We start from the raw sequence: 70,578 nt of genomic DNA, 5'->3' as shown, positions 1-70,578 counted from the left end.
GAGCTTTGATTCACCCGAACCACAAAAAATTAACCAATCAAAATAAAAAATCTACACACTTCTCATTGTTTTTTGTACAACGGCAAAAGAATTGTTTACCGAAGATTTGTACCCAGCGGTCATACTATTACTGCGGCATTTATATTGAAGTTCTGACACATCTAATGCAAAGAATCAAATGAGAGACCGAAGTATCATACTGGCCTGTACTACAAGCTGTTGAATGACTCTCAGCACACAACTTAACCATTTTTTCGTGAGTTTTTGTTGTAAAAAGTGTTAGTAAGTTCTGACATTCTGTATACTTGCCAGATCTTTTCCCCTGTGATTACGTTCTTTTCAATCGAATTAAAATCACCACTGAAGGATGGTCGTATTGCTGATCCTAGATTTAGTTGATACTTTGAGATTTGATAAGCGCCTTGCACAACAAAAGCAAAAAAAGAATATACGAGTAAATATCCTCTTTCGGATATGACAGTAAGGTTAATTTCCCAATTTCCCTAGGAGTATATGTATTTAATATTACTAGGTATGACATGACTATTATTGCACTATTGATTGGTGTTCGAATAAGACTTAACAGCAGATTTGCTAGCACATTGTCGTCATTCTTTGAATCTTGTACATCCTTCCTTTATTCCATGAGAGTTCGCTAGGAAACAATAGAACTATAAATTGCTGGACCGATGGAAAAAGGTCGATTATTATTAGTGTTGTATTTACAGCCAATCCTTCTATCCAAAAGAATGAAAGAAGTAATTTATGAATATATTTGGTGCTTCTCGTTGGTACATACATTTTAATTCAATATCAATTGCTGCAGAAAATGCGCAATTACGCAAATAACATCTTGAGGCCATTTGTAGCTAATTTTTGCAGTATATGGAGCTACTATACTTATTTTTAATATTCACTTTTTCACACACATTACAACTGATTCTAGTATGTTTGGTACTTCGGACAATTGCAGGACGTTGCTGTTCGATAATTATAATTATTTGCATGAGCTTAAGAAGTGTGTCCATGCTTCTCACAATGCTTTAGAGCAATAATTTCTTAAAGTTAATAAAAGGCAATAATTTCGAGAAAATTATATATCTATATCTATATCTATCTATCTATCTATCTATCTATATATATATATATATATATATATATATATATATATATATATATATATATATATATATATATATATATATATATATATATATATATATATATAATACGGACTGAAATGTAGTATTGTACGAACATAATGATGATTTCTCACTCCACTCGAATGCAAAGTAGTATATGGGATTTATAGAAACAAGGTTTTATACTTGTACAAGAGAAAAGGTAGACAGCATACTATATATATCTTTCTTCGCTTATCTTTGTGATTCCTATACGTTTTTAAAGTAGTATATAGTAATTAACAAGGATTACTTATGTTTAATCTTAAAAATGTAAAGAAGTTTGTGTTATTAGCAGCGACGTATGCAAGTTAAACTTACGTTAATTTTAGGGATAATTTTAAAAATGTCATTATAATTTATCCTAATATTGAATTTGGAGTTCCCCAAAATAGTTAGGACAGCCCCGAAATAAATTCTTGTGTATGTTTCTGATTATTACTACTGAAGCTTAAACATCCTGTAGATTATGAAAAAGATATCAAACTTAAAATGTAAATGTAGAGTGCAGAAATATGTCTTTAGAACTTCTCTTTTTTAACTCAACGTTAGATGTAGTAATTTATTCACAAAGATCACTGTTTCCGTCTGGGAAAGAATAAATGCCAATATAACAAGAAATCTTACAATCCCAATAATACGCGTATCGTGTAACAGTGACAAGTATTAAAAAAACCTGGAAATACTTTATAATAGGTCAGAACACAATAGAAAACTCCTTTTAATTTGCCAAAGGAGCATTATCATTCAATTAGTTTCAACGTAGATTCATCAGAGGTTTAAAGGCCAATCTCCATTTTGGGCTAATGGGTAAAGCTGTAGACCAGTGATTTGTAATCGTGGGTTCGAATTGCCTCAGTGACAAAAGTATTTCGTTGAGCTTTTGTAGTTTAGAAAAAGTTGTCAATAGCATTTCAGAAGCGTTTCCTCATCAATATTAGTTATTTTACAGTAGTTGAATGAATAATGGAACAATGTGTACATATTTGGATGAAGTAATAGTCACTGTGTGAGAAATAATTTCTGAAACCACGTTCTAGAGAGCTGTTAAATTCAATTATTCCTCAACAAAAGGATGAAGTAATGGAGAGGATTTATCAAGGTCTCGTGCGTGTTAACTTTAACATCGTTTCCATTGAAAACTCCTAATTAATATATAGTAAGTTATTTTTAAACATGTTATGTATGCATATTTATGTGCGTCACTTACGTAAGGTACAAAATATTATTAAAACGCACGATTTGTCTTGTACTTTGTGCTTTAAACCAGCAGAATTTACTTGTTTGTTTTTACAGAGGTTGTTCAGCCTACGTTTGGTCGATTTCGTTCCTTCACCCTCCCGGGCAGAATGGACTCACCCGACATGGCTCGTGGCGTCCTGCAGCATTGTGTAGTGGCTTCCTGGGAACGGAGTTGTTTTTCCGCGCGGACGACAATAACGCACAAAACAGGACCATTGTTGTGAGTGTTGTGTTAAATTTGTTTGCAAGTGTGTGGGTTTCCGCTCTGTGACCAAAATGCCGCCCAAACTAAGCCGGTTTTGGGAAGACTATGTTGCGGCTCTTTATGACGCCCACTATAGTGTTCTTGTCATTACAAAACAGTGCAAGAAGAATGGTTGCAACATCAGTTTAAGTGGAAAAAAAATGTTATTGAAGAGTACAAGGGCAACCAAGCTCCACCATTTGGATCAACAACGAAGTTGCCTAGGAAGCAGGAATGCACCAAGGCCATCTCCACTGTGCAGAGAAAACTTTGCAAAATGACAATGCAAGAAAATCCGCCAACACAAAGGTGTATGGCTAATCGTCTTGACGTGTCTTTGGGGAGTGTGAGCCGGATGTTACACCATCAACTCAAGCTGGAAAAAGTCATGAAAGCTCGAGGTCATCTTCTCACGGATGCCCACCAAAAGGAACGAAAGTGTAACGGCCGGAAGCTGTACGAACGGCATCTGGCAAAACAAAGGTGGATGTACGTCGTAACGCTCGATGAAGCATGGATTTACCTTTCCGACTGCAGCAAACCGAGAGCCATCTTGTACCGAGAGAAAGGCGCCAAGAACTTCAGAAGGTGGGTCCGTGTCTGTAAAGAGTCCTTCCCAAAAGGGTTCATGGTCGTTACTGGCTACTGTTACCGATGTAAACTGAAGATTCGTAGGGTGGCGAAGAACTGCAAAATAAATTCGCAGTACTTTCAGGAGCAGATCATGCAGCCGATCTACGAGCATGAGATTCCAACAATGTACGGAAATGACGCCATTCTGGCATGCATTCACATGGACAAGGCCTAATCACATACCTCACGATCATCCCTCGCATTCTACAAGGAGATGGAGGAGGCAAGTGGTATACAAGTGATACCTTTCAATGAGGTACCTGTTAAATCTCCAAATGCAAGTCCTATGGACTATTATGGATTTGGATTGCTGAAGCAGACTTTGGGAAAACGGCGTGTGACAACTGTGGAAGGACTTTGGTAAGCTGTGCAAAGGGAATGGGACAAGATTCCCCTCCCAGTTCTTCAGAAAAGCCTATTACAGTGGAAATTACGCTGTCGGGCTATTGTTAGAAACCATGTGAAACATATCGAGCACTCACGGACCTTGCGTCATGGATTCTTCTAAATTTTTAGGTAAGTCGAACTTGGCCAAATGTAGACTGAACAACCTCTGTAGTCCACGTAGAGTTTGTCTAGAAAGTGAGTTAGGAAATGAAGAGTTTTGAAATTCTTGTATATTTGTCATACTAATAAAGTTTCACTTCTTGTTGGTCGGTGGTAGTTTATGTGGCATCCATAAGTCAGCTTATTCACCTTACTGCTTCCATTGAGCCATCGAACAAATATAGTATGCTGGGTTATATATCTCGAATTCTCCGCTTCTTGTCGACATTATGGACTCTGCATTCAATAAAAATCTCCATATGGAGACACCAAAAACTATTCACCAGCTTAGCCGAACTGTAGAATAAAAATGTTAGTACTTTTTCTTGAAAACTATATATAATTTGCATTACTTTTTCTCAATTTTGCTGTTCAGTATTATATTCGTTTGTGACATATACATATTTTTTTTTATTATATCCTATTCATGTAGTAAAATTATTACTACATTACTACATTAAAATTATGTCACAAACGAATATAACAATGAAAAGCAAAATTGAGAAAAAGTAATGCAAATTATATATAGTTTTCAAGAAAAAGTACTAACTTTGTTATTCTACAGTTCGTCTAAGCTGGTGAATAGTTTTTGTATCTCCATATGGAGATTTTTTATTAAATGCAGAGTCTATAATGCCGTCAAGAAGCGGAAAATTCCAGATACATAATCCAGCATACCATATTTGTTCGATGGCTCCATGGAAGGTGAATAAGGTGACTTATGGATACCACATAAATTATCACCGGCCAACAAGAAGTGAGACTTCATTAGTATGATAAATATACAAGAATTTCAAAACTGTTTATTTCCTAGCTCACATTCTAGACAAACTCTACGTGGACTATTTCATTTCTTAACCTTTTAAACCCAAACGCTATTTTTGTTTGCCGTTTTAATAACGATTGAGAAAAACAACCTAACGAAAAGAATATTTCTCAGTCAATGTTAAGAAATTACGAGGTTGGTACGAATGAGATGTTCTGTTTGATGTCTGTTGGGAAACTCACTTGAGCAAGAGTTTCATCCTACTGAAATTCATGAAGAGGCTGGACCGGCCTTTGCATAACATGTTGGTGAGCTTTTCTGCAATATGAGGACACCATTCTGTTGACGATTGCTGGAAACTTAAGGAGCAGTTTGCAGTGCATTTCATGAAGTTCAGCACTAATAATTTCACTTAGCCTAAGAAGGGCATGATGGTTAATCACCGTTACAAATTACTATATTAGAAACAACATATTATATGCCTTTAGAAACCATCCTATAGACTTTGATCACGTTCCAAACATTGTCCTTTTACGATTGTGATAGTAGATCTACTTTTCATCCGAAGTGGCATCCCAATGCAGGAAACTATCCCAGATATGCGTTACATACCTCCAGACGGCGTTTTTGTTGACCGACGTTAACTCATGTTGCACTTGTGAGTCCAATTTTTTCACCTTACTGATTTTACACGGAACCACCTAATGACAATGGTATGGTGTATAGCTAACACGCTTGCAATGACACGAACACTTTCCCGAGGATGTTTTTTCACGGTGTTTCTGAACAGATCAGGCACGTAGCCAGAGGGGACAGGTTGGACATGTTCCCCCGAAATTTTCATAAAGATAAAAAAAATAAGAAGAGGTAAAACACTAAAATAAAAAGGAACTAGTGCAAGATAAATTAAGAGAAAAACACAGATACATTCTAAATATTAAACTTAGACATTTAAGGGTCAGTTTTCAGCACCTACCTATGGGCTACTTTTAGTTACTATCTGGCATACCAACATACTAGATAGGTCTAGAATATTATCTTGAATAAGGCTATGGGCGATTCCTTCCCTTTTCCCTATCTCGCCCTGGGTCAAAAGATGCTCGAAAAACGTAAAAATAAACATGTTTCTCCATATATGAAATTATCATTTTCCACATAAAACAATGTTTACTTTATTATTACTAGCAGCGTTCACCCCGCTTCGCTGCGGTCACCCCGGAACGCAATAAACTTTGTTACTTAGATAATTTTTACTTTTTCGCTTTCAAATTTCAGTAAATGTTAACATTATAGCGCCTGTCATTTATGTTAACACGCCGAGTCACGTGGTCATGCGGGTTGCATATAAATACGTTTATTTTTACCTATGATGAACTAATAACAAAGGATTTGTACGTATGGACACTTGAATGGTCAATTATCTCAAGACACTGGTAATTAAAAATTAAAGTGATATGATAAAAACCATCTAGGGTCCAAATCCTAATAACCCCCCAAAAATGAAAGAAATTGGTTCAGCCGTATTAGCGTGATGAGTTCACAAAGGATTTGTGCGTTCTCTTTTATATATATAGATTATTATTATTATTATTATTATTATTATTATTATTATTATTATTATTATTATTATTATTATTATTATTATTATTATTATTATTATTATTATAAGAATGTATTTTCAGCAAATATTAATATTTCATTGCCATCTTCATTAACAAATTTTAGGAATCCAAAGTGTTTTACCACTTACAAATGTTTCTTTTATTTATTTTCTTAAAATAAATCCCCCAAAATTCATTGCAATATGCTATGTAATGAATTGTCTTTTCTAATAACAATAGTATACGAATAGATATAATAAATTTGTCAGATAGTTTATTTCAAAGGCGAATAAGAAATGCTGTTTCCTACGTCCAAATCGTGACGTAACTTGCGCCTTAACAATGGGGTCGTATAAATAAAAACGAGCACTTGCTTCTGAGCATTTGCTTATGAGCAAGCTGAGTGTCGAGCACCTGCTCTTTCTTTTGGTATAAATAAAACTTTTCTCGACTCGTTCAGCAAATGCTCCATGACAAGTAGCAAGTTCTCAATGAACTTACTGTCTTGTCTGCTTTCTACAATAGAGGGAAGAAGACGTCTTATTTTCAAACATTCAAAAATATTTATAAGTAAAGCCATTTCTGAAATTCAAATTAAAAAAAAAAAAAAAAAAGCAATGTAGCTATACAAGGTTTAAGGTACTCTGTCATCATTTATTCTGATCTTACTTTGCAGAATAGGAAATCACTGTTTGAGCTGACCAAAACAACATTCTATTATCACTCACTCCTTTCCAAGGCATTTGGTGAACGCTGTCTGTTCTGGAATAGTAGGATTGTGTTAAGAGATCATTAACCAAGGTGCAATCCCATATCAAGAATCACGTACTAATAGTGCGTTAGCGGTATTATTAGTCATTACTATAAAAATATCCACGTTCTTCCATATGCGAGAGTCATGCACCGAGTCAGGCCAAATGGCATCTACGCTAGTAAATCTTTCTCTTGCATCATAGGTGGCCTGCACATTAATACTTGCAACCACTTTTCGATTTATATATTCACCCCCATGGACTTTCGGCTACTTTATTACTACATGTGTACAATATACTGCCCCAATAACATCCGGGAATGTATAGCATTGAGACCATTCATTCCTTGTTTCCTGAAGAGTAGCAGTTGTTGTAGGAAAGAGTATCTATAATTTTGCTTTCTGCTTAATTGCCTGTGCAACTTCCCATAAGACATTTGACACGGTAGGCTGAGTAACACCAGTACCTTCTGCAACACCCACCTGAAAACTAGGATCTTCTAAGTACCTTTAAAAAAAATCATCTTTTCATAATTCGTCAGAGCACTACATCGTCTTTCAGTTGATTCGGGAAGGAAGTGTTGTGCAAGCTATTGAACATTTTCCTTCTTAAATCTGTACAATTCTTTATAGTTAAGAACATCAGTACCTTCGCAATTTATACTTTACGTATTCTTTCGGAAATCACCATAAACTCGGCCATTTCACTTTTAACAACTTTTGTTGAGTAAGCTGAGCAAGGTACTGAGGAACCTCAAAAAATCTTAAGCACTTGCTCCAAAAAATGAGCATTTACTTGGTTTTATTTATACCAAATCTAGAGTAGTTGCTCACCAGCCAAGGACAATGAGCATTTGCGCACGAGTAGCTCGAGTAAAATTATTTTTATTTATACGAAACTGAGCATTTGCTCCGAATTTGTGTTTTAAGCACTTGCTCACTTTTATTTATACGGCCCAATACTGTTTTTTTGCTGAACACTCAGAGCGGCGCCCTCTGAACTCTTACGCAATAAGGAGAAATGTAAATCCCAGCAATTTAATAACTGGTAAACAAACGAAGCCGCTATATGATCTGCGTGCAGTTAGCCACCCCCCCCCCATTCATGTTAAATTTAAAAATAGTTTTATGTCAATCGTTTGATCATCGTTTGATCAGGTATGATCAACAATTTTTAACGATTGATCAGCTTTACTAATATAAATATAAGCGATATTTAGTAGGGGGCTAATACACGCTAGCCCTCCCTTTAAGCCAAATTCAAAATTTTTCAATGCCAATCGTTTGATCAGGTTTTATCAACAATATTCAACGTTTGATCAACTTTAATAATACAGATATAAGGGTTCCAAAATGGGGGCTAGCCCCCCTACATCTCCGATTCGACTTTTTGTTATGTCAATCGTTTGATCACCGTTTAATCAGGTATGGCACAATCGGCACAATATTTTTTTCTTCTTGCCAATCGATACACCATCGTTTCATTAGTCATTTTGCCGAGATGTAAGTCGATGAAGTAGGGGGCCCTAGCCACCCCACATTCATCTGGTGAGCACTTGACAGATCTATCATTAGTTCTTTTTTTCTTTATATCAGATTAGGTCAGCCATTTCCGATCACTGTCTCAAAACCAAAGTTGTCCATCTTTAGTTTTTAAAATTGTGCTGAGCATCAATGTCGGAAGTCTTATAGTACTGCTTTGTCCGTCTTTCCTTCTGTTTACAGTATCAGAGCAAAATTGGTAAGAGATATCGAAAGCGGTTCTTTTATAGGCGATTTAGCGTCTCAAGAAAACTCGTAGATTCCATCTATTTCATTAACACACTATTCAAACCGGGATTGGTTCAAATTAGCCATTTCCGGTTTCGTCAATTTTCGCCAGTAAACAAAAATGGTTGTAGATAGGCACAAGAGGTTTTCTGCAATCGATTAAGGATCTCAAAAGAACATATAATCACAACCGCCAATACTCCACCAAAAGAACGAAAGTGGTTGAAATTTACTACTACTACTTCAGGTTTGAATACTGACTTCCGTACAGCAAAAACTGTAAGAGATATGGAGAAGCGATCTTTTCCAATCGATTCAACGTCCCAATAATAGGTTCCATCTCCTAACTCTCTATTCAAACCGGAAGTGATTTAAATTTACCATTTCGGGTTTCAACATTTATCGCATTAGAACGAAAATAGTAAGGGATAACAAGTAGGTCTAATGGGTTTTTGATGTGGATTCAGCATCCGAAAAACAGGTTCTATCTTTGATCTTAATACTCTATTGAAACCAGTAGCTATAGATGTACAAGTTCCAGTTTCGATATTATTTTCCATATAATTAAAACAGTAAGGGATAATGAATAATGGCTTTTTGATATGGTTTCAGCTTCCGAGAAAGTGGTTCTATCTTTGATCTATTACTTTATTGCAACCAATAGTTATAGATGCACCGTTTCAAGTTTGGATATTTAATTAAAATAATTTAGAAGTCAACTGTAGTTTCACACGTGAAACGAAACTCCTTGTTATGAAAAAGGGGTTAACTTCACGATAGGTTTTTCTATATTTAATATCAATATTTCTTCCCCTAGCCGAAAGGTAATCTTTTGTTTAACAATTACTAACAAGCAATGCTTTTGAAAGGAACAATGCTACGTTGCTACCTACTAAGAGAAACGTTCGATATCAAAATTTCTAGGAAATTAAGTTAGATGCGAATTATGAGAATGGGAAAATATCCGTGTGATGTTACCTTCCCTCACTTTCAAATTTCGACTCGAAACCAAAATCAATCTTTTTTTGTTTGTTTGTTATTGATTGTTTTGAAGAAAAAATGTTTCGAAAAACTTCAAGAGATATTTACAAAATAAAGTTGGGCGGCCAACCTCACACTGGCTCGCAGTTTCAAATTTGGATTCGAAACTTAAGCCAATCATTTGTTTTTCGTTTGTTACTGACTGTTTTGAAGAAAAAATCGTTTGTTTCGAAAAACTTAAAGAGATATTTACACTTTCAGCGTCCTCCCTCCTACAAACACACTTTCAAATTTCGATCCAAAGCCGTAGCTAATTGTTTGTTTTTCATTTGTTATTGATCGTTTTGAAGACAAAATGTTTGATCCGAAAATCATAAAAGGATGTTTACAAAATAAATTTGTTAATGGACCTAATTTACCATGGTCCCTCCACTTACAAATTTAGATTGAAAACTAAAATCAAACGTTGGTTGTTAATTATTTTGAAGACAAGTAGGGTAATTGTCCCAATAATTGACAGTATAAGAACAGTGTTTGACAAATTGCAAGTTTCTTCACCCTTTAAATGAGCCTGGCTTACTGATCTCTCGTAGAGGTACGATGGCATCCTTCCTTCATCTATATAGACCATCATAAAAATAATAGACTAATAATTATTATTTTTTACAATATGTATACGAAAAGTTGATCATTGTACCAGTAATTGGCACCATGATTTGTGAGATTCACCAGTAATTGACACCTTGTGACCCAGTAATTGACATCTTATTCTAATGAACCATATAATTTTCTACCAACTTATCAAGCTGATTTATAAGTTTCTACCTGGATAGACATGTTTATTTCCTTCGCTAATATAGCTATTATAGTACTATTTTGCACTATCCATCGATTTTCTGTTTTCTTTGGAGAACTACTACTTAGAGGCAAATATTAACAGTGGTGTGGGATTAACAATACTGCAAAGGAAGAAAAGGTGGCAGCATTTTCTTGTACCTAGTCCCGCAGTCTTGTTGCGTCGGAAAAAAGACGACAGTGTCAATTGCTGGTACACTGTCAATTATTGGGACAGTTACCCTAGTTTATTTCGAAAAACGTAATGATATGCTGTATGTACAAAATAAAGTCGATGAAGGTGGTTTGTTTTGAAAGAAAAAAATCACTTCTTTCGAAAAACTGAAAGAGATATTTACAGAATACATTTGAGGAGCTTGTTTCCAAACATCACCTAAGTCACTTTTTTTTAATTTTCGGTTTTTGCGCTTTATTTGTGCATTAGAAGTAGCTACACATGCCTGACTACATAACCTCTCAAAACTCACGTAAATCGTCTTGGAATTAAATGTAAAAAAAATCACATTTTTTTTTCCAAAATGGGCCAAAGTCATTAAAAGTTTTTAATTGCAAACTCCACAAGTCACGTCGGTATTATTTATCTGCTTTGAAAGTTTGATATTCATTGTTAACAATTTCTCTGATTGGTATTTATTTTAAGATTTGGAGCGAAAATTATTCTATTGTTTAGAATTTTGTAAGAGTTAACAACCAGTAAGAAGGTATTTAAAGACAAGTATATACCGTGTATACAACAGACTACTACGTTGTTATTAGGACTTGCTGAAAACAATACATCTGTACTGCAAAATGGAGATTGGATTACTAGAGCCTGTGAAGGAAGAGAAGGGAAGAGAGCGATCAAGATATCCCGGAAACTGGGTAAAGAAACAATAAAATATAATCAATATAAAAGTGCACTTAAAAAAATGTAAGTTTAAAATATCAATCTTAGAACTAAAATAAATAAAAATTCATTAAAAACACACAAACCATGTTAATCTTACATATTAGTGTAAATAAGCACATAGTATAATCAAATATAAATTATTATTATTATTATTATTATTATTATTATTATTATTATTATTATTACTATATGTTTTACAAAATAGTAGAATGTAATCATTGAACAGTAGCTGACTTTTCTGGAGAAAACATATGACTTAAGTGGTTTTTGAACGGAAATAATATATTTTTCCGCCGTATATACCTAAACCTAAAATCAGACATTTCTTAAAATTTAGCATGTTGCTATGTACCACTAGGCATAAAAGATATCGTTCATTTTTTTTTTCATTAAATGTAGAACCAGAGCGATACACGTTTTTCGCTTCTCCTGTAAAATTATAAAAAAATGACTTGGAAACAAGCTCTTCATTTAGTGGTCAACTTCACACTCCCTGTTCTACTTTTAATTTTCGATTGAAAACTGAAGCCAATGAGTTGTTTTTTTGTTTGTTTGTTTGTTTGTTTGTTTGTTATTGATTAGTTTGAAAATAAAATAGTGTGATTCGAAAAAAAAATAGAATTGAGAAAAATAACATCTATTTCTAATAAATCCAATTTTTTTGTGTGTGGGTTTTGCTATATTTAAAAAATATGCCAACTAGCCCCACAATATCAGCCAACCAGCCCCTTACAAGGATCGGTTGGTATACTCCGTTTTTAAAGAAAGAAAAATTTATTTCTCGAAAACTGTAAGCAACAAAACAAAAACAAAAATTGAATTTATTAGAGGAAACATTGGTCTGTCCGCACACATCCATCACCATCTGCTCATAAAAAAAATAAAGAATGAAGAGTTCGCCAACCAGCCCCGGTCTCCCCTATATATATATATATATATATATATATATATATATATATATATATATATATATATACTCTTCGACTATGGAATAGCTGAAGAATCTGAATCAAGAACACCGGTAAGTAGCCGAAGCATCTTCATGCGTCAATTTACGGTAATGATTGGGATGTTTCTTGTGCTCGTACTTACTTCTTATTAGTGTATAATTTCCTTCCTAATGTGGACTGCGAACAAAATACGGAACATGGGTTTCAACAACGCTATGGGAAACACAAGGTCTCAGAGAGCTATAAGTCAATTTTGTATTATATTTATTTTGAAATTTATTTAAGATTTTTTAATATACATACTACACGAAAGTATAAAATAAAAGGAAATGAAGTGAAATGAAATCTTTAGGTTTTACGTCCCACGATTATGCCGGCTCGGCTAAAGGAGACAATGAGGATGAGAAATGAATGAAATGAAGAAAGTGGGAGGAAACGGGAGAACTCCAAGGAAACCCACACACACACGGTGTTTGCCCACCACAAAGTTCACTTTGCGCGAGCTGGGATCGAACCAGGGACCCCGTGCATCAGAGGTGAACAATCTACCACTGAGCTACTGCGGTCCCCGCCAAATAAACTTTCAAGAGCAACCAGAGGTACTACCATTGTATTTTAAAATTTTCCACTGGGTCTCAGAGACCTATGTTTAGGTTAAAGTGTTAAAGTGCTAAACGTTTATCTACTCGTGCGCCCAGGAACGGCTTTAGGTTTTACAAGACGCAGTACCCTTTATATTCTACAAATATTTAGTCATCCCCTGTCCCCTTTCGGCGCCTTCATTTAGACAAAATTACCCTTCTGAATATTAGTTAATGTATTTGAAAGTTTACCCTACAACCATTTAAAAACACTTATTATTACCTATGAAATTTTATTTAAAAATTGAACTTCCATATATATATATATATATATATATATATATTGTAACAGATTGTACCGCTGTAATATAAAACCAATGTTGAAGGCATGTTCAGTGTTATATATTTCAAGTCTTTTTATTTATTTATTTATTTATTTTTATTTTTAAAGGTTTTGCATATTACTGTTTACGAACCCAAGCATTTCGGACAATAAGTATTTATATCCACACATTATCATATGGTGTATAATAATATATACATTCTATTATTTCTACAAATACCGGCAATTGAGAACATTCAGATTCTATTACACATTGTTGCTTCATTGTTTGGAATAGAACTTTGTTATTTATTTGTAACAGCATTGCGAATCTCTTAGGTCCAATCCTACCATCTTCTGATATCTGTCTGATATAAATATCCTCCTGACATCTTTCCGATAAGTGTTTTACAATGTCCTGATAACAATCAGGCGACTCATAAACCCTATCAGCTGGTTGTTACCTTGACAGGACCAGCATTGCAAATCTCTTAGGTACAATCCTACCATCTTCTGATATTTGTCTGATATAAATATCCTCCTGACATTTAATCCAATGTTCTCGGGATTTCTGCCAGAGTGAGTGTTGCTGTGCTGAGCTTTCGTTACCATACAGCTGCAACATCTTCAGAGCTATGTGTTGAAGTGTGCTGGTCGTACAGATTATATTGTGGTCTTTAAGAATCGCTGTGTTCCTATTGGTTGTTTTGTTGGCCAATGGCGTGCTCTGATTTTGCTGGTGGAAACTGCTCTCTGATTGGCTGATGGTTCTTTTCGTACTGAGAAACTGGATCCAGATGTCAGGTAGATGATAACCTTCGTCTCTGTTGATGGATGGCTTGTATGTACGGATGAATAGAGATTCATGTATTTTCCTGTCCCAGAACTGTTTGCTTTTCTTTAGTACTTCAATTTGGTCCCACATGGCCGTATGATTGTATTGTATGCAGTGTTCGGCTATTGCAGATTTTTCCGGTTGTTTAAGTCTGGTGTGTCGCTGGTGTTCTTTCATTCTGTCTTCAATGTTCCTTCCTGTTTCACCTATGTAAGTGGCGTTACATTCACAGGTGATCCTATAGATTCCTGGTGTCTTTAATCCCAATGAGTCTTTTGCACTTGGTAGTAAACTCCTGATCTTCGGTGGAGGGCAGTGTACAGTCTTGATGTTGAATTTCTTCAATAGTCTTGCTAGTTGGTTGGAGGTTTTTCCCATATATGGAATAAGTGCAATATTTTCTTTGTCTGCCGTGTTGTCCTCTTTTGTGGTGCAATACGAGGGTACCACTAGAAGATTCTATTAAACACCTGGAATCGCACTTCAGCAAGGATATAGTACATCTCTTCAGACATACCCTAACGTCTACCTACTTCAGTTACCAAGACAATTTCTTTAAACAAAGCGATGGTGTGGCAATGGGCTCTCCTCTCTCTCCAGTAATAGCGAACTTCTATATGGAGTATTTTGAACACAAAGCGCTAGAAACAGCAAAATACAAACCTACAGTATTCTACAGATATATAGACGACACATTCGTCATATGGCCCCATGGCAGATAGAAACTCGACGAATTACTGCAGCATCTGAATTCTATGCACCGCAACATCCAGTTCACAATGGAAACAGAAACAGAAGGAAGACTCCCGTTCCTGGACGTACTCGTATACAAGAAGCCAAATGGAAGTCTAGGCCATTCAATATACAGGAAACCCACACACACTGATCTCTACCTCGATGCGACCAGTTTTCATAATCCTGCACAGAAGATGGGGGTGTTAAATACTCTAATACACAGAGCATATCAAATAGCAGATCCAGATAATATAAGCACAGAACTGTCTCACCTGGAAACAGTATTCAAATTCAACGGATATTCGTCGAAACAGATCAACACAGCCATGAGAAAATACAGTAGCAGAGATTGCACCACAAAAGAGGACAAGACGGCAGACAAGGAAAATATTGCACTTATTCCATATATGGGAAAAACCTCCAACCAACTAGCAAGACTATTGAAGAAATTCAACATCAAGACTGTACACTGCCCTCCACCGAAGATCAGGAGTTTACTACCAAGTGCAAAAGACTCATTGGGATTAAAGACACCAGGAATCTGTAGGATCACCTATGAATGTAACGCCACTTACATAGGTGAAACAGGAAGGAGCATTGAAGACAGAATGAAAGAACACCAGCGACACACCAGACTTAAACAACCGGAAAACTTTGCAATAGCCGAACACTGCATACAATACAATCATACGGCCATGTGGGACCAAATTGAAGTACTAAAGAAAAGCAAAGAAAAGAAAAGCAAAAAAGAAAAGCAAACAGTTCTGGGACAGGAAAATACATGAATCTCTATTCATCCGTACATACAAGCCATCCATCAACAGAGACGAAGGTTATCATCTACCTGACATCTGGATCCAGTTTCTCAGTACGAAAAGAACCATCAGCCAATCAGAGAGCAGTTTCCACCAGCAAAATCAGAGCACGCCATTGGCCAAGAAAAACAACCAATAGGAACACAGCGATTCTTAAAGACCACAATATAATCTGTACGACCAGCACACTTCAACACATAGCTCTGAAGATGTTGCAGCTGTATGGTAACGAAAGCTCAGTACAGCAACACTCACTCTGGCAGCAATCCCGAGAACATTGAATTAATAGTAGACGCCAGCAAAGCTTCAAGATCAAATCCTCCTGACATCTTTCCGATAAGTGTTTTACAATGTCCTGATAACAATCAGGTGGCTGATAAACCCTATCAGCTGGTTGTTACCTTGACAGGAACAGCATTGCAAATCTCTTAGGTCCAAACCTACCATCTTCTGATATTTGTCTGATATAAATATCCTCCTGACATTTTTCCGATAAGTGTTCCACAATGTTCTGATAACAATCAGGTGACTGATAAACCCTATCAGCTGGTTGGTGCTTTGACAGGAAGTTCAATTGCCTGTTAACAGCTATCAGCTACTTGTTAGTTGTAGTGTAGTGAATCATGGACGAAATCGAAGAATTGTTGATGGTGTCCGAGGACGATGAGGATATTGTTCAATATATAGCGAGGCCTAGAAGACCATTTTAGATCGAATATATGCAAATTTATAACGATAAGTAGTACCTACAAGTTGGCTACAAGTGCCCGCACATAAGTGCCATGTAATTTGTGAAGTTAGAAGATGAAGAAATATATTCTATATAAAATATAGAGTGTAATTATTGAAATTGAATGGAATATAAAAACATATCTAAATTATTAATCTAATTTACATATTTTTAGAGGTGGAATATCAAATAAGGGCCAATCCTACCATCTTCTGATATATGTATGATATAAATATCCTCCTGACATTTTTCCGATAAGTGTTCTACAATGTCCTGATAACAATCAGGTGACTGATAAACCTTATCAGCTGGTTGGTACTCTGACAGGAAGTTCAATTGCCTGTTAACAGCTATCAGCTACTTGTTAGTTGTCGTGTAGTGAATCATGGACGAAATCGAAGAATTGTTGATGGTATCCGAGGACGATGAGGATATTGTTCAATATATAGCGAGGCCTAGAAGACCATTTTAGCTCGAATATATGCCAATTTATAACGATAAGTAGTACCCGTTGGCTACAAGTGCCCGCACATAAGCGCCATGTAATTTGTGTAGTTAGAAGATGAAGAAATATATTCTATATAAAATATATAGAGTTTAATTATTGAAATTGAATGATATATGAAAACATATCTAAATTATTAATCTAATTTACATATTTTTAGAGGTGGAATATCAAATAAATGAATTAATTAAAAGCTCAGATTGTGTTATTACGTGTAGTATTATAAAATGGAATGTAATATATAACGAAATTAACGTTATAAATTTTAGTAATTCTTCTTAGATTTAAGAACGAACAGCAATATTTCTATGTGTATAGTACCAATCAAGGTATATAAAATAACAGGTAGCCCCAGTTCGCGATTAGCGTTCTGATTGGCTCCCTGTCCGTGACGTCATGTGGAGGTATCTGTGAGGATTTTTTTTTCGCTTGCCTGCTTGTTACACTTCGCGCTTTATTCGTAAAACTGGATTCAAAATATAATTATGATATTCCTTGTCTTTCCAAATACAAATAATGATTTATTTCTATTTACAGATGAGACAATATTATGTAATAAATATATAAATACCGTCAATAATGATTAATTATCTATACAAATAAAAATGAATATAATGTTTACTCGCTAATTCATTCCAGAGCTTTGGATCGATTTTTATAATTTTTATTACCTTACATGAGTTGACCTGGCCTTTATTACGTTGATTAAAGGGCGAATCCTAAGGGGTAGAAGGGGTTCAAAATTTGTACCTAAAATACAGTATCTCACGAACCTATCAAGTTAGAAAGATGAAACTTGGTATATAAACTCTTCATTAAGCTTAAAGAAAAACATGTCCCATTGTTTTTTAAAATTTCCGTTTTAAGGAGACGAGGGAGCATTTCTATTCATTGTAACAATGTTTGATTGCTAACTTCTCCTCGACCAACTTTAACGATTTTTGGTACTTTAATGCAGCCAGACCTATTTTAGGATCTTATCATTTTTTCGCTCGGGATGAGAGGAGATAGGAAGGATGTGACAAATAATCAAAAACAGCCGAAATTGGTGTCCAGCTCATAATTTTCAGGGTCACTGAAATGAATAGTGACCACCCCGATACCGTTTAAAATGAAATTCATTCTCTTTGGGAGTGGGGAAGGGGTGGCATTGTGGATTTTTGTCGTTGCACTTTCATTGAAACATGAATTCTAAGGGTGAAAGGAGTTCAAATACTTTCCATAAACCAATCCTCTCAATAAGAACATTTCAGGTAGTAAAATACATAAAACAAACATAATTCAAAATTTCAGAGATTCCGGGTATGTAATAACAAATTAGGTTAGGTTGTGCTAGGATAGGTTAGGTTATGTTAGATATCTACTCTAACCTAATATAACCGAATCTAACCTAACCTAATTTGATTAGGTTAGGTTAAGGTAGGTCAAAAGCTCCAGCTCTCCAGGTTGGGATGAAGTGCCAACCATGATTGTAAAGGAAAGTTCTCTTCTTATTGCACATCAACTCTGTCATATAATAAATCATTCATTTTTGACAGGAATTTTTCCTACGCGGCTTAAGTTAGCTACAGTTACACCTGTGTATAAAAAGGGAAGTAAATTAGAGTTAAATAATTATCGTCGTATTTCAGTTTTGTCGTGTTTTTCTAAAATATTTGAGTTAGCAATGAAAGCGTGACTAAATAACTTTTTCCTTTTAAATAATATAATATCCACAAGTCAACACGGGTTTCAAAGCCAGAAGTCAACCAACACTGCAATCTTTAATTTCATCTCTGATGTAGCAATGGATATAAATAAAGGAAAGTATGTAATTGGTATTTTTGTTGATTTATCTAAGGCGTTCGATTCTATAGACCATGGTATTTTGCTAGAAAAATTGTATTCTTATGGCATCAGAAGTGTGGCAAACAATTGGATAAAGTCGTATTTATCTGAACGTAGTCAAACTGTTGGCATCTGTAAAGAGGTAAATGGTAGAAGAAAAATGTTTAAATCATCTTTAATGAAAGTAACAAAAGGAGTACCACAAGGATCAATATTGGGACCTCTTTTGTTTGTTGTATATATTAATGATTTGGTTAACAGTCTAGGCTGTGTGAAGTCAACATTGTATGCTGATGACATAAATGTTCTTGTCAGTGGAGACTCAGTAAATGAAGCAGAAAGGCTCACTACAAAGACGTTCACAAAAATTATTAGTTGGTTAAACATAAATAAATTTACTATGAATTTAGGAAAAACTAACATTGTCAAATTTCGATTACCGGGCCAAAGAAATGAACTTGTACCAATAACTGTAGACACTGTAGAATTATGTCAAACACCATCTATTAAATTTCTAGGAGTAGGCCTATATGTTAATGAAGATTTAACATGGAATACTCATGTTGAATACATTAATACTAAACTCAGTTCACTCTGCTTTGCATTCCGTAGGTTGCAAGGTAGTTTGTGCAAGGAAACTGTCATGTCCTTATACTATAGCAAAGTTTTTTCAATAATAAACTATGGTGTTATATTTTGGGGGAATTCGAGAATAAGTGCTAGTACATTCCGAATACAGAAAAAAATTATTAGAATAATGTTTAGTATGCCTGAACGATCCTCATGTAAAAATATTTTTAAAAAATATAAATTATTGACATTACCTAGTTTATATATATATATCGCACAATTATGTATGTAATCGAGCACAATGATTTATTTACTTTAGCTAATACGATTCATTCATACAATACTAGGCAGAATTGTAATATGTATATTATCCAACAGAATTATGCAAATTTTAGCAAAACTGTGTATATGAATTGTATAAAATTATATAACAAATTACCAACAAAGTATAAGGACATTAACGAAAAACGGATATTTAGAAATACTCTGTTAGAATTATTGTTAGAAAAAAGCTATTACTCTGTGGAAACTTACCTTACTGATAATATATAGAGAATGTAAATCATATCTGACAACTGTAATGCTTAATTGAGGATTGTCCTCATTTGTAAGCTATGAACAGGCAAATAAATATGAATATGAATATGAATATGAATAACCTAACCCGTTGAATTTAGTATGTATTAACCAAATTGTCAGAAATCCTGACTGCAAAATATTTCCTTTACAGTACTAATATTTGTTTATTACTCAATATAACAAATTTTACATTATATATTACAGGTTATAAGTTGCACAGATATCTATAGAGTGGTATACATAGATAAAAGAACCACCTTCACAGGGGAAAAGTTGCAGTTATTTTTGTACACTTTGCTCTTCGATTTATCGGAATTTAGTTTTTGTGGCTTAGCCCCCTCTCTCGGCCAGCCCTTCAATAATAAGAATATGATAAGAGTGCACTTCGATCAGAACAAATGATTTTGTCACGCGATGTGGCATTCGAGAAGGAATAAAACCAATGTGATTTGTACGTAACAGGTACGGTTCGGTTAAACAAGATTAGATTAGGTTAGATTAGGTAAAGTTAGGTTAGGTTCGGTTCGTAACAGGTTCCTATGAATGTTCTGCTCAAAGTGCACTTTGCTCGAAAGATACTTAACAAAACTTACGAATATCATTTAAACTAAAGAATATATGAGAGTATATATTTATATTCTCGTTGGTACTCCCTTCCACTTCGCTTTACGTACATAAACTCCTTAAGATTCAGGCCCTCAGAAACAAATGTCATAAAAGCAAAATTAATTATTGTTGTTACACACCTGTTTTTCAACTTGACTAGTGTCTAGTTTACTTTTCCCCATGCCAGTTTGGTATCAATAATGAAGGAACAGCGTCAGATCTTAAACACTACTTTTGCAGGAAACTTAGAAGCTCGTTTTTTCAAACTCTTTGATAATCCTCTGGTGAAAAGTGAGCAGAATATATTCGTGCGTTATCCACATTAAAAGTGTTCTTTCGCTTACAGCGGGAAATCAATCTTCTTCGAAGTTCATCATTTTTAGAGAATCGATGGAACATTATTTCATTTGTATTGCTTCTTATGTTATTAGAATGGGCCATTGAGATAATATATAGACCTATATTATCTCAATGGAATGGGCTACTGCAAAAGTAAAATAACTTTTCTCCATCTTGAAACAGTAGTGTTATTGTTTATGCAGAATTTCACTTATTTTAAAAATATCGCGATACCTCCACGTGACGTCACCGACCGCAAAGTATCCTGGGAAAAATGAGAGCAGAAAAGCTATCCCGAGAGTCCCCTGAGTACCAATGCATATGTAAGTGTAGCGTAAAAAGTGTTTATTACTTAAGTTTGTGTTTGCTTTTACGATAGTGTACCCCTAGACAATAACGTGCATAACAAAAAAATACCGGTACTCATTTCTGTTTCCCATGTTTTCAATAGGATAATTTAAACAAGCATACTGAAAACGCACTTGACGTTTCAATTGTTTTCAGTATGAGCAACAGAAAACCAACCAATCAAATGGTCCGTTAAAACCTTGCTTCGGGTTAACTATCTGACAGAGTATATATCAGGCACAGTATATTGTAGAACGAACCACGGGTTAAAGTAACTGACAACTTCCTGATATCTAATTCTCACTGATAGTAATCAGAAAGAATATCAGGATATTGTAGGACTGGCCCAAATAAATGAATTAATTAAAAGCTCAGATTGTGTTATTACGTGTAGTATTATAAAATGTAGTTTATTACTTAAGTTTGTGTTTGCCTTTACGATAGTGTACCCCTAGACAATAAAGTGCATAACAAAAAATACCGGTACTTATTTCTGTTCCCATGTTTTCAATAGGATAATTTAAACAAGCATACTGAAAACGCACTTGACGTTTCAATTGTTTTCAGTATGAGCAACAGAAAACCAACCAATCAAATGGTCCGTTAAAACCTTTCTTCGGGTTAACTATCTGACAGAGTGTATATCAGGCACAGTATATTGTAGAACGAACCACGGGTTAAAGTAACTGACAACTTCCTGATACCTAATTCTGACTGATAGTAATCAGAAAGAATATCAGGATATTGTAGGACTGGCCCCTAGAAGACCAAAAATCGTCAGATAACGAAACGATCACTTTGATAAATGGGCTGAAGAAGAGTTTTTTGATCGATTTCGATTGACAAAAGACAGTTGTCGTCAGCTGCATGAGTAAATTGCTGACAAGATGAGAACTTAAACTGATAGGTAAGTTTTAGTTCGAATATATGCCAATTTATAACGATAAGTAGTTCCCGTTGGCTGCAAGTGCCCGCATATAATCGCCATGTAATTTGTGTAGTTAGAAGATAAAGAAATATATTCCATATAAAAATATAGAGTTTAATTATTGAAATTGAATAATATGTAAAAACATATCTAAATTATTAATCTAATTTACATATGTTTAGAGGTGGAATATCAAATAAATGAATTAATTAAAAGCTCAGATTGTTTTATCAAACGATTGTGGTATTATAAAACAGTGGACCTGTGAGTGTAATATATAACGAAATTAACGTTATAAATTTTAGTATTGTTTCTTAGGTTGTAAGGACTAACAACAACATTTCTATGTATATGGTACGAATGCACATGTAAGTGTAGCGTAAAAATGTTTATAACTTAAGTTTGTGTTTACCTTTACGATAGTGTATCCCTAGACTATAACGTGCACAACAAAAAACACCGGTACTCATTTCTGTTTCCCATGTTTTCAATAGGATAATTTAAACAAGCACATTGAAAAAACGCACTCGACGTTTCAATTGTTTTTAGTATGAGCAACAGAAAACCAACTAATCAAATGGTCCATTATAACCTTGCCTAGGGTTAACTATCTGACAGAGTATATATCAGGCACAGTATATTGTAGAACGAACTCAAACGAAGGAAATCGTTGATCAAATTTGATAAAACGAAGATCAAATGATTAGCATCGAGAAATTCCGAATCTGGCAAGAGGTTAGTGTAGACTATAGTTAGCCCCCTACTAAATACTTAGCTTATATTTTTGCTACTAATGCTGATTAAACATCAAAAATTGTTGATCACAACTTATCAAACGATTGACACAAGAAGAAGTCGAATCGGAGGTGTAGTGGGGGCTCGCCCTCCCCTATGTGGAACCCTTATACGTATGTTATTAAAGTTGATCAAACGATAATCAAACGATTGGTATTCGAAAAATTTCGAATTTGGCGTGAACGGAAGGCCAGCGTGTAGTTAGCCCCCCTACTAAATATCGCTTATACTTATGTTAGTAAAGCTTATCAAACGTTAAAAATTGTTGATCATACCTGATAAAACGATGATCAAACGATTAACATAAGAAACAGTCGAATCGGAGGTGTAGGGTGGCTTGCTCCTCATTTTGGATCCCTTACATCTCTGTTATTGAAGTTGTTCAAACGTTAAATATTGTTGATCAAACCTGATCAAACGATGATCAAACGATTGGCATCGAAAAATTTTGAATTGGGCTTGAAGGGCGGACTAGCGTGTAGTTAGCCCCCTACTAAATATCGCTTATATTTATGTTAGGAAAGCTGATCAAACGTTAAAAATTGTTGAGCATACCTGATCAAACGAAGATCAAATGATTGACAAACATATTTTTAAATTTAACATGAGGGGGGGAGCTACGTTAAAATCTGTGTCTATGACAAGCCGAAGTGATAATTGAGGAAACTGTGTCTGAGAAACAGCGTGAAGTGTGTGCAAAGACAAGTAAAAGTACAGAAGCTGTTGTGAGTGTTAATTTCCGAGACATCGGCGAAGTTTTGGACTATGTCTTTAATTCGAATCAACAAATCCCTCACTGACAGATCAACAAAGAAAACTGTGTTGACTAATGTCATTGTACCTGATACATCTTTCATTTTCCCGACTCGCTGTTATGGAAAAAGGAAATTGCGTTTTCAGAGAGACTGGATGACAAAATGGGAATGACTAGTATTTTCTCCCGTGAAATGTGAAGCCTACTGTACATACTGTGTTATATTCTTGTCAGAATATGCAGAAAAGGCCTGCATCAGAAAGTTGAAAGTTTGGTATCAAAACCTTTCAGCAATTGAAAAGACGAAATTGAAAGATTTAGAGAACATTCTACGTCGAAATTCCATCAATTTTCAACATTGGCAGCAGAAAATTTTCTAAAGATCATGACATCAAAAATGCAGGATGTTGCTATGCAACTGAGTGAACAAAGAAGAAAGGAAAACCAGAGCGGCTTTGAGAGCTTTAGTGGAAACTGTCATTTTCTGTGGAGAACAAGAGTTGCCTTTACGAGGTGACAAAGACAGTGGCTCCTTATCTCTAGAAAAACCGCTTCACAAGGATGGGAAATTTCGAGCATTGTTGCGATTTAGAGCACTTTATGATGAAACTTTGCGAAAACATGTAATAAACAGTCCCAAGAGTTCAACTTAGTTAAGTCTTGAAATTAAAAATGAGATAATAGAAGTTTGTGGAAAGCTTATACAACAAGAAATAACGAATCGAGTAAATCAAAACAAATATTTCGCCATTTTAGGAGATGAAACATTGGACGTGAGTGGAAGAGAACAATTTTCGTTGTGTGTTCGTTATACTTATGAAAGCATATTGAGAGAGAATTTCTTTAGTTTTTTGAAATATATGATTTGAGTGCCGAAGCCACCAGTGAGACAATTTTGAATAAGTACAAATATTTGGGATTAAATCTGGACTTTCTTGTTGGATAGGGATATGATGGAGGCGCCAACATGAGAGGGAAAATTACTGGTGTTCAAGCTAGAATAAAAGCGCAGTTTCCAAAAAGCTACCCACTGTGTTTCTCACCGACTAAATTTGGTGCTTTCTCATTCTTTATCAGTTCCTGACGTGAGAAACGCCATCGGTGTTGTGAATTAAGTGTGCAATCTCTTTAGCAACAATGCTTTAGCAAAGGAAACACTGAAAATAAATATAAAAAACTTTTACCAGAAAGGAAGAAGAAACGACTCATCAGTATGTGTGAGACAAGATTCATACAACGTCACGACTCATTGAATGTATTCTGTGAGCTGTTTGAACCAATAGTTGTGACCTTGAGAGATTTAACTATGACCCACCGAACTGTGGCACAAACTGCGTCGAAACTTTTGGCTGCCATAGAGAAAGGTTATTTTTTGGTGTCAATGAAATCGTGTGAGCTGATTTTTAGATTTACTCTATCATTGTTGGCCTATCTTCAAAATCCGAACCATGATTTGGTATCTGCTGTTCAATATGCTGAACAAGTAACAAAGAAGCTGGAAAAAGTGCGAGAAAATGCTGACTCACAATTCAGTGATATTTTCAAATCTTGTTTCAAATTAACAAAGGAAATATTCGGAAGCGAAATCCAGACCCCTTGAGTGATTGGCGAACAAATGAGAAGGTCAAATCCACCAAGCTGTTCTCCAGAAGAGTACTTTAGAAGATCAATATTTTTACCATGTTCGGATGATTTAATCTCTGGACTCAAAGAAAGATTTTTTTATAACAAAGATATATTATCTTCTCTAGAGATTCTGCTTCCAAAAAATGCTGATGAAAGAGAGCTACAAGACCTTTCAAATAGTGAATTCTATTGGGTAACTTTTGTTTCTGAACCTGTCATCAAAGTAGAGTACAGTCTATGGTGTGAAAAATGGCGAGCAAAACCAAACAAACCTCTCGATATAATGGATGTATTGGATGCATGTGATCCAGCCTTCCTTCCGTCAATCAGCAAGCTACTCCGAATTTTCGTTTGCTTGCCCGTTTTAACAGCATCAGTAGAAATATTATTTTATTCATTGAAAAGAATCAAATCATATCTCCGAAACAAGATGGTCGGTGAACGGCTTACAGGACTTGCATTGTTATCCATCCATTCCCAGTTATCACCTGATGTTGAAAAGGTGATTGATGTGATGGCTGACAGTGGAGAGAGGAAAATACTTCTTTAACTCTACTACTATTGTAATTTTTTGAGTAACACTAAATATCAGGGGGTTACCTGAGACTTCAAGTGCATTTAACTTTTTTTTTTTTTTACATTTTTACAGTATTATATTGTTGTAAATACAATGTCTCATGTATATTACATTGTAATTGGTAAATGTATGATTTTTATGTAGAAAATACACTGTTTTTAATGCAGAATAAAGCTCGTTGTGCAGTTAATTCATGAATTCATTCTTTATATATATATATATATATATATATATATATATATATATATATATATATATATATATATATATATATATATATATATATATAACTTAATCCCCCCCGAAAAATATTCTGGCTACGTGCTTGGAAGAGCTCATCCAAACATACCGTTGGTAGAGTCGCAGGGCTCACTTTCCGATGTTACACCACCAGAACAAAATTTTACAAATGAGCGGCGAATGGTGCATTCAATTATTAATGTTTTTCGCGGCTTGCTGTGCAGAATGTTCTAGTTTAAACTCGTAAAGAAAAATCACAATTGTGTATTCTTAATAGTGTACCATCATACGACCCTATTCAGCAATGCACTGTCTTCTGAATATTTGGGTACTCAGCCTATTTGTTGGGGGTACACAGAGGTTGAGACGTTACACGTGTGACTTTAGTCCATTGCTTTGTTGTGTTGCTGAAGTGAGTTTCCAACCAGAGTTAAAACAGATATTTTATTCGCTCCTATCTAACAGAAATCCAACCAAATTCATATATTTACAATTCCATGGAATGAAGAAAAAGGAAGTATTTCCGTATATAACAAACGAATATGATGTTGAAAAGTTACACAGAAAAATAACATGGGATTTATATTTTAAGAAAGAAGTACTAACCTTGTTATTCAGAGATTGTCTAAGCTTGAAGCAGATCTTGAATGTGCCTATACAGTAACTTTATTTTAAATGTTGGTTTCACTATGCTGTCAACAAAGGATTAAAATCACGCAGTCCATAAGGTAAAATTTGACTTTTATAGCAAAAGTAACACAACTACAAAAAATCACATGAAGTCAATGTATATTTTCTAACTTCGATTACAGCCAACTTCCACGCGTGAGTGCCATTTTGTTTTCCTCAGTGTTTAAATAAACATTATGAAGCGAACACCAATTTCCTTTTTCCGTTTCAATGGAAAACAAGAGAGTGTAATAAACATAATATTTCTACTAGTAAGACCGACACTATCAAACAACTTAGTTATATCATTCATGGACATGAAACAACTGGAAGAAAAGATAAAAAGGGCAAGAAAGGGGAGCTGCAGAAGTCCAATCGTTTTTAGTACTTATCTAATCTGGAGTTCGCGAAGGAAAGCTGGAGTCTTGTGTCTAGGATTAAGCGAAACCCATTAAAGTTCTCTCTTCTCAGATTGAATAAAAGTTTATGAGTGTTATCAATTCTGTGGGCAGTCGATAGTGATTGTGTATTTCACAATGGATTAATCTGCGTTATAGAAGACTTTAAAAACGTATCTATATACATGGACAGCATGGAATTTTACCCGGTATTTCGTATTTTAACTGAAAAAGAAAGAAAACTGTTCTTACAATGCTGTTTTTCGTCGCAAAAGTTATTCATTTCAATTATAAACTACAATGATAATATAGGGGGCACGATGGCTCGGTGCTAAAGCACATATCTCTGGTGCATGAGGTTCCTGGTTCGGTTTCCGGCAAAGTGGACAGCATCGTGTCCGTGGGTTTTGTCAGGGTACTCCCGTTTCCCCCCACATTTTCATTCCATCAAGTTTTCTCTCATAATTCACTTGCCTTAATCACCTCCCTTAGCCTAACAAGTATAACTGTGGGTCGTTAACTTAAAAGATTTTCGATTACACATGCGTCGCAGTTTGCTATACAAATATCCATTCACACCTCACTTTCATAATGTTCTACAGCAAACCTCTTATATTTACTACTACTAAGGCAAAACATGAAGTGCACATCCCTGTCTATGCGGCAGTTCTCATTATCCGATATTCACTCTAGATCTGACAGTTCCATGGCAAATCAAAGTTGTTTTGGAGGCTGTCTTAAAACACTCATCTAACTCTTAAAGTAATAGATAAAAAAAACTGAGATTATGTACGATGCACAAGTCCACACGGGAACATTCTTAGATATATTCTGCAATACCACCAGATTAACAGTGCTCCACATCTAATTAATTTCGTACGCAGAGAGTTTGATAGGGCTTTAGCCCTCCCGAAAATGTTTGTAAAATTCAGTATTATGGTAGATAAGAACACAAGATGTAGCATGTCATTATCAATTGTCATTGTCTTAGGCTTAGATACACAAATTATGACCAATTGAAAGACAATTCACTACAATTATGTGTGATTGGTCAAACAACATAATAAGCCATTACTGAACTAACGAAGACGCAATTAGTAGAACACAGGTAGCGCACTGTTGATATTATAGGTGTTCCTTTCATGGCGCGAGTACATGAAAGGAAAATATGTTCTCCAAGTTCACCTGAAGAAGAGCAATCCTAAATTATAATTTTTATATTACAGTTTCATTAAATTTGATATTTATTTTTACGGTTAGTGACTATGTACTGAGGCTAAGATAGACAGTGATGATGAGATGAATGATCACAACGTAATGAAGTAAGTGTTTTTTATTGGTGAACTGAATTTATGAAGTTCAATTCAACAATAACTCGTAGTACATGTATTACTTATAACCTGTAAAAGAATACATTGGGAAAGACTCCTTAGCAAATCTGTAAAAATGATCGAAAACGACCGATATTAGTATCGTATTCGTATTTTTCAGGGTTTCTGAGATGAATAGCAACATCTCCCTACGTAGTCTAAATCCTAGATCAACCCCTATTACCCATGAGTAGTAGAAATGGGTGATATGCAGTGGCGTATTTAGGGGGGCTTCCGGGCTTAAGCCCCCCCCCCCGAAATCTTACTTACTATAGTCAAGTATATGAATATATCTTTCAGGATTTTCACATTTTCAGGCAAAGCCCCCCCCCCGAAAGTTAGCAAACCCCCTCCCGAAACAAAATCGTAAATACGCCACTGGTGATATGTAAAAATAATCTAAAATGGCCTATATTAGCGTCAAATCCATAGCTTTCAGGGACACTGAGATAAATAGTAACGGTTCCGTGCATGTAGCGCCCGTAGACTTAGCGCCCAGTGTTTCTGGCTCACAGAAGGAATTTTATATTGATTTTATCTCACAATCAGGGATGTCCAGTTCATTTTACCACTCTTTCCATAGGTCGTTAATTCCTGTTATTTTCTTACATCCATGTTCCGTGTACTTAGCGTCCACTAAGTAAAACTGTTATGAAGAGGGAGAGAGACAGAGAGACCAGCCAATAGCACTGATTATGACGCTTCAATGAATCATAACCTCCGGGGGAAAGGGTGAAACGCAGAAACGTAGTTATATATATATATATATATATATATATATATATATATATATATATATATATATATAATGTGTGTGTGGGGGGGGTATACATGTATGCATGTATGTAACTGTACTCCGTGGTATGCAATGCTCTACAATATTTAAATGTACTATAAACTAAGGTTACATATTTAGCTTTTAATGTGAAAACTATGTAAAACAGACGTAATCTAGAATACCGCAATGAGTATAAGGCATACAAAAAACGGTGAACATATTCTCACGACTGAGAACCGGGACAAAATGTAAACTGGCGAAACACCGGGATAAGAGTCTTCATGGAGGTCACGGTGGTTCAGTGGTAGAAACACTCAGATTTGGTTCATAGGATCCCTGGTTTTATCCCATCTTGCGTCAAATGGGCTTTGTGGTAGTCAGACGCTGCGTGCATGGATAAACTCGGAGTTCTCTCGTTTTCTCTCACTTTCTTCATTACACCATTTCATTCATTCTCACAATCACCGTCTCCTCTATCCTACTCCTATCTCCTTAATCGTGGGATGTAAAATCCAAAGATTTCATTTCATTTCAAGAGCTTCCAAACCGGGACTGTCCCGGTAAAAATCTGTCATATGGTAACTCTGACTATATAACAACATCGGGTTTGATACTAAAAAAGAAAAAAAGTCATATTATCATATGGTATTACACAGTTTCAGAAAAAAAAAATCTAACAAGCTATCCGCATTAAGTCTGATACATATTTCACAGCTTTATGCGTAATATAAATCTATATAGTTAAGCAATTGATATCATACACTACAAGCACTGAAAAACAACGTAACGTTCTATAATAAAAAGAACGTTGCTTTACGAACCAATAAGTTAATCGCTCTACGAACCTTATTGTACACATTATATCCTAAAGTTACAGCCTTATGCAGTAATCAATTCCAATCAGATATTGAACGAGTATGGTGTTTCTTTGAGAATAATCCATCACTAAGTTGAACAAGCGCCTTTGAAGGCTAGTCGTCTTCCATTTTACCCTCTTCTTCGGTAATTCATATCGCTGCTCTTGTTCGATGCAGTTGAAACCATGGCCTCATCCTTTTGTAGTGTCCATCCACAAGGAAGGATGGACAGGTTCAACCTTTTGGAATTTCAAATTCGAAGCTTCTATCAATTTACTCGTTCGTGTCTCTTTCTGTAATTTTGCATATGAACGGGTATGTTGCGAGGAAACAAAAGAGGCTAGCAAAGAAATTGAATCGTAAGATCACCGTAAGATGAAAGTCGCATACTCCAGATACTACCTGATGCGTAATGTTGATCAAAATAAATTAGGAATTCTTCAGTTTCTTCTGGTACGATTTGCTGTAAGTAATCCATCACTTCTGACCCTTGTCAGAGAAAAGGAAAACAAATCCGTCCACCATTCCATAGAAATCGGACTTTCTCATTCTCCCTGTAAAAATTTGCCAATCCCAAGTGCTGCAGTATGTACTTCGTGTTCGTGTGACTTGTCTGGAACGCTTTGGCTTACGACTTCCCTCACTAGCCACGTCTGGTTGTAAGTTTAATTTACATATTCCTATATACGTTTGTTTTATCCCTCCTCGCTGGTCTAGTGGCAAGAACGCAAGCCTTTGGCGTATGAAGTTCAAGATGCGATTCCTGGTGGGAGAGCATTGAATGACCAAAGTGGTTCGGATTCCACTATAATCAGTAAATTCAAGTCTTCTTTAGCCTACCTGGCAAAACCATGGGACATAAAACTAAATACAAACCTATTTATTTATTTATTATTATTATTATTATTATTATTATTATTATTATTATTATTATTATTATTATTATTATTATTATTATTTATTTTTATTTTTTTTTTTGCAAAAGGGAGGTTTTATTATGAAGTAAAACACTATTCAGAAGTATAATATTGAAATTTGCAAGAAGAAAACTTATTTCTGTGTAACAAAATTTAAAAATTAATTAGTCACAGGTACCGTAATTGTTTTACAATTCTCCATGTCTTTTTAGGTACTTTTCACTACACTAATTAGCACTTTGATAAGTCGTGATGAAATGTAAACATTGTTTCGTTGCAATTCTCCATGTCCAGTAGGCATTTTTGACGTACTGTTATTAGCGCTTTTGATATTTCGAGATCAAAGGTTTGAAGGGGTCTGTGCCCCACCCAACCATTTTTCCCAGGAAAATACGAAACACATATTCCATCATTTAACGTTTATAATATCTGTGCACAATTTCATTCACTCCGGCTAACTTGTCTTTCGGACCTCAAATTTCTCCAAATTTTGGGTGGAGGCTTTTACCCTTAAAACAGTTTTCCCCAGAAAAGAAAAAACACGTATTCGTTTATTTCAATTGTAATATCTACCTGCCAAATTTTATCAAAGTCGGAGTGTTACACTTCGAAAATGTTACATGTCAGTACATTCATGTAGCTTGCATTTGCGGCAGAAAGTTCTTGTTTTGTGCTCCCTCTTTGCTGGAGAGAATTTTTTAGACTGTTCCTCTTCAGTATGCAGGGAAGCTTCCATTCTCCGTGATTTTTTTTCAACGTTGGCGAACTGCTAACCACACGAAATGAAGAATTTACGGCATTTCAAACTTTTTTAATGTCTGTTTCTCGTTTGAAATTACGCTTTGATGACACAATACCGTAAGTGTTGAGTCCACTTACATCAGTTATGTAAAATACTGTCATAGGCCATTTTGTTCATTGTTTTGTAATCTAACAGCGAGCCATATGATTGTTAGTGTGAACGTGTGATTTTGTTGTGTTGTAATATATGATAACTTTGAGTTTTCCTCCCCTCTAGAAGTGACCACTTCAGGATAGTTGTGCATTGTGTTTTGCAATGGGTGATCTTACTGGGTATATATTGTCAAAAGAGACAGCGCACCCAAAAAATGAGAAATTGTTCGTCTACAGTCATATTATATGTAAGAATAAAATTATATTGCAGAGTGTGTGAAGAATCTGCAACTTCACAAATTAGGAACAGTTCATCATCAGGTAATCTAATAGCGCCGATGTTGTCATCAAAACATAAGGCAGCCCATGTAGGATCGCTTTTCTCCGGAGTTTTGCTTTTTGCATTAGCACGTGCTTTTGCATTAGCTATAGGTGCTACGCTTCAAACTTCTAACCAATCCTCTGGATAAGAAAACTACTCAACGTCTCATTTCAATATCGGTACCTGAACAAGAAACTTCAGTTGCATTTGTATATAAGTCTGCTAATATCTTATCGTCTGTCGGGAATCAATTTCTTCATTGTTTATTGATTTACCAAAAATATTCCTCCTCTACCATCAATAGTGACGTGTATTGTTAATTATCTGTTTGTCTACCACGTGCAATGATCAAAACACTAACAATAAACAAAACTTTACATACAATCAGTGGCAAAGCCAGGATTTCTATTCGGGGGGATCAGTGTCCTACTCCGGAAAACTTTTTTGTTAATGTGGAGACTGAAAGCACAAATTTAGATTTTATTCTAGCAACTTTTTAAAATTTTGGTAATTGGGAGTTCATATCCCGGGAAACTCCCCCTGGATACGCAACTGCATACGATGGAAAAAATTAATACAGTTTGATAGACAAAAGCAACTATTATGCTTCTGACAATGGACTTATATAAGTGAATAAATAAAGAAAAGCTGCTACTAAAATAAGCAAAATTGCAAATAATTAAATCAATCAAACTAAATAATAACACATAAAGTTGCAATATGTTATATCTGACTTCATTGGGACAGTTAGAAGATTATCAGAACGTTCACTCCGCTACGAGCCACAATCTCAATCTATTCTGAATCTATCCTCATATTTCTTCATTAAGGCTCGAGTTTAATGGACCCACTCGGCACCCAATGCTATAAATTTTAAAAAACTATCACTTAACTCACGGAAATAAAAAAAAAAGTACTTAAATAACATAATACAAGAACACAACCAGGGAAATGTCATATAATTTCAATACTTACTAAGCCTTAGTAACTATTAAAGAAAGTATGCGTACGAGTGCAATGGACCCACCTGGTAGTCCTAGGCAGTGGCGGCAGTTGGACGTTAAAAGTGGGGAGGCAAGACATGATCTGAATACAGTATTTGTATGTCAATGTTACTTTTCCTGGTTGCTTGTAACACTTTGTTAGACTAAAGGCTGTATAACTATTAGGAGGCTGTTATATAGACTAAAGGCTGTATAACTGTATAACTATCTTTTTCAGTTAAAATACCGTATATCTTGTTTCATATTTTGTTACGTAAATTGACAAGAGCAACACAAGATACTAACTCTTTGTACTCTTATACAACGAAGGTGTAAGAAGAGATCTGATTCCTTGCTCATGAAATCAAAAAATCACAAAATCATGCATCTTAAAATTCTGTCTGGAAAATTGTGTGATCAGATTAGGGACCTATTTAATAACAAATTTGCAAAACAAATAAATAGAAAGGATAATATTAATCAAATAATCATAGTAATGGATAATAAGGCTTGTTCTGCAAAAGTTATATTGAAACTGGAAATTAATGAACAACTTATATTTTTAATTCCACGCATGTTATTATATGTGTTATTACTCTTAGAAAGACAGTGAATACTACAAGCATATGCTACGACATTCAAAGAAATATTTTTGCAACTTCCCGAAACATGTTCGTTGCCATTAGATACAGTTTTCATTTTCTTGGAATACATCAAAACTCAACAACACTTAGTCACTCCACATTCCAGTTATACAAAATAATCCTAAAACCTAGAATTATGTTGAATTTACTAAATTTAGTTGTATAACAAAACTGTATATGTACACCCCTAAACTCGTATATTACACTGCAAAATTATATATTCCTTACTGAGCTCCTTCGTGGCTAAGCGGTTAACGTACGCACCTTTGACGTGGGAGACCTGGGTTCAATTCCCGGAGGGAGCTCACGTGGTTCGCACTCTACGTTAATCATTAAGTTCACGTCTCATATAGCTTCGCTGCTGAACAGGATGTTAAACTGAAAAAAAATCAAATCAAAATATTTCTTACTATAAGAAAGAAGAAAAGAACTGTCAATTTTTCAAGAAAAGAACTGTTTTAGGAACTGTCAATTTTTGTGCAATTAAAGAATAACTTGTGAAGGACTTATTTTCTTGCGAAATGATATCTCAATTAGATCCAGAGCGGCTTACTAACATATCGAGCCCTTGTAAGATGAAATGAAAGTACGCTCGAATTGTCTCGCTCCAACAGCTTAATTTTTGGGCCATTTTTAGTGGCATTTTTAAAACGCAATTTCTGTAGCTTTCTTAACTTCACGGAAAGATAACCAATACGTACTCATGGAACGGCAAATATTTTATGGCACCATTTGTATTCTATAAACCAATAATACATACAAAACTTTATATTTCCAAATGAAACTATATACATTAATGGGTCATTTCAAAAAGTGGAGGGGCAACTGTCCCCCTTTGCCCCCCCCCTAATCGCCGCCCGTGGTCCTAGGGTTAAAAGTGTATCCTTGTATGGATATTTAGATAGAGGAAATACTAGTTCTTGCCGAATTTCTTTACTTACGATATGTTCCATTATTTTTAAACTAGGGTTTAAAATGTGATTGATTGCGTTTAGGGCGGCTTATAACACTTGACACATGTTCATTAGAACGTTTTATTTTCATTTGATATAAAGAATTACCCAGCAAATTTTGGCAGCTGAATTTTTTGACACCCTGTATTTACGATAGGAAATGAAGTTATGCAATGTGCATAAATAATTGCTGTTTTCCATGCAGTAGTATTTGCATTAAGGTGCGTGTAATTATTATTATTTAAAACTATATAAATATTAAAATAACGCTGGCACATGAATTCACATCCATATGTGAAAATCTCATAGGTGATATGGTAATGCTCTTAAGTCGTAATTAAATTGTACGTAATTACAGATGTACATGAAAAGTCAGAGTGTTAGAGCTGACGGTGATGAACAGAAGAGGAAGAAAAGAACACATTTCTTTCAACTTGCCTAAGGGGTTTTAAAAGTGACATGACAATTGTGCAGGAAGTTTTAAAACCCCTTAGGCAGGATCTTTCAAGTGAAAAATTTTTGTTCCTTAATCGTCAAAAGAGAGGGGATGGGATAGATGATTTGAGTACGAAACTACATTTATACATATAAACTAGTTCTCTCTTTGGTCAACCCTAGCACACTGATAAGCATCAAATATTTTCTGGGCGCTAAGTATACGATATTATATGTGGGCGCTAAATCTACGGGCGCTAAGTGCACTCCACGATAGTAACACTCCAAATGTTATCTAAGTCCAAGATCAACCCCTATTACCACTCTGAGGGGGTGAAAATGGGTAATATGTAACAATAATCGAAAAAAAACTATATTAGTGTCAAATACATAGTTGTTGAGGTCGCTAAGTTGATTGTTGACAGTTCCGGTGATATTTAAGGCCAGTTTTATTCAGCAACTGACGTCCTGGGAATCGACAGGGGCTACTCTGGAAATCGAAAGGGGCAACGCCGAAGTCATTTCTCGTCGAGTAGAATAAATAATGGGTTCGGAAAGGATATGTAAAAATAATCGAAAATGACGAATTGTATCTGGTCATTAACTTCAAGAACCTTTTCTACTCACATAACAGTTAATTTTATCAGAATTTTTGGCAGTGAAAGCTCTTATATTCAACTTGCTATTTGGAACTATTTTATTTGACGTTGCTGAATTACATTGATGCCAACATGCGCTGTAGAAGCGATCGGAAGATCTTGAAGTTGGAAATTTCCGACACTTTACTCTTGAAAAATTTTATCAGCAAGCCAAAAAGACTTAATTCTTAAGCCTCTGTGATAAGTCTGTGTGCTATTTTTATGAAAATATTTTCTTTTTACTTTTTTAAAAGAGAGTTACCTTCAAACATATTCTTCAAGTTATAGGTGGAATCATCCCCTTGTTCCTATCTCATGACAACCTCAGACTGGATAAAGGTATATGGTAAATTACTTTAAAATCGGATATTTTTTTTCAATCCTTATCGGGAAACAGACATCAGTTGAATCGAATATTAGCGGGAATGTTACTTGGGTTCAAGAAAGAAAAACATTACCAAAATTGTTGCATCTCATAATTTAGCAATCAGTAGAACATTAACAGTAAATTTCACTTGCTTGCTATTAATACACTACATTCATGGACTCAAAACATAATGTATTTACTTTTCAACGGCGCTTGTGAAACGAAGATTTGATAGGAAACCGCTTTTAACTTAACTGTCCGGATATATGTATCTAACCAGCTTCCAACGGTACGAAATAAATTATGTTACCCACGAGATGAGAAATTTTTTGTCTCAAAAATGAGCCTAGAGACTAGACGAGAAGTACATTTTCAAGTTCGAGACGAAATAAAACGAGAAATATCTAGAGTCTCGTGGGAACATGTTCATTCAATATTTCAAGCAATGTTCTAGTTTTACATGATTCTAATAAAAACACTATAAATTGATAAAGTTATTTTCTGCTCAAATACAACGAAGAGTATTTATCAATATTAAACGGAATGTAAGTCGTTACACAATATACTTCAATAATAAATATGTTATGAATATTGTATACACGGTGTTTCAAAACAACCTTTTGGAGGTAATTCATAACATAAAGTTAAGACGAAAAGTATAGACCAACCTAGGTGCACAACTGCTATTATTACTATAGACGCCAAAAATATGAAAAAAATGAATTATAAAGGTCCATAACTCCAAAACTATGGGACCTACCGTAGTCGGGTCAAGACTTTAGAAACTAGTATGTGTCCTATTCAAATATCCATGTTTCAGAATCCTGCAGTACTTCCGCAACAATTTTTATAGAAGTGGTTGGTGAGTAATTTAAATTATATGCCCGTAGCCAAACTCTCTCTTTAAAAATTGTTGTGTGATTAACTTAGGGTTCTGAAACATGATTTTATGGCGCACATATTAGTCCCTAAATGAAGTCTTGACCCGACTATGGTAGGTCCATAGTATTGGAACTATGGACTTCTAAAGTTCATGTTTTCAGGTTTCGGCAGCCTATATCTCCGAAAGGAAGCATTTGTGCACCCAGGTTGACCTATACTTTTCGTATTATCTTGGTGTCCGGAATCACCTCCCGAACGTTGTCGGTGTTGTTTTGAAACACCATGTATATAGTACAAATATATCAAACCTCTCGTAATACTGAAGAATTTCAATATAAATTTAAGAACATCAGGGAATAAATTCTGTACATAAATTTACAAAACGAGACGAGACGACCAAAGTTTTTCCAGAATCGAGACAAGACGAGAAAAAATTCTTCGAGAATAGAGATGAGAAATCCTTATTTCCCGTCTCGTCTCGTAAGCAACTTTATAAATAGAGAAAAGGAAGGAACTTACATTCAAAATCTATCATTATCTGAACTCCCAAACTTTAAAACCAAATTTTAATTTTTAGTCCAGTCAGAAACTCTAGAACTCAGAGGCGGATCTAATCTGGGGCGGGGAAGGCCTTGACACCAGTTTTTTGAGTGTCAAAAATAATAGATGCTAGATGCTATTATTTATCTATTTTCCAAACTTTATGTTAAACTTACGATACACGTAAGAAGTTGGAAGTAAGAAGTTGTAAACGTATATATATATATATATATATATATATATATATATATATATATATATATATATATATATATATATGACATATAAATTCAGAAAATATGTCCAGAAACTCAATACAAACTATTCATTTACTTGTTAGGGAGAGCCCATACAGTTCCTTGTGGAGTATATGAATGTACTTGTATTGTAGTACGTTGTTGTGTGTACAACCGAGAGTAGCAGAGCCATCTTAACGGTACTATAGCCACGTGGCCAGGAGCCCCAAAAACATTTTGCGCCCCGCGAGCAGAATAGCATGTATTAACTACATCTATTAGGAGCAAAATTTAGTCATAGGTACCGCAACACACTTGTTTGCTCTGGGGCCTAATATACTGTTAAAACGGCACTGGGGAGTAGAGTAAACGACACTAGATCGTGGCCCCCTTATTTAGGCGCGCGGCCCGATTGGGAGCAATCGGTCTAATCGGCTTAAGAGGCTTCATCACAGCAAAATTAAAGTACCTCTAATTTTACAGTAATTATGCGATATCTTCAAATAGATAAAAGATTATTGCAATGTGGAACAAGAGCGCCCTAGACAATATTATTTTACATGAGATACCGTTATCACGACTCACTTATCTTCTTTCGATTCCTACCCATTTTGAAAATCGGATTTACTTTCGCGTTTCAAAATGGCAGCAAACAGAAGGCTACTAGGTGACTCCTGATAATGGTACCTCATGCAAAATAATAGGCCTATTGTCTAGGGCGATCTTGTTTGACATTTCGATTATCTTTTATCTATTTGAAGATATCACATAATTACTGTAAAATTAGCGGTATTTTAATTTCGCTGTTATGAGGCCTCTTAAGGCCGGTCCTGAGTGTGTGTTGAAGCTTTGGTCATAGTTTCTTTAGTTACAGTACCCAATCCAAAGAAATGAATGGTGTTGTTACAAAAATTGTGTGCATTTTAGCGTTTTCTCTTTACCTTCCTCATAATGCAGCATGATAAAACTGATAGAATGTTGTATGTAATGAGTCTAGTACTTCTTCCTTACAAAACCGTGTAACACTCTAAAAGAAATATTAGCTAATTAAAACGATAATTTTCTTCCTTGTATTTGAACCTCGAATAAAGTGATCTCAACTATATCTCGAGTTATTCTTAAAAGAAACCACGTTAATCCTATTGTCACAATAAAAAGTACTAACGTTCGAAAATAAGTAGCTTTTCAACTGACAAACAGAAGAGGGGAATAATAATTATTGTATATCACGTTCGATTTTTGGAGCTCTCCATAATATACAAAATACCATAATTTTGATCATTGTGGACAATAATTGTCAACTGCTTAGTTGGCAGGCCTGGTGAAGAAAAACTGACGTCGAGTAATAGGTTGTCGGTGTGCTCAAGAGAAAAGTATTGTTTTATACGAATTATGCGCAATAACCAACTCAGATAACGTTTGTATTCTTCTTAAGTATTTGTAGTTCATTCATATATATATATATGTGTTAAAATATATTTACACTCCCATACGCTCACATAAACATTTCATTGCATTACATGCTAACTTTGCTAAATCATCCGTAATGATACGTAGTAATTATACAATAGGTTATAGGCCCAGAGAATAAGAGTGAACTAAGAGAAACGAGTGTATTTTCACAAAACAAGGATACTCAGAAATGTACAGTGGTTGGGCCCGTAATTTTCACTATTAGTATATTGTAACGCTGAAATCACTAGGTTTTAACTCACGACGCTGAAGTGCAGGATTACTGAATATTTCGTTTTAGAGGAAGAAAGAAAGTGTCGTTGAATCTGGATTCAAAGCAAAAAAATACTTCGGAAAATTCCTGTAAGCCTAGTGTGTGTGTGTGTGTGTGTGTGTGTGTGTGTGTGTGTGTGTGTGTGTGTGTCCTGTGAAAGAAAAAAATCCTGCTAAAAATTCGTGATCTTGTGATAGAAGAAAAACAACATGGCTGATCCCATTGTGAAAGTAAAAAAAAAAAAAAAAAAAATCTGGAGGAAATCACGAGTTGGACAACATGGAAGTAGCATTTATAGATGTTATTCGAACAGTATTGATTTATTGTCAATAATAAATAGTTCGAGGCAGTGTCAGTGGCGGATCTAGCCCGGGGCCGGAGGGCCTAGGTCCCCCAGTTTTTTGAATGACAAGAATAATGTAAGCTATTATATATTTCTGAAAGTTTATAGTAAACTCCTGATATACCTATTATAGTCTGAATTCTGGCTGCCCCTTCCCTCAGTTTTTATCTTCGAGATACACCTCTGGGCAGTGTAAGGATTTTCAGTTAGAAACATTTTCCGAAAACGAGAAAAAGTTGATCTCTTAGTGTAAACGTGATCATGCAATGGCTTATTGCAAGTTACTTAACGCAGTTGGTACTAACGCAAAAGAAATTAAGACATATGAACTTATTGATGAAGTATTTTTCCATCATTACTCACGAAAGTGAAGTTATATAGCAAAAGTAGAAAAGACATACATCAACATGAATGTAGAACTTAAAAAACATGGATCATACGGCATTAAAGTTGTATTGATTACATGGACAGATTCTTGCGACAGTTGAGCCCGAATTTCAAGAATTTTGCTTAAGATTCGAAAACAACAACACAAAACTTAGCAGAGAAATTGTGTACAATTGAGAAGTGTGTGCAGATGTACGACACAGAGGAAACAACAGCTGGGTTTACAGCGCGTGGTCAACTACAGAAAGTACAAGTTAGATCCAGAAACGGTCAGAAGTGTCGGCAAGTAAACGACAGACTTAAGATATGAGTGTAGGTAAGAGAACCAATATTCAATGTTATTTCTGCAAGCAATATGAACGTTTTCACTACAAATGTGAAAAAAAAAAGTGTAAAGTGCAAAGAACCAAACAAAAGTAAACCGAGTGTATCTGTACAGACTAACACAAATAATACAGATGGTTCGGCGTTTACCGAAACGTGATATTAGCGAACTCTGGTGCGCCGCATCATATGTTCTTTAGTAAACAGTATTTCTCAACATATGTGAAGTGTACTGCACCTATGGATGTACTTGTCGTGAACAACAAGAAGGTATCTGCATACGGTTCCGGTCGAGTGAACGTGGAAGCACTTGTAAAAGGAAAATGGACTAAAGCGTATTTGGACAATATTTGGTGCGTTCCAGATCTTGAAAAACATTTGTTTTCGGTATCAAGTTCAGTGAAACAAGGGAACACAGTGTGCATATGTAAAAAAAAAAAAAAAAAAAAAAAAAAAAAAAAAAAACTTTGTTCAAAACGGTAACCGTGTCGTAGCAACTGGTAAGTGGAACAAAAATGCTTATGTAATGAATATGTGTGTAATAATCCCAAGTGAACCCGTAGTAGTGAACTTGCCACGTCAGTTGCTCCTCTTCTTTATGGCACGAGAGGTTGGGTCACGAATCTATAAGTATCCCTCATGGTAGGAACTTTTGGCGGAATAATATTCGATTTCTGCGAACTCACTCATGTCGTTAAGAGAAAATAGTCCAGAGAGAGAAGAATGAAATGTCTTTCTTGTTCTTCTTCTTTTTCTCTTCAATATCCCCCAGATGAAGAGACTCATCAAAATCTTTTATGTAATAGAAATTACTGACTATGACGTGAAACAAGCGTCATAAGGCTAACTTACTGTCACTAACATTTGCACACTGAATATTTCGTAGTTATATATGAAAAAGAACTGCATCGGATACCTTGTAGTACTCTAAAGTGGCTAAAACTAACTATGAACTATTGCCATCATTTACTCATAAATGCTATGGGGTGCATCTTAATTATTAAATTAGAAACTTACCTTTGCACCCACAACTCTCTTGTTTTAGTTTATGTTAATATTCTGACTCACGCTATAATAAATTCCAACCATTTGTTACTTTTTGCAGGTTGGAATTACTATAATATCATTCTCTGCTAATGTAAATCATGTGATGAAAATGAACCCCTAGTTCAAGTATTCACTAAACTTCGTTAACCTTATTCACTTTAACACTTCATTTGCAATTATTATTGACCAACTAGTAACGATAACAAGAATTGCTGTTTCTGTAAAGGTTTTGGTGCCAAATGTTATTTCTTGGTGCTTATACAGTGAAACCTGTCAACTTGGCCACCTCTCTAAATTGGCCACCTGCTTATCTTGGCTTAGTTCGTCTTAAACCTGCATTTTCCAATAAGACATTCGTTACTTACTACTCTGTAAGTTGGCCACCTGTCTATCTTGGAACTTGGCCACACTGGAGCAATGTTTATTCTATCATGATAATGATAAATTTACCTGCGTATCTTGGCCACGCAAAATACCGTTTTGTTGTTTTTCTTAACTCTTTCGAATTCCCATATGAGAGTCAGATGTTCTGTATTTGTGACTGGAGAAAACAAGCAAGGATTCCCGCGATTTGCTTTTGGAAGTCAATGGCCAGAAGACTACCCTGATAGAGGGGTGGTGAAGGAAGATGTGAATAAGATAAAGCACGTACAGGAATTCAGAAAATGGTTGTACGTATTTGTTTACCCTGTCTGTTTTGATAAAACCATTAGCTATATCAGCTCCTCTCATCGGGATACGGACAAAATCTCGCGGCCGAAACATCGCCGCCCAAAATCTCGCCAGCCAAAACCTCGCGGGACAAAATCTCGTGTGGCCAAAACCTCGCCGCCCAAAACCTCGCCGGGCCAAAACCTCGCGTGGCCAAAACCTCGCCGCGAATGAAACTTTTCTTTAAATTTTACCCAATGAGTTTCTTAATATGCAATTCCACATTACTACTACTACTACTAATAATAATAATAATAAGAAGAAGAAGAAGAAGAAGAAGAAGAAGATACAAAAAACATCGTGTGCATGGGCTTTCTCGGGTTATTCCCGTTTCCTCCCACTTTCTTTATTCGATCATTTTCTTCATCCTGGTCATCTACGTCTCCTTTAACCTATAGGACATAATCAAGGGACGTCGTAAAAACTCATATATTTTTTCATACTTTCATAAATATTATTAGATTTTTGTTGAAATTTTAAGTTTTTGGATGCTCCAAAGTTCACGAAACTAACCCCGTTAGTTGTCATTGCTTTCCTTATGCAGACTTTCTTTCCCTATAACCAGTTTAAGAATATCCTGTCGCCCTACCTTCACATTGAAATCCTCTAATACAGAAATAGAATTTTCATATGGTATCGCGAGACTTGGTCAAATACCCGTGATACTTTTTCTGAAACAGCGCCTTTTATACCGTCATCCTTATCATCTGCTCGAACATTTACATTTTGGTCAGGCGAGATTTTGGGTATGGCGATATTTTGCGGCGCGAGGTTTTGGCAAGGCGAGGTTTTGGCCCGGCGAGATTTTGGCCCGCGAGGTTTTGGCCAGGCGAGGTTTTGACCCGGCGAGATTTTGTCCCGCGAGGTTTTGGGCGGCGAGGTTTCGGCCCGGCGAGATTTTGGGCCGCTAGGTTTTGGGAGGCGAGGTTTTGGCCAGGCGAGGTTTTGGTCCGCGAGGTTGTCGCCGCGAGGTTCTGGCCGCGAGGTTTTGTACCCAAACCCCTCTCATCAGCTTAGTAATTCCGGAAAATTCTCAAGGTTAAAAACTAACCATCTCAATTGTCAACTATTGGCACCTGTCGCCTTGTTAAAAGATAGCGGAGTTTTTTAGATATGGATTCCCTCAAGATTTTTTTCAAAACATCTTTTGCTCCGAGGGAAAAACTTCTAGCTCATTAACAAGAGGTAGTTAACTACAATATTAGAATGTGCATGCCTACCAAAAAGAATAAAACAAATACGTCTAGAATGAATCACCATTCAGTAACAACTGAAAAGAAGTCATACAAATTGCATTTGAATTTCTCAATTTATAACAGCTTTTCTTGTTTTCAATCTGAATAAGTCAGTGTGCTACAATATCAATTTCAATAAACAGCGTACATACGCTTGTATTTCATGGTTGTTTGTGTTATTGTGTTTTCAATCCGAATAATCCAATGTACCAGATTAGTTTTCAAGAAGAGAAAGGTATACACGTATATTAAACATACTATAGTATTTTTATAAAAAGGCCTTGTGTCCATCTTAAACATAAATTAAACATAACTTTCTTACAAGGCTGTCTGTATTCTTTATTATAAATTAACGAGAAATGTAACAGTTTCGGAAGTATATCACTTCCTTCTTCAGACTACTTTTCAACTGAAATCATAGATAACATAACATAATTTGTTATCTCTACCAATCAAGAATCATCTTTTTCATTAAAATTCAAAATATATGCCCATTGTTGTGACAATTTTAAACTCTTAACAGAAATAATACATTGTTACCCAGTCTTGATATTTCTTTTAATATATATTAACTAAATTAAATACTAATTAACTATCTAAATATAGAAATTTTCTACCTAATATTGAATACTAAATTTTCTACCTGAATATTGATTACTAATTAACTACGTGAATATTGAAAAACATATAAATAAAATTTAACCCTATATTGTCCTTATATTCTACTTTTCTTCTTTCTTCTTTCTTCTCTTTTCAAAATGTCCTCCCATTCTTCATTAATACTCAAACCACTATTCAAGTTCATAGCTTTAACGTACACTTCTTTTATCCTCTTCGCTTCTTTCCACTTCCTAACCAGTTGTCTCCCTTCATATTCCAATATTTTTGCTCCTTCCCAGTTTACTTCATGGCCTGTTTCCTCTACGTGCTTGTAAATGGCATTCGTGTCTCTCTTCAATCTTACATCATCTTTATGCTGTTTTAAACGTTCTTGCATTCTCTTCTTGGTTTCTCCTATATACACCTTATCACACATCCCACACGGTACTTCATATATCACTCCTTTCTTACATAATTCCTCTGACTTTCTCATCTTCTTTTTCTTGATGATATCTATTATCTTCATTCCTCCTTGCCTGTACGTCTTAATACCTTCTCTCTTAAGAATTCTTCTTATTTTCTCTGATATCACCCCTGCACTTTCAATACCATGCCATCTTTTCTTCTTGTCCTCTTCTTTCTCTTCTTCTTTCTCACTTTTCTTCCTTCTCTTCCTGCTCTTTTTCTTGTCCTTTTCATTGTAACCATTGTCTTTCAATTGTTCCCATAGTCTTTCTATATCTTTCTGCTTTTGATCTTCCTTCGTATTTATCATTTTTATCTTCTCTTCCATATTCCTAATGAAATTCATTTTTGTTCCTTCATCGACATCACTTCTTTTATTGCAGTAAACTTCTGATGCACATTCTTTTTGAAACCACGATGTTATAAAATTTCCTTCCTTTGTTCTCTTTACTTTGATATCTAAGAAATTTATTACACCTTCTTTTTCTATTTCCTTCTCTAACATGATACCTTTCTTTCATCATTTAATTCTCCAATAAATTTCTCCAATAGCCTTCTGGTTCCTTTCCATACTCCAAAACAATCATCCACATACCTGCAAAACAATATTAATTTATCACCACCTTTTTCTATCACTGTTTTCTCCCATTCATTCATTACCAGATCTGCTATTACTGGGCTTATACATGATCCAATGCTCAATCCATCTTTCATTTTCACTATCTTATCACTTATCTTGCAGAAACTATTGTCCCACACAAACCTTAAAGCTTTTTTCATTTCCTCCTTATCCCAGTTTTCAATTTTTCTGTCCTTCATCACCTTGTCTACTACTCTTAGAACTTCTTCTCTCTTGAGGCTGGGGAACATACTTTTAACGTCCACACTAAACATAACAGTCCTTTCTTTTCTGGTTCCTAAACCTTTTATCAATTCTTTCACTTCTGCTGTAGGAGTAATTTCATGGAAGCATTGGAGAAAAAGATTAAAAAGATTGCAGAAGCTCTCAGAGGAATTCAGGATAGCAAGACGGTAGTTAATTCAGCAGAAGTTGTTAAAGCTATAAACTTGAATAGTGGTTTGAGTATTAATGAAGAATGGGAGGACATTTTGAAAAGAGAAGAAAGAAGAAAGAAGAAAAGTAGAATATAAGGACAATATAGGGTTAAATTTTATTTATATGTTTTTCAATATTCACGTAGTTAATTAGTAATCAATATTCAGGTAGAAAATTTAGTATTCAATATTAGGTAGAAAATTTCTATATTTAGATAGTTAATTAGTATTTAATTTAGTTAATATATATTAAAAGAAATATAAAGATTGGGTAACAATGTATTATTTCTGTTAAGAGTTTAAAATTGTCACAACAATGGGCATATATTTTGAATTTTAATGAAAAAGATGATTCTTGATTGGTAGAGATAACAAATTATGTTATGTTATCTATGATTTCAGTTGTAATAATAGTCTGAAGAAGGAAGTGATATACTTCCGAAACTGTTACATTTCTCGTTAATTTATAATAAAGAATACAGACAGCCTTGTAAGAAAGTTATGTTTAATTTATACTATAGTAATATTTTCTAGTACTGTATATTTTTATGATTACTCTATATACATTATTTATAAGTAGCTGTCGTGCCACTGCTTATTAAAATTTTACAATCAACTAATACTAGAAACCTATTCTAAAAATACACAAGTCACACTTATTTTCTGTAAGTCGGCTACCTGTCTAAGTTGGCCACTTTTCGATGGAACCGGTGGTGGCCAACATAGACAGATTTCACTGTATTTAATTGTCACCATACGCACTGGTTTCCATGTATGCTTACTCACTGTAATATTTAAATATGGAAAGGAATATGTATATAGTTGTAAAAATTTACATTTCAATATTGCAGTGAATAAGCATACATAGACAATATGCTCTCAGACGAGAAAAAGAACTGATGGGGATAGGGAGTACTTACCATTTCTATTATATTACCGACGACTAATTTCAACATATCTTGAGCAAACTATAGAAACAACAAACTGAGAGAGAAATCGAATATTTCAAAACATTAGAACTGTCATAAATATGAAGGAAAAGAAATCAAAATAAATAAAAAATCAAAAGAAATGAAAGTACGATGGAACAATTTATTTGAAGACTACATGAGAAGATACAAGAGAAAACATTTAAGGATTTACAACAATGCTTGAAAACAGTGCAATGGTCATGGATGTTTCTCCTACAATAGTGATGAATGGTTTGTTAACTGTGAAGATCACATCTGGAAACACGTAACTCTGAGGTTCAAATCCTATTCCTGAAATTAGAGAGTATTAAACGTTAATAAGCGCTGCAAGGAATCAATACTAGTAACTACCGCTCCAGAACTAGGACCTCTAATATTTAGGAGGTTTCAGACTATTTATCAATGAATACTAGTTTCTCTCTTTATTATAGTTTAGTATTACTCATTCTAATCTTTTTGAAAGATGCAATTGAAGTTTATATTACAACAAACGAAGTCCTTATCAAAATGAAACTACATGAAAATCTTTAACCCTTTCAATCATTATTGATCTCAGGCAAGTAAGAAAAGACAGATTAAAGACTTACATTAAATATGCATTTTCTTTCTTCTTTTTTGAAAAATTAATTTAACTTTTTCCATTACCTGAATGATAATAACTGTGATGATTCAATATGTTAGAGAACTGTGCTTTGGATATTATGATTTTTTTTTTGGTCATAAATGTGACTACATAAAAAGCTATTTAGGAATAGAAAGCCACAATCTTCAGTAACACTGATGTTGGCTTATTTGTACAATAATTTATTACTACGACGTTAATCTATTAAGATTAAATAGGGTGTATATATGTGTATAATATTGCTCAATATCAATTCTTTGAATATCAATACATCTACAGACATTTACTTCATCTTGATATTTAGATGGAAATTCTTTTTCATGCCTAACAGCTCTTTTATTTTTAGATTCACGTTTGTTCTTTATGAAACCACTTTTAGCTAGTCGTTTAATAGAGACTTTAAATATTTTAAAAATATTTTAACTTTTCTGAATAGTCCATTCGTCTTTATTTTGTGATTCTACAATATAAAGACAACTTTCACACGTAGTGTAGATGATAAATTTATATTATTATCATGATATAGGCATCATAGTTTAAGAAATCTAAATTATTGTCATGGTGCAGACGTCAGAGAATATGAAAGTTAAATTTTCCCATGGTGCAAGCATCAGCGTATGAGAAATTTAAATTAACATGGTACAGACGTAAGAGTATGAAAAGTATAAACTTTTATCATGAAGATGTAAACAAACTATAAACTTTTTTTTTAAAGTTGAACTTTACCTGTGTCTATCAGGTTGATTTTTAATTAAGTTAGTTAAATTTAAATAACCGCTTAATCCCCTAACAATTATGGATGAAAGTATAACACTTTCAGCTTAATCTGTTATCCAAGAATAACTAACACTTCTCTGACCAGAGTATATACACTTACTTATTACAATTAAAATGAAGTGTAACAGTTTCGACAGCTTAACGTTATCTTCATCAAACACTAACTGAAAGAAGTATCTTCAGAACATTGAAATATATACTCAAAAGAGAAAGTCCTAACACTCATTATTTGTTTGGAAAGCCACCTGTGTCTTTCTTTCTCGGAGCTACACTTGTTCAATCGGCCACCTGCCCGGACTTAATTATCCGTCCACCTGTGTTTATCTTGTTATCTGTCAATCCACCTGTTGTTTATAAGTGTCCATCTACCTTGATAATACCTAAACACTTTCCCTTTTGTCCTCCCTTCATGTATATTAGATATAACCTTAAATGTAACAAAATATACTAATACAACTGATTATAAATCTTAATATTAAAAATATACAAACAACATGAAATGTAAAATAAATAAAACTATTTATAACAACAAAATTAAATATATGGAAATAAATTACATGGAAAAAGTCTACTCCTGCTCTTTTCCTTCAATTTATTCCAACAATCAATTACTATCAGATGAAGGTAACGTTAAGTTGTCTAAACTGTTACACTTCATTTTAATTTTAATAAATAAGAGTACATACTCTGGTCAGAAAAGTGTTAGTTATTCCTGTAGTAAGTTCCAAAGTCGTTATGGATAGAGCAACTGTTATCCAAGTACTTTACACTACATATACCAAAGTCATGCATAGGAATCAATCGCATACATAGAGAACACCTATTTTGATGAAAGTAGTGTGCAATTTATTACAAAACATATTATATATACTAAAGTAAAAGATGAATCCATCCTTAATAACCCAAGAGGATCCTTCTCTTTCCAAATTTTGTAGCAAATTGTACCAATTTTCTTTTCCAATGTTGGTCTTGAATTAACAAATTCATCTACACATGGGTTTTATCAGGCTATAACAATAATGATAATAATAGAAAATAGCAGAAGATAGAAAATATCTATTATCAATGAACATCCTTGAATGGTGATCAATAATCTCCTTTTCTCCTGTATATCTCGTACATATTTGTGGACGAGTGGTTTACATACTTTCTGTACACATGCTCTTGACTTGATACCCAATGAGGCTACTTGTTAGAGCACAAATATATGTCCAATCTAATTAAACTTTACTCCCATCTCATGTTTGGCTTTGAAAAGGGACAAACTCCATTCAATTAATCAATCAGAAATCCACTAGGCACACTATATAGGGACACTATATATAGAATTAATGTAGGCACACTATATAGGGTGAGATATAAGACACTTGACACTAACAGTTACTCAGTTCTCAAATAACTAGCGTAACATCAACTGATTGACGTAAACAGTACGTTACGGTGTGGTTGAAATAAGTGATTTTAAGAAGGATTACAACCTTATTACGTTTGTATGTAAGTTTATAATAAAGAGAAAGCTATCAAAGGATGAACTGGTGTACTTCATGTATGTACATGTGTTCGTACCTAATTTCCAAATGTTTACCAGATCTCGGCACAATGGACTATTCTCCGCGGTAGTTAAAAGAAAACATGAATCTAGAGCATCTAAAGGAGCTCTAATTCCTTTTTATTTTGATAGATTATCATTCAACAAAATTTGTAGTGTAATATGTTCTGTGCTTGAAGTATGTAATCTGTGTATGGAAAATTATGAAGGGCACACTGAACATTTGATTTTGGAAACCTAACTTGATGATATGAAACAATTTGTAAAATTTCTACAAATGCTACACATACAATGACTAAAAATTATCAACAACGAAGTTCAAAATGTATATATTGCTTATTATAAAATATGTAATAGTAAGGATATTCTATTTACTTTCCAATAAATAGATGAAAACAACACGCGTTTACAAAACGTAGTGAGTAATAGTTTAGAATATATAAATTAAACAATATATGTTGTAGAGAGATGTAAAATTCGATGATTTGCTGCTTAACACTGTTCCACGTGTTTCGAATTAATTCAAAAACGAAATACTCTAAAACTCAGGCCATTCAATCAAACAACTTCACAAGTTTGATTAGAAGACTAGAATATACAATATCGCCCAGAAGATTTATTGAATTAAAGCAACACAATAAGATAACGATAGAAAACAGCAGAAACTTTCACATTCAGTGGGATTTTAAAAATAAATAAATAAATAATGTCCAGTATCTCAAAGTAAGAAATAAAACTGTAGTCGGTTTTCTCAAAGTCGGTCCTAAATGAGTTTTCGTAACTAAAGGTTTTTCAATCGATTTTTCTCATATAGATGTGTATCTTTCATAAATTTTGTTTTTGCTTGCAAGACAAAATTTAAAAGCAACTAACTAAATGTTAAATATGTCAAGCAATCAAGAATGACTCGTTCATTTTAGATCATAAGATGTTTACTAGATTAAAGGAGACAACAGGAATTACAGATAACACGTCACGTGGAAGTGAAAGGAAAACTATATTCCTCGAAAACCTATGCACATGATAGTTATCTATCATCACATGTTGAATTCGAAATTATGTTCAGAGATTAACGCGTTCTTAAATGATTCAAAGACAATATCCATATTAAGAATATAAACTTGAAGATAGTATTTGGGCATTTATTAAAGAAGAAAGAATTCTCTTGATCCACATCTTTGAAAAGTTATTGATTTATCAGATCTTAATTCTGAAATATTTACCCAGATCATAATATATTATAATTATTTAGTTGAAACATTGTATTTATAGAATTTGTTGTTAAAAATCCTTCATTCTCTGTTATTTCCAATTAAAATGAAACACCAACCTGTAACAGCAACGGCTTTAGTTCCTTCTTCATTGACATCAATCACTGCCTTCTGAATGACGTCAAATACTTTTAAATTAGTTTTTCCGGAAATTCCACTTAAGTCAGCAGCACGAGTGAATACATCTCGGATACCAAGCTGGAATAGAAAAGATAAGTTAATAGTGCCAAGTAATTAAAATAATATCCTTAGTTTAAAACTCTTCAGAAATTTCTTCTGACCTCATAACTTGAATAGTAACGATATCATATAACATATATAGTGGGAAAGAATTCACTTTGCATCCGTTGCTCTTGCTTTTTTTTTTTTTTGTCTGCTCTTTTATGTACAAAGTGCCTTTTTTGTAAATATGAAAATCATTCTTGTATTTTTGTTACAGAAGAGTGGGTTTGCTCGAAGTTCTCCCGTTTCCTCCCACTTCTTCATTCCACCATTTCATTCATTTCTCATCATCACCGTCTCCTTAGGCCTATCCGGCATAATCGTGGGACATAAAACTCAAAGATTTAATTTCATTTTCTTAACAGAAGATGACTGTGCGAATTGCAGATGTTTGATTGCACGGCGACCACTGTTTTCAGAATATGATAATACCGTCTTTTTACAATTTAAATAAAGAGCAATACTTTACCTATCTACAAAATGGAGAATAACATTATGTTTTATTCTTCTATAGTATTTTATTTAGTTCTTGATTATCCAATTCTATCTCTGATCTAAGTGTCCGCTGTCAAAGTTAAGTTGTGGATTTTTGGTGCTAATGAAAAAAGATTCAAATAAATTCTTTCAGTGTTGTTGGAGCACAAGTGTAGCACGTCAATTCTGTCGATGTCATCTCCCGATTCTTACAAGTGAATCGGACGGCCTGACATGGAGATCCCTCTCCATTACCATTAAAGATATGTTTCTTCACCCTCATCAAGATATTCCTTTTTATCATTCCTATGTAGACTTCACTGTACGAACAAGACGCAGAATAAATTCCAGCTAATTATAATTTATCACCAATAGTTTTTATATTCCGAAAATGAATTTTAAAACTAGTTCCAGATTTCACCGAAAATTTTATCCGAATCGAGTGCCCATTTTTTTTTTTCAGAAACTCCTGAATAGAGCAGTAAAGAAACCCACTTGTGATCCAATTTAGCCTTGTTTACCAGACTGATGTAATATATTCACGCCGATTTATCCTATTTTTTAAAAAAAGTTTGTAGTAATCAAATGCATTCTCCTTTCTTAGAATTCATATTTTTTAATGTCCTCTTGAAAAGAAGTTCTTCCAAATATTAGCCTTATTGAGGTCTGAATGTGTTTAGTTTTTATGAACAAACAATTCCCCAAGATAGTTTCTTTCCTGAATATAGACATGCAAAATTTGTTATTTATTTGTTACATGTGAATATCCAGAAAATTTAGTCCGTTTTTGGTATCTTTTCTTTAGAGTATCCATGGTCTCACTGCGGGCCGAAATATAGATCACAGAGTTTCAACAAAAATGCAACAGCTACGAATGCAAGATGAGTTCTTTTCTATTTTAAATATGCAGATTAAAGCATCTAGCAGTTATTAAACTTTTATAGTGATCACTGGGTGGTAAATTTCATCCAGATTAAAGGAGAGAAATGATAGATATAAGTGAAAGATTATGGGAGAATTAGTGAGATGAGAATTATGGAAACCCAAAGAAAAGATTTCAACCATAAAATGACATTACTGCTTTCGAACCAGAGACCCGCACAAGAGGTTAACACCTGACAACAGTCATCGTAACTTTATTTTAAATAACTATCATTATTAGGGTCTGTTTTAGTAAGTTTTTATATAAAACTGTTCTTTATCTTATAGATGAAAAGATATTTAAAAAATACTGCTTTTTGTATATTTCCATATCTTACTAATTTCTTAGGACAGCATTACATGCATTAAAAGAAATCATATTGATTAACTAATAAATGCCCATAGAATCCTATTATCTTTCAGCTTGATCTTAAAGTAATGTATGTAGTGAAACAATATGATGTTTATTATTATAACTTACGATGTTTTTTTTTAATTTACTTCCCTCCTTTCTTTCAGAACATTTAGAAGAACACTTCTCCATACTAAAGTTTCCTATGGAAATTATTTTTCATTCTCAAGATTAAACTTCTTTTATACGTATGCTTCACTTTAAATATCACTCTAAAAAGAAATAAGCAGTATTGATATTTTCTAGCCGCCATTAAATAGTTTTCTACATTATGAAATAGATATATCTTCTTCCTTTTTTTATTTCAAGGTTTGTTACTTTGTATAATTTAAAGACTGTTTAATGAATATGTAAAGCATCAAAGTATACAAGTGAATTTCTTGGTAGGTTACATTGGAGTTAACTATTGCCTTCCAGCTATGTATGATGTAGACGACGAAGCCTAATTTTATATTTTAAAAAAGGGGTGGAAACTGAGAAGCACTTCGAAACTGTCATGATGGTATTTAGTTATGTCAGGTTCAAAATGGAGTTTGTTAGAGGAAGATAAATGTTTACGAAACAGGTTGATCAGTAAAAGTGCAAAGAAAGTGAAGAGATAATCAACCATAATTCGATATGATTTACAGAATTGTTTATATTTGTTATTCCATGCCAACGTAAAGTAGTAAATTTCATAATAATAAATATTCTGTCTTAAATAAAAACATATTCTTTAAGAAATATCTAATTCTCTACAAGCACAATTATAAAAATAGTAACTGCTGAAATAGAGTATTCCAACAAACTGCAAGACAATTTATAATGAATCTATTCACTTACCTTTTTGAGTGAATCCACGAGGTTCCATTGGCTTCCAATCTTAAAGCGAGGCAAAGAAACTCTTACTTTTGTGTTATACATGTTCTTTAAAATGTTGTCTACGGTTGTAAATTTGGAAATAACCCTCTGAACAGAAGAAGTCTCGTAAGGAAGCAAAACTAGCATGTAGAATTTGTCATTCTAAAACAGTAAAGAATTAAATATACAATTAGTTTTCTTTTTTCCATGTAATTGTAAAATATTTCTTACAGCTGAGAGTACAGGCCTCATAAATTAAAATTAAGGAGAAGAGTTACACAAACGTAATAACAAAAGTAGTCAGAAATTCTCAATTTAAGAGAACAAAAAATATACGTAATTAATTCATTACGATCTTGTTTACATTATAAACAATTTCTAATCGATGACTTTCAATTTGGAATTAATAACTTCATATAATTTATTAATAATTCGTATTAACCAATGTCCTATTTAATTTGTATTTTATTTTAAATTGTATTTCACTGTGAAAACTATTTTTGGATAAAAGCAAAAGTGTTATTCCATACTATTACGTAATAAAGTATATTTGTATTTAAGAGTTCTTTGTATATGTTTAATGTCCTCGTAAATATTATATTGGACAACACCACAAAGCTGAATATCGTCTGCAGAATAAAATTGACAATATAGTATAAGTATTAGTTGTCTCTAGTAAAAAGAAGTGTAAGACGTTTCAAATACAATAACTAACACCTAAGAATTTCAGAAAAGAATCGACGATGTTTCATAGCAAACTGTTAAGGTTATAATTCCCAGTGGGATTCCTGGTCTGTCATTTTAAATAGATGTTTGGCACCAAATAGTGCTATATGAAATCAGGAGCACCATTTATGGCGATAGGGTGGGACAATGTACCCCTTGAGACATATATATCGGTAGAAAATCATCCCACCCTCCCTCCTCTTTCAAGCAAAAACTGAAATGACTTCCATGTATAAGCTCCTTCGTGGCTAAGCGGTTAGTGTACGCGTTTTTGGCGTGGCAGATCCGGGTTTGTTTCCCGGCGGGAGCTAATGTGGATCGGAATTCAGTTAATCAGTAGGTCCCGTCTCATACAGCCCCGCTGCTGAAAGGGATATTAAACTTAACTCACAGGAACTCACTTCCCTGTATGAAATCATGTATTAATCACTATAAAATAAGATTTAATGAATTAGGAATGTTCAAAATATTCAAAAACAGATCATCACTCATTACGTTTGATTGTCAGTGATCGGCTGCAAATTAAGATTGTCCAGAATCAGGGCTTTTATAAAAGATAATCAAAATTCAAATAAATGTTATTTCCAAGGGATCAAAATCAGTAATCTGATTTGAATTCATATGATAAAGTACAACAGTAACTCACTATTGTAGCTGCAAGAACTTACTTTATTTTCAGTTAAGAACGTAAACAATTTCATATTCAGTAGCTAGATTTATCTAAAACAACTAGGAGTCTTTAAGCGTAGTTGACTGTACAAACGATTCAGCGATCATAAGGAATTTAAGAGGACCGTTATCTATGTCAATTTGTGGAGTTCCAACCGAGAACCACATCTAACGATTCATATTACAAAAGTGTTCCAATCGAGTCCCTCATGTTGTCACGGTACTGAGTATGAATTGATATAGAGCAAAGACAAGAAATTGAATGTTAGTAACAAGAATCTATTATGGAGGTGACATATGAGTAACATCCAATCACATTCAATTAAAAATTTATATAAAAGTTTCATGAACTATAAACAAATTTCTAGACCGATAATATTTGCATTTCATAGTAATTCATTATCCATAAACAGAATATTAATGGATAGTATAAAATGTGTCAATAAATTAATATAGTTCTGAAAAGAAATCTGAAAGAAATTACAAACTTACATTGTAAGGAAGCATCAGCACTTGACATTCCATTTCCGAAATATCTGCATAATTAAAATATTGTTCTTGCGTCATCATTTTAACTTTGATTGGCTCTCCTTGATAACCATTTGGATAAAAATTTTCTTCAGTTGTAAAGTTAGAATTAAACGGATGACTCCATTGACCTTTAAAGTATACAGCATTAGCCAATAATAGGGCAGTGTTTGCGGGCAATGAATCTGGAAATAAAAAAAAGATTATTTTTCGATTAGTAAGTTCTATTTTGGACAGAGTTCAGTAATAATTTCATGTCTCCATAAGATTCTATATTTCATTTTGTCAAAAAAAAAAAAGAAAAGAAAAAGAAAAAAGAAAAAAAGAAAAGAAAAGAAAAAAATTAGAATTTTTTAAATATAATCATTACTTGTGGACTTAGTGTGCTTCCAGTTATGTAAAAGTATCGTATGTATACTGATTGATACTAGCATGGTAGATAATAATAATAATAATAATACTAATAATAAAGAAATTTACATCGAAGTCGAACAATGGTTTTATTGGAGCAATTTATCTAAGAACATTGTTAAAACAAATTGGCTATGTGTCTAACTTAGTAAATTCAAAATTTCTTCGAATTTTAATTTGATATTTCATAATAACTCTGCGTTATGTGTAGATAACGTTAAGTTTTTTTGCTTGCATATAAACAATAAGTTTAAAATTACACTATTACATTACACAATCATTAATGTAACCGCATATAATGTAAATGACCATAATAAAATCATGATAAATCACTAGCAGTATAATTTGACTGGTTTGTTGGAATTTAAACACCTTTTCCAGCTCGAAGGCTATAAGCAAGATGGGAACTAGAGCTTCAAGTAGGACCCCGAAATACAACTCGAGCAAATATTCCACCAGAATTAAACCTGGTCCACGCATATTAGCTATTTAAGTACTAAATGGCAACGAAGTAGTAAATACGTATTATTCTAAATAAATGTTTTTTTTTTATTATCTTCAATAAAGGATATTAATTGTAAATAGTTTTATAATTTTTCACCTATTCTGTTATATTATATTATTATTACTATTATTAAGTATTGTGCATATTGACAGGTCCTGGGACTTATGAGCTTTTTTCTTTTCTTTTTGCATGGGCCTGGAAATGCTTCTTCCACGTTTCTCGATCTCTGGGTTCCTCTTTTACCTTCCAATAAGGATAGATCACTTATTAATTTAAAGCTATAATTCACTAAAAACAGGCGTAAGTTTCAGCCATCAACAGTTAGCATCAATTAAAGTATAAATAACGTATTGTGAAGTCTCTCCTAGTTTCTCTTCAGAAAATTAAAATTAAAGGATCTAAGAATACCTTTACTTCTTTTTACATGATATATTTTTTTCAATTTAATTACATTGCACGAAAGCGTAAGATAAATAACTTACTATACACATGCAGGAATTTATAAAAATACTCCAGGCAAATATGTTAGTAGATTTATAATATGTTTACTTGTAACAGTACTTCTGCTTCATACGCAAAACAGAGTGTAGAATTATCATTATTTACGTTTTATTTTTTGTTTCATCCCAAATATACGTATGTAAAGTTTTGTAGCTGTAGTATCTTACCGTTGAAGCTAAAATAAAAATATATACTTCAAAACTACATCACAAATAGCTATTTACATGAGCACTATAGCTCAACGTAAAAGTTATTTTTTGTTTTCAATGACGAAAGGTAGTATTTATAATGATAAAAATAATAAAAATAAATGATTGACTGAAAAATAAAAGAAAGAAAATTCCTACCTTTGCTAACAACTTCCTTAATGAGACCTTTCGTATTTTCATCTGCCCAGTGGTTTATTGTGTCTGCTGCTTCCTCAGCATCTTCGTAGTTAACTACTTCCACTGTACCGTTGTAAGTACTTTTAATTACATTAACATATTCTTCTAAAGGATGAAAGCCATCATCAGGAAACATTGCATTTGCAATGTCCAAAATATTTGTAGAATTATTATTCTGAAAATAGAGATTAGAAAAAATTTAGATTATGAATATTATTACTGAAAACAAAAAGTGGAGAATTTATTCCAGAAGAGAGATACTTTAAGAAGTAACTTGCAAGTTATTCATTATCAAAATAAAAAAATATAAACAGTGCTTTGAAAATACGTTTATCTGATAAAAACAATACTGTGCATTGAGTTCATGTTAAGGCATCTTTTTAAATAATATTAGAGGAAGTAAAAATACTTACCAAAATATCAGAGAGAATTTTGGTGTAGCCTAATCTTGTTGCTTGGACATCATTTGAAAGCGAAAGACTTTTCTCTAATTCAGTTCTAGAGTTTCCTCTGGCTCCTTCATTTAACATCAATAAAGAACTTGTTAAACTCCATGGAGAAACTACCATATTCCCTTGTTCCTTTACAGACAGTTCCTACAATAAATATAAATTAATTACTCTACCTAAATTATTGCCATTTAATTTGTTTAGAGTAATTGCTTTATTAAAAATCTTATTTGATGATAGATAAAGTTAGGATTAAATAAGTTAAAGCTTTCAGATAGTAATTCTTACTAATAAGCAATTATTATTAGTAATCCGTTACAAATTATATTGATATCTTTGTCACTTACCATTTATTATTTAACTGCAATGACTCACCACCTGTGTTAATATGTTCTAGAATGCATATGAACAGTTTGTAATCTATAAGATTATTTTATGTTATTTATATTTATATCTACCCATATTTTAATAGAAATAATATGAAATAGTAATAGATATAAATAATAAATAAAGGGAAAAATAATATTTATAATAGAAACATAGTGCACAATAAACATTACATAGAAGATAACAAAATAAATATAAATAAATTAAAAATATACCTAAATCTAAACTCATTGTAGGATAGGAACATAGGAAAAAGAATGGGCAGGTGTCATTATAGATCATAAAGGAGGGTGTGGCTTATAGATAGGTCTTAATGTCTTTCACTATCTTTCTGAGTGTGTGAGAGTCTGAAGAAACATTTTAAACACATTGCGTGAAATATGTATTCAAATGTACTGTTGAGTGTTCTGAGATAGCTAGTCGGAGAACTTGAACGCTAAAAGAATATCTGTAAATGTTAGTATTATGGAGAATTATAAGGCCTACAGAAACTGTTGACATTGTAAAGGTTTTACTTTTAGTAAGATGTTGATGTGAGGAAAATTTTGTATTTTAATATTATAAGATTTTGAGCCTTTTTTTTCTTAAATAATAGAATACTATGGCTTTTCTTTCATAAAAGTATATTTCTGAGCAATCTTAATATCTGCCAATTTACTGTTTATGTTGGCAACATTATTTACAATTTGGAAATTTCCAGATAAGTTGAATAACGTAACCTAAATTAGATTATTAACTAATGATACAATTCAATCCTATTTACAGCCTTGTTTAGAAAAGACCTAGCCACCAACCTCATTTAACGGCTATATACTCCAAATTGTACAAAGGGTATTATAATTTTGTATAAGCTGAAAGAATCTCAATTGCCCAAAAAAATATTTGTTTGTTTGTTTGGTCCATTTACCTCTGTAAATAGGAATACAGAGCTTTTCATATGAAGTTTATATATATTTCTGCATGCTAATTTCTGCCACTGCACGTACTTTGAAAGACAATTATATCATTCAGCAAACGTAAAGTGAAAACAGGGGAAAATTTAGCACTACTGAAGAATGAATAAACTCAAAAGGTATTCACTTTGTAGTTTTGTAAAGCCTGAAACGGATTTACTAAAGATATCATATTAATCATCGAAGTTTCGCTGATTTCTGTGAGCATTGTCAAGACATAAAGAGGAAAGAAAGATTTACTGGGATAGAAAGTACAAAAGGTAATTACTAACGTACCTATACTGTTTAATAAAAATCTTGAAACCTCCAATATAGTTTTGTATGTTGTGAAATTCCATACTGGGAACCTCGAGATATTCGTATGTTAATGTATACAGTCATTACATGCATAATGTATTTCTGTTCATCTGGTCCCCATTAATTTCCTTTTCTTTTTCTCATTAACCATGTCTTGAAAATGATAACAGTAGCCGCCAGCAAATATTCGACATTTAATATAATTTTTAAAAATAAATCTGCAACAATATACAGATGAACAAGATGTATACCTGTTGAGTTTGTTTACAAAACAGTTTTCCAAATGGTTTACATTTACATACATTTATTTTCTAAATTCTTTTTAAAGCAACAAATTAATATAATATTCTATCTTCGTGATTTATTTACAAACAGATGAAAAAGGAAAATAAGATCATTCATACTTCCTAGCTTTCCAATCCATCACTTCCAATCGATATATTTCAGAATCAAGGCAAAAGGTTCATTTTGATTTTAAAGTTAAAACACAATAAGGGATACAACAAAGAAATCGAATTAAACTAAACTGATAAATGTGAAGGAACTTCAGAAACTAGCTTTCCATATAAAAGTTCAATTAAAACTTTGAATGCTGCTTATTCTAGTTTTGGAACTACTTATACCTTAAATAAAACTAAATCCTAACCAAAGCAAACACGTAGGTAACGTGTAATATAGTTTCCGCGATACATCGTTGCCTTCACCAGACACATTATCTGATTGAAGATATTGGGGGTGTTCCACTTTATAATGGCAAAAATTCAAGTTCAACGTAGAGATCAAGGCTCCCCTTTGTATTCATTCCATTCGGTAAGAGAAAAATTTCATTCTCGTGCTTCACCTAGAAGGTGGTGTTCAAAGCTACCACAAAAATTATACCAAACGAACTTTACACTGTTTTCTTCCTGTTTTTAAAAAAGGAATAAACAATTTGCATCAAATAAATTTATATTGACACAAAGATTTAATATATATATATACTAGATGTTTAAAGTAGATGATGACTTTTACATTTTTTAACATAGCTTTCTTTATCGATTTGATTGGGGCAAGTTTTCTGTTGCTATCCACTGTTTGCAGCAAAAATTACTTCTCTTCTTCATCATTAGTCATTAACTTGCTGAAATTTTGAAGTAATTTGACACCCCTTTGAGATGTGTTGTTGACAACTATAAGATTTGTTTCTACGTTTTTAAAATTTTTCATGTGATGGGATGTGTAATTTTGAGTCCATTTACTGGGACTCAAAATTAAGAAGATATAAGAAATGATTGATTAATCGTTAGTTTGGACATAAGGTCTGGGATTCTAGATTTGACAAAATCAGACACATAACAGTTATTATGGAATAGATCATGATTCCTGCTTACCGTACGAAGTAGTTGAACAGCTATTATAATCTTCAGAATACTAACCTTTAATTCTTCCGATATTTCGTCACAAGATAGGAAGAATCAACTAATTCGTCTGAGAGGTTTATGAGTGAGACTGTAGAGCTTTTCTTGTTCTTATACTACTATTTTTTAAAGTTGAAAACAGTATGTTTTCCAACAGGATCAAGTTATTGATGGGTGCAATTGCTGTGATTGGTGCATCTCTTCAGTTTTTTGTGTACAACAATGCCCCAAACTTGATAAATACTTTTAAATTAATCTTCTCTTTATTTGTCAGATAAAAAATACCCTGATATTCAATAACACACAATTTGAAGGTATATATAATTTTGACCATCCAATAAGTATAGGGAGTTCCTCTCCGCGCTCTCCAGCGAGCAGTTTTAAATAAATGTTCTAATACTAATTCAATGCATTCCAAACAGCCATCTTTAGATTAGTTTTTTTACTTTAATGCAGGAACCAATGCGTCCTTTGATAGCGATTTGTAAGTATTCCTCTTCAGGGGAAACATTCAATAATGTATAATTTTCTCGCACAATTGAATTGTATTTGGTCTAGGAATTAATTCGTGCGGGTGGACAAGAGATGGTGCAACGAACGGAGCGTCCCACAGTTCCGTGTATCCACACATGTGTTGCAAACCCCTGTCATCGCGTATCGTTCGTAGTATAGGGCAGTGGATTAAAGCGTCAACAACACCAGTTTGTAGTTAAGTAAACATGGCGCAATTTGTGCCTGATAAAGTGTTTTTGCGGGGTGTCCTGCTGCATTACTTTAACATGCAGAAAAGTGCGACTGAAAGTCATCGTATTTTGGTGGAAGTGTATGGTGACCATGCTCTAGCTGAGCGAACGTGTCAGAAGTGGTTTGCACGGTTTAGAAGTGGTGATTTCGGCTTGGCAGACCAAGAGCGAGCTGGACAGCCAAAAAAATTTCAAGACGAAGAATTGACAGCATTGCTCGAGCAGGATTCGTGTCAAACGCAGGAACAACTTGCAGTAGCATTAGGCGTTGATCAAACAACAGTCTCCAAACGCTTGAAAGCCATGGGAATGATTCAAAAGATGTCACATTGGGTTCCACATGAATTGAAAGACAGAGACGTTGAAAGACGAAAAACCATTTGCGAATTGCTGCTTCAACGACAGAGCAGAAAGGGGTTTCTGCATCGAATTATTACGGGTGATGAGAAGTGGATCCATTACGAGAACTCTAAACGAAAAAAGGCCTGGGTGAAACCAGGTGAACCAGGTCCATCACAACCAAAACAAGATATTCACTGTGCAAAGGTTATGCTGTGCATATGGTGGGATATGAAAGGTGTGGTGTACTATGAGCTGCTGCAACCGGGTGAAACTATGAATGGAAAACGTTATCGACGACAATTAATGCGTTTGAAGCAAGCTCTGGCCAGAACACGACCAGAATGGGAGAACAGACATGATAAACTTATTGTTCAACATGATAACGCTCGCCCACATGTCGCAAAACCGGTCAAAACCTATTTAGAAAATGTCGGATGGGAAGTTTTACCCCACCCGCCGTATTCACCAGACGTTGCTCCTTCGGACTACTACTTGTTCGATTGCATGAACAACGATTTGATTGGACAGCGGTTTACTTCTTCAGAAGATATCGAAACATGGGTCTCTGACTGGATCGCTTCCAAGGATGAGGACTTCTTTCGCCACGGAATCCGTACATTGCCTGACAGATGGGCGAAAGTGGTAGCTAGCGATGGACAATATTTTTCTTAAGGTATTTATGTATTTTGTGTTTGTACTACAGCTTCAATGTGTGCGTACCAACCGCACGAATTAATTCCTAGACCAAATATGATTCTTTGAACCTTTTTGAACAGTCGGGTTTCAGACGAAATGAAAGGTTCAAAAGATAATGTAATTAACTTCTTAAGAATAATTTATAGAATGTGATGGCGACATGCTAGCCACACTAGAACTTCATTTTGATTGCAATCATGCTAGCTATGATTTGAACCTGTCTTTACGGCTGTAGTGTCGAAGATCATTCCAATATTTTTTGTGTGTAGACCCCATTTTTTAATTGTATTCCCAACATTTGGTACCATTATAGATCAGTTTTGGGACCGGAAGTAGTTTTTCTTCTCAGCCTGATCAAGAAACTAACACTGGTAATCCATCTACTTTTTTCCGAGCTTAAAATATTTAAAATTTTGTCGTCCCAGTGAACGGCAACTTTTTTTTTTTTTTTTAACCATCAAAATTCAATTTTAATTCTTCAGCAAAACTTCACGATGCTTCCTCCCATTTTTCTGGAGTTTGGATCAATAATTGCATATATATATTTACAAACAAAAGTAGAATATTCTGAGATTTAAAAAAATTACACATCTTCAGTACTGCCTTCCTTTTACACTAAAACGTTGAATTTTTATCTCGTTCATTATATTAAAGTATAACAAAATTGGAGAATATCCAGGCATATAGGTTTAAGTTAAGCTTTTCTGACCACCCTAATATATATACAGGGTGGGCCATTTATCTTGTTAGTCCTTGTAACTTCTAAACTAATGGAGAGAAAATTGAAATTTTTAACATGCATAAACCACAGGGGAAACAGTATAATATATACTGCGATACTACACGGCTAACAGTGTTGCCAGCCCATAATAAAGCTTCAAACCGTATTACGTCAGATTATTACTTATTTCAAATCTACATGTAAATCGAAATCATACAAGACCACACTTGTCATACAGTGTTGCAAACTACGTATATATACTAGGATAGTCCTTATTTTTCGACTACGGATTTTTTTTAGCCTCACCTCTTTAAATAGTTCCGTATCAGACAAAAGTAGGCTATGATAAAAATTTACTCAATTGAATAACATTATATGTTGCCTCAAGAGACCAAGTTTTCATTGCATTTACAGTATATAATATGAGACAAAGGTGCTTTGTAAGTTTGGAACGGCTGCAGGGAGTGGCACCATATTTTGGATAGGGGTATCGTAGGTAGAATTGAATTTATTATTGTGTAATATCATCATGTCGCCCATCTTGAAATCCACAATCTTGGATTCAGATTCTACATGTTTAACAGGAAGCGGATCAGGTGACATAGTTTTGGGATAGCTTTCCACTACAAATACATATCTGACGTTATTTTAACTTATCATTAATTACTTAAAAAATGAAATGAAATCTTTGAGTTTTACGTCCCATGGTTATGCCGGTTAGGCTAAAGGAGACGGTGATGCTAAGAAATTTAGGAAATGGTGGAATGAAGAAAGTGGGAAGAATTAGGAGAACCCCGAGAAAACCTACGAGCACGATGTTTGTCCACCACACAGTCCACTGGGCCACCGTGCTCCCCTAATTACTTAAAAAGTTATTACCTTTAAATATCTGTTTATTAACTTACATTTATCTTTCCACACTGACATGACAATTTTGTTTGATATCGTACACTGTAAATGCATTCAAAACTTGAGGTTGCTTGAGGCAGCACTTAATATTAATCGATTGAGTTAATTTTTCTCATTTATTATCGTAGTTTGATATGGAATCATTCTAGGCGGTAAGACTAAAAATACTAGGTAGTCGAAAATTAAGGACTAACCGAAAATATAGTTCATATCATAAGGCAAAGTTACCAAGATAATCTGCATCACATATTGTTAATAATAAGCATTTGCTTTCGTCAGATTCTAGTTTTATTTAAGCAATTAGGAAGCACATAGGAATCGCAGTTGTCAAAATGATCGAATTTATGTACATATTTTGAGCTGAGATCTTGCAAAGTTACTCTTATGTAGAACATAGATTAAGTTATACAGCTAGGTAAAGTTTTCAAAGTATATTTCAAATGGAAAACTGTTTTCTGAAACATCTTCACAATTGTAAGATTAGTTTAGTTTAATTTTTATATCTCCCTATTGAATTCGTTATCCTTTACCATGATGAGTGTACTGTAGCTGCGAGCTGTGTATGCAAAGTACATCGAATGAAACAGAAAGCTGTGAACTGTAATCTCATTTCCATTTCTGGACTTTCCTTTATCGTCAATGATATATTCAAATTCAACAATTCCAGTAGAAGGAAACAAATGCCAGTCTATTGAATAATTTGATGACTAGGGTTAAATATAATGGAAAAAAATATTTACTTACCTTTAACAAACGAATAGCAAAAGCGTTAGCCCCATTACGTAACTGTATTGCAGCTGCTTCTCCGGAAGCAACGGGTGTAGATTCAACTATTGTATGCGCCACGAGGAAACAGAGTACTGAAAGATTCAACATTAGTAATTAAAATGTAGTAAAGAAAGTGTAAATACACATTAAGAATTCTTTTCAAACTTACCTTTAAACTAGACAAGAACACAACTTAGAAGATGCAAACTTGCATTTCAACTGGAGAATCTATCATATATTGCAAGATTGTCATATATCAAATCATAGGCGCCAACTTTGGGGGGAAGGACACTTTTGGCCCCCTCAATATTTAAAGGTGGGGTCCTCGCCACTCCAATATAATCCAGTTGAAGAAGAATTAACAAAGAGGAGCAAGAATTTCTGTCCTAAATTTCGTCGTGCCTTTAATTAAATATTAGGAACAGCCTTCTTATTGAATAGAAAAACCCATTTTCAGAACTGTTTTTAATAGAGCACTGAAGTTTCAACCAACACTCTGGCATCACTGATATGACAAGTAGAGATCAATATGGTGCATAAATTTGCAGTGAAGTTCCCAAATTTTGAACTTGAATTTGTTTTATTGGCTTTAGGCAAATTTAACTTAGGTCGTGAATTTCGCAACGGAGCGGATGAAGTGGAGTAGCGAACCAAGAACTGGGGGGAGGGAGGGAAGAAGAAGAACTTTATCAAACAGTTGATAGAAAACGGCTAAATATGATTATGTTCATTGTTTGCCCCCTCCCCAATATTTTCTTCAAGTCGGTGCCTATGTATCAATGATACTTTCGACAAAGTGGATACTTTCAAATATCTAGGATCAATAGCAACAGACCAAAATTATATCCAAAAAGAGATTAAATGTCGACTGAAAGCAGAGAATTCGTGTTATTATTCAGTCCAAGCTCTTGTCCTCGCGAATTCTGTCGAAGAATTTGAGACTTAAAATATATAATAATAATTTTATCTGTTGTGGAATATAGACAAAATAATTGAGAATAAACGTTTGAGGCGAATATTTGGACCCAGGAGGGACGGGAATGACTTAAGTTTATAACGAAGAACTACAAAACTTATCCCGTTTACTAAACATTGTCTGGGTCATTAAATCTATGAGGCTCAGATGGATAAGTCATATAGCCAGAATGGAAGAAAGTAGAAACCCTTTCAAAATTTTAACTCAAAACCCAATCGTAAAACAAAAAAAAAATAATAAAATAAAATAAAATAAAATAAAAAATAAAATTAGGAACATCTAGACGGAGATGGGAAGACAATATTGAAGATGGATCTCGCAGAAATAAGAATACAAAGTTAGAACTGGATCAGTGGACTAAGGACAGAAGTCACTGAAAATCTTTTGTTAAGGCATAGAACCTCTGGATTCCATGGGTCATATAGTGAGTCAGTTTTTTTTAATTATAATATTTTACTAATATTAAGAATAACGTAATGTCTACTTTATTTCTCTTAGTTTTCAACTGTCTTATGTATTAATATTTTGGTTTCCACGTTAAAGATCTACTATTTTATTATTATTATTATTATTATTATTATTATTATTATTATTATTATTATTATTATTATTATTATTATTATTATTATTATTATTATTTTGTAAGTAGCAGTAATTCGTAATTCTATGCTCCAGAAAATTAATCAACGCTCATAAATAATTCAAGGAAGATATTAACACCTTTTGAAACATTATTGAATCCCTATTAGTTTTAAAGACATCTTGCACATTTGATTTTAAACTGTTCTATGTACTTGTAACACTTAAAAAATCAAGTTAATTATTACAGAAATAAACCTACTTACCTGGAAGGATAATTCGTATCATTTTGATGTTGACTTCAGGTAAATAAAGGAAGAAAAAAATCCTGAAAATAAAATGAAAAATTTGAGAAACTAATTATCAAGAAATAAGTGGTTAAATAGGACTTTTCCTAGGATGACTACTTTTAGGCATAGTGTTCTTTTGAAAAAATTTTGAAAGTGAAATATAGAAAGAAAGATATTAAGTTTAAAATAATGTAAGTGATACCTGATTAAATTTGAAATATAAAACACATTATAGTGAAAATATGCTTGTGAAATCATTGCAAAAAGTCTTTTAAAATCATTAATACAAATTCAAGATGTAATTCGCAAGAAACATTCGACCGTTACTGTATAGAGGTCTTTTTCTTTCTCTCCTCAATCATAGGTTTGTGGGCAAAATGGAAATTTTGAAACTTTTCGTTTGGGAGAGCTGTTTGATACTCTGATAAGGTCTCTTGTTCGTAACTGCATCTGGATATTCTATTCTTGGTCTTCATCTTCCTGGTTTTCTTTCTGTTTTTCCCTCTATCACCACGGTGATTCAATCGGGATTCCGAATAAGATGGCCAAACCTGATGTTAACAGGTGAACTACTTTTTAGTAGTATTAATTTCCGATAAGAAAACAAGGTGATGAAGAGACGAATATAACTTCAGCCTAAGATCGCGCTGACTGAAACAGATTGTCACCATTACAACTACTAGTAACACTGACACTACTTATAATAATAATAATAATATAAAAATGTACCGAGTCTAGTAGAAAATGCGAATAGTAACTAATAATTTCTTGTTCATCACTGAGCAAATCTTGATTATAAGCACACAGTGTAAATTACTTTCCGTAACGGGTTTGTTAAGTTCAAGTTCGAAATATGGTGGTCAATAATTCTTGAACTGAAGTTCTGACCTTGATGAAATGTGAAATATTGGAAGACCTTGACAAGATTAATACACTTATAAAATATCGTGGTGTAGACTCTTTTTTTGAGTTATTGCTTATCAAACTTTGGAGTGTGAATTTAAATAAGTACAACCTCCTCTTCAATGGCAAATAACTCGAGAGCTAAAGATCTGTGTCATATTGCATTGTACTAAAGCGCTCTGTATTGTACTATATTTTGGGGATATTACTCATAGGATGGCTTGCCCCCCCCCTTAAATATGCAATAGTGTTATTTCGGTTTTGTTTAATTAAGTATTTGCGAGGGTTAGGTGTTTTTCCCCTTAAGTGTGGATTTTTTTTAAAAGTGTGTTTAAAATATAGTGGTGCGATTTTTGGTTCAAAATAGTTGATGGATCTGTGTATAGCAGTAGGTTTTAGCTGGAGCTGGTGTTGTAATCATTTCTCCCTAAAGATAAACTTTATAATGCACGCTCCAGTTCCGGGGTATAATTGGAGGGTGCCTTGTAAAGCTCACCCGTTTTCTTTAATACTCAACAAATTAAATGCAGAAATTTTGTTTTACAACCTATAGCTAAAGAAAGAAATTATGTGGGGCGGATAGTTCTATACTTTTCTTGTGCTGTGCAGTTTCCAAATTCCATATGTTATAAAAATGAAATTATTCCATTTTAGGACCTTCGATTATGCTCTTTAGTCTAAAACAGGATTAATAAAAGTGAATGAATATAAAGGAATTAGTGGAATGAGAATGTAAGAGGAAAGAAGAAAAGTCAGAAACTCACATGGCCTGGAAACGAACAAGTTACTCCTCATTCCAGAAGTGAGCGCTCTGCCACTGAACCATCGAGAAATGTTTATCATAATAGACCATGAGCTCGCCTTACAATAAAACTCCAGCTTCTATCGGATGGTTCACTTTGAGTTTAATGTCCATTTCAGGGCAAAACCTGAGAGTCTACATTTTACCGTGTTATTCGAATCACATTAGCTCCCACCAGAAATCGAACCCATTACTCTTGCATCGAAGCTATGCTAACCACATTGCCACGAAGAAGTCGCAGGCTCTATTAGACTATTCCGTATAATCGTGACATCCAAAATGAAATTAACAGATAGCTCTCCTTACTATCTCTTGCCTCCACAGAAAGAAAAGAAGTTGATTGAAGCTATCAAAGGCAGGGCCGTGCCGTGGAAAATCAGCGCCCCGGGCGAGAGTATACGACGGCGCACCCATACATATATTCCAAGTAATCTTTCCTATCTTTTTTCCTTTTTTCTCCCGAATTTTACGCCCCCTTTACTTCGGCGCCCGGGGCCGTCGCCCCGCTTGCCCCCCACGGCACGGCCCTGATCAAAGGTACAGCATAAGGCCCAAAATAGCCACATAACATAAGCCTGGGAGCATCATTGACATACGAGGATTATTTAGCTGCACGTATTCACAATTTTAAAACGTAACATTAAAATAATACAGTCTTTGTTTATATAACAAGAGCTGCCGATAGATAATCACTTGGGCATCCAGATAAATGTTATGCGAAGGTACCCCAAACTTGAAAAAAAATGATTGCTTGATCCCGTTCAGTAGCGAGGCTATATGAGACGTGGACCTACTGATTAACGTGGAATCAGAACCACATGAGCTCCCGCTGGGAATCGAACCCGGGTCTCCCATGTCAAAGGCGCGTCCGCTTAGCGACGAAGGAGCTCTTTAAAAAATCACAATTAGAGAAGAAAACTAAAAAATGAAAATCACAGGCTCACAGACATTTTTTTCGGTTGCTTTCCCTGTATGTAACTATTAAAGCACAAAAATTTGAAACCTTTAATTCTAATTAGAAATACAGAAAATAATCATAAGCAAATGAATAATAATTCACTTCCAGTATCTCATCAACTAGCACACACACACACACACACAAAAAAAAAAAAAAACGAAGTACTTACCTGTCCTGTATTTACTCCAGGCTGGAATGAACAAATGGTCCGGTGAAAGCTTCTTTTACTACCTTGACGGACGTAATTTGTGTGCGTCACTTCAGCAACAGATCTCATCGATGATATTTCCCTGTGACGTCTTCAGGCAAAGCCGTGGATGACCAGCAATTTACCAATAATAAAGAAAAAGTACGACCATTACCGTTTATCATAAACGAGGAAATCAATTTAACATTTCGTAGCTACCAGTCGAATTACCTAAGAAGAAAACGAAGTATGTAACACGAACCTCCGTAGTGATTAAGATAAATAGTGGTACATTATCTCCGGAAAGAAATCTAATCTCACATTGTTTCTCCAAAAACAAGCAAACTAACTCCTGTCTTCTTTATGCAATGGTCTTTTTCTTGTTTTGTACCTGCATTATCGTAACTATTGTCGTGCTTTCCAAGTTCGGAGCTATAGTCTGAGTTTCAAAAAAAGTCTATAATGAGAGACCAACTAGGAGAACAGAGTCACTAAAACTAGGTTCGTAGGGGTCTATCTACCGGGTTTTAGGGGGTTG

The 70,578-nt window shown here is 34.1% G+C and overlaps 3 protein-coding genes across 3 annotated transcripts; 1 reads left to right on the top strand and 2 right to left on the bottom strand.

The window, feature by feature from the left end:
- The first annotated feature begins 25,293 nt into the window (after positions 1 to 25,293).
- On the top strand, positions 25,294 to 25,854 carry LOC145685023 (52 kDa repressor of the inhibitor of the protein kinase-like). Its single transcript, XM_081757364.1, has one exon. The coding sequence runs from the start codon at positions 25,294 to 25,296 to the stop codon at positions 25,852 to 25,854; it is 561 nt and encodes a 186-aa protein (XP_081613490.1).
- A 19,486-nt stretch (positions 25,855 to 45,340) lies between these two features.
- On the bottom strand, positions 45,341 to 45,736 carry LOC145685022 (uncharacterized). Its single transcript, XM_081757363.1, has one exon. It carries the CDS (start codon positions 45,734 to 45,736, stop codon positions 45,341 to 45,343), a length of 396 nt encoding a protein of 131 aa, XP_081613489.1.
- Positions 45,737 to 46,976: 1,240 nt separating this feature from the next.
- LOC145685823 (serpin B3-like) lies at positions 46,977 to 70,163 on the bottom strand. Its single transcript, XM_081758407.1, has 9 exons — positions 70,023 to 70,163; positions 67,167 to 67,228; positions 65,322 to 65,437; positions 58,097 to 58,279; positions 57,645 to 57,858; positions 55,845 to 56,065; positions 53,940 to 54,119; positions 51,148 to 51,286; positions 46,977 to 47,160 (listed from the first exon to the last, which is right to left on the bottom strand). The coding sequence occupies exons 2-9, from the start codon at positions 67,186 to 67,188 to the stop codon at positions 47,030 to 47,032; spliced, it is 1,206 nt and encodes a 401-aa protein (XP_081614533.1). The 5' UTR covers positions 67,189 to 67,228; positions 70,023 to 70,163; the 3' UTR covers positions 46,977 to 47,029.
- Between the last annotated feature and the right edge of the window lie 415 nt (positions 70,164 to 70,578).

The sequence above is a fragment of the Thermobia domestica genome, chromosome 5 (assembly GCF_964235325.1).
Source record: "Thermobia domestica chromosome 5, izTheDome1.hap1.1, whole genome shotgun sequence".
Lineage (NCBI taxonomy): Eukaryota > Metazoa > Arthropoda > Insecta > Zygentoma > Lepismatidae > Thermobia > Thermobia domestica.
Note: the sequence above shows the minus strand (reverse complement) of the source record. Positions and strands in the feature narration are given on the sequence as shown.

Coding starts and splice junctions, on each gene's coding strand:
- LOC145685022 (XM_081757363.1), bottom strand. CDS start 45,736: ATGTTTAGTGTGGACGTTAAAAGTATGTTCCCCAGCCTCAAGAGAGAA.
- LOC145685823 (XM_081758407.1), bottom strand. CDS start 67,188: ATGATACGAATTATCCTTCCAG. Junction 65,438..67,166: donor GATACGAATTATCCTTCCAG/GTAAGTAGGTTT, acceptor TGAATCTTTCAG/TACTCTGTTTCCTCGTGGCG. Junction 58,280..65,321: donor TTGCTATTCGTTTGTTAAAG/GTAAGTAAATAT, acceptor TATTTATTGTAG/GAACTGTCTGTAAAGGAACA.
- LOC145685023 (XM_081757364.1), top strand. CDS start 25,294: ATGAGAAGGTCAAATCCACCAAGCTGTTCTCCAGAAGAGTACTTTAGA.